The sequence below is a fragment of the Lithobates pipiens genome, unplaced genomic scaffold, assembly GCF_037356315.1.
Source record: "Lithobates pipiens isolate NorthernLeopardFrog02 unplaced genomic scaffold, aLitPip1_a1.2 Scaffold_30, whole genome shotgun sequence".
In the NCBI taxonomy this organism is placed as follows: Eukaryota; Metazoa; Chordata; class Amphibia; order Anura; family Ranidae; genus Lithobates; species Lithobates pipiens.
The window spans coordinates 59759651-59831739 of NW_027507791.1; the positions used below are offsets into that span (position 1 = coordinate 59759651).

Consider the following 72089-nt stretch of genomic DNA (forward strand, 5'->3'; position numbering starts at 1 on the left):
TTTGAAAGTTATAAAAAATGTTAACGTTTCAACACTTTACTAATCTGTTTGCACGCTATCTGGTTGGAAGTATTTACGACGGGTATCTGTTGGTTGTCTGCATGGAGAAAGTGACAGTTTTACGACAGGCCGGAATATCTGCCAGGCAACTTGAGCCTTGTTTTCTCTGCTAAGATAACCTTTCTTCCCTTTGAAGATTTTAAGAGCTTTTGGAATTCCTAAAACAAGGGAGGGGGGAGTTTAGATTATTCTGTAAGTTTATTCTAAGGTCAGCCAAACTGTCATGGCTGCTTTCCACACAAAATGGCAACTAGTTACAATATATCCTGGCTCAGACGTGATATCGTTACACCTCCCTCCTTAGGTGGTTGCATGGGAGGGAACTACAATTTCCCTCCTGACGCAACCGACTCTTGCAGGCTCGGCTTGTCGCGACAGCCCATCAGCATTGCCATGGGTGCTGCCTTTCTTATGCTGGATGGTGAAATCGTATTGCTGAAGAATTAAGCTCCACCGAAGTAGTTTGCCATTCTCCCCAGCCACACGATTTAGCCAGCTCAAGGGATTGTGATCTGTGATCACAGTGAAGTGCCGTCCATAAAGGTACGTTTGTAACTTCTGGAGAGCCCACACGATCGCAAGACACTCCTTTTCAATCGTGGCGTATGCTACTTCCCTGGGAAGCAGCTTTCGGCTCAGGTAGAGGATGGGATGCTCCTCTCCGGCATCATCCACCTGGCTCAGGACTGCACCCAATCCATAGGCAGAGGCATCAGTCTGCACTAGGAAACGGCGGGTGAAGTCTGGAGCCTGTAGCACAGGAGCGCGGGCCAGCGCCTCTTTCAAGGCCTGAAATGCCTGCTCACATTCTGGTGTCCAAGACACCACCTTGGGCAGTTTCTTTTTGGTTAGGTCAGTCAAAGGTTTAGCCAGGCTACTATAGTTACATACAAACTTCCTATAGTAGCCAGCGGTCCCCAAGAAAGACATAACCTGCTTTTTGGTTTGGGGGGTAGGCCATGCCAGGATGGCATCAACCTTCCCGGTCTCGGGTTTCAGGGTGCCCCCTCCTACCCGGTGTCCCAAGTACTGCACATTGGTCATGGCAATCTGACACTTACTGGGTTTGACGGTCAGATTGGCAGCTGTCAGTTGGTCCAGGACCTGTGACAGGTGCACCAGGTGTTCTTCCCAGGTAGGGCTAAACACGGCGATGTCATCCAGGTAGGCTACTGCAAAGGTTTCCAGCCCCTCCAGTAAGTCATTCATGACTCTCTGGAAGGTAGCTGGGGCGTTCTTCATCCCAAACGGCATGACGGTAAATTCAAACAAGCCGAATGGGGTGATAAAAGCCGACTTTTCTCGAGCCTCAGGGGCCAAAGGAATTTGCCAATACCCCCTGCTCAGATCCATGATGGTGATATAGTGGGCAGCCGCCAGCCTGTCTAACAACTCATCAATCCGAGGCATGGGGTAGGCATCTGCAGTGGTGATGGCATTCAGTTTCCGGTAGTCCACACAGAACCTGGTCGTCTGGTCCTTTTTGGGGACCAAGACTACTGGGGACGCCCAGGCACTGTGGGACTTCTGAATCACCCCCAGCTGTAGCATTTCCTCCACCTCCCTTTTCATGTCAGCCAGCACCTCCAGGGAGACGCGATAGGCTGACTGTTTAATGGGAGGATGTACCCCAGTGTCCACCTGGTGGACAGCGAGATGCGTCCTCCCAGGTTTTCCCGTAAACCTGCTACCATGCACTGCAAGCACTTGCTTCAGTCCAGGTACCTGGTTGGGGGTAAGATTGGAGTTTATCAGGAGTTCTGAGTCTACCTCCCTGGTGTCAGCTAGCAGGTCTAGAAGTGGATCAGCCTCCTCAGGCTCTGGCCTGCTGCAGACGGGCATGACATAGGCCGTGCGTTCATGATGGGCTTTGATCATGTTCACATGAATGGCCTTCTGCCGTCTACTCCCTTCTCCCAACCTGACCAAGTAGGTGACATCATTCAGACGCTGGGTGATGGTGTACGGGCCTTCCCATGCTGCTTGGAGTTTGTTCTGCCGCAGGGGAAGCAGAACATACACCTTCTGACCAATGTCATAGGTCCGCTCCCTAGCATTACGGTCATACCACTCTTTCTGCCTGGTCTGGGCCTGGGTCATATTTTCCCGCACAATTTCCACCAGCGTCTCCATTTTATCCCTGAATTTTAGGACGTAATCCACAACAGAGACCTCTGGGTCGGCAATCTTGCCCTCCCAGGTCTCACGGATTAGGTCCAGGGGCCCTCTTACCCTCCTTCCATACAGAAGTTCAAATGGCGAAAAGCCTGTGGACTCCTGAGGCACCTCTCTGTAAGCAAACAGCAGATGAGGCAGATACCGTTCCCAGTCCTTGCCCTGGGAGTGCACAAAGGTTAGCAACATTTGTTTCAAGGTGCCATTGAAGCGCTCGCACAAGCCGTTTGTTTGTGGGTGATAAGGACTGGCCATGATATGCGTCATCTGTATTTGCTGACAGAGAGCTTGCATCAAGTCAGACACAAACTGAGGGCCTTGATCGCTAATGAGCTCGGCTGGGAATCCCACTCTTGTGAAGATTCCCAGCAGAGCATCAGCGACCTTGTCTGTCCGGAGGCAGGAGAGAGCCACCGCCTCTGGATAACGTGTGGCATAGTCGACAACTGTAAGGATATAACGTTTGCCTGAACTGCTAAGGATGGCCAAAGGCCCAACGATATCCACTGCCACCCTCTTAAAAGGTTCATCAATCACAGGCAAAGGTTTTAGTGGAGCCTTGTGGACATCTCCTACCTTGCCAACTCGCTGGCAGGTAACACAGGACCGACAGTAGTCAGCTATGTCAGCAAGCATCCTGTGCCAATAAAAGTTATGTACCAACCGCCCTCGGGTCTTAGTGATCCCCAAGTGCCCTGCGAGGGGAATCTCATGGGCTACTTTTAGCAGTGGTCCCCTAAATTGACTGGGTACCACCAGCTGTCTGTCACCTGTCAGCCTCATTCCCCTCTGCAGGCAAATTTTCTCTATACAGTTTCCCTTTGTCCCAGTAGACCTTTTGTTTGTCATTCTTTGCAGGGGGGCGATCAGCTAGACTTCTGAGCTGTGCTAGTGTTTGGTCTGTCTGCAGTGCTGTTTCAAAGGCGGGACCACAACTCTCAGCCAGCAGTCCTGTGGCAAACGAGGACGGCTGCTGAGGCTCAACAGAGGTGGAGTCCACTGGGTCAGAACAGGGAGAGGGCCCCGAGACCTCCTCCTGCTGTTCTGCGATCAGTGCCTGCACCTCGGCTGCCTTTGCAGCACTGCGAGTGACCACTAAGACTGGCAATACATCATCATCATCATCATCATTATCGTCATCATTGTCATCATCATCACATTTAACCTTTATCAGTTCAGCAACATTGGAACATACATCAGGTACCTTCACTAGCAAGGGGATCTCCTCTCCTGTCTCTGAAGGAGGACCTTGCACTTCAACTCCACCCTCCCCCTCCCTCTGTCCATCCACAGGTTGCCCAGATATTACCCCAACATCTGTAAACAGTACCTTGGTAGGTCCAGAAGGTTCCGTGGGAGCATCCTGGGTGCTCTTAGCAGGGGCATAGTAAGAAACAAGGGTACCTAAATCAGAACCCAACAACACAGCAGTGGGGATCTCCTCAGAGACACCCACCTCTCTCATCCCACTTCCGGCACCCCAATCCAGGAAAACATAGGCACGAGGTACATGGGAACAGGTTCCCCCAACTCCAGTCAGGGAAAGGTACTTCTCTGGGATGATGTCTGTTTCTTCTATCACCTCTGGTCTGACCAAAGTGACTTCGGCTCCAGTGTCACGAAAGCCTGTTACAGTTCGTTGGCCTACAATGACTGGCTGCAAGTTGGCATTGGTTCCTGGAGGTTTTCCACCGACGAGCAGCACAGCAGAAGGGTTGCTGGCCGGATGGCCAGGGATTGTCGTCTTCTTCTGCTCAGGGCACTGTGTCCGGAGATGTCCGCCTTTCCCACAGTTATAGCATTTGCGGTTGTCAGTCACAAAGGCTTTGGCTCCAGGAGCTGCAGGTTCCGGCCGCTGAGGAACTTGGTTGGTAGGTAGAGGAGGGGTTGCCAGGTGTGATTTCCCTCCTTTCCAGCCATTTGGAGGAGCCTTGCGATGGTCAGATACCCGAGAGTGGATATAGGTATCTGCCAGTTCTGCTGCTGCTTTGGCAGAGGTTGGCTTTCGCTCCAGCACAAACTGTCTGACGTCTGTAGGACAGATATGCAAAAGTTGATCTTCAATCATAAGATCTTCCAAGGACTCAAAAGAATCGGCTTTCAAGCCTTTAGTCCACTGCCGGAATGTGGTGCGTAAGCGACTTACCACATCCAGGTATGAGTCCCCAGGCCCCTTTTGCAAGGACCTAAAACGCTTCCGGTACACTTCCGGGGTTAGCTGAAACTTTTGGATGATTGCAGCCTTTAGGGCCTCATAATCACCTCCTTGCTCTTCTGACAGTTCTACATAAGCATCCAGGGCCTTGCCTCGTAGCCCTGGCGTCAGGTACCGGGCCCATTGTGCTGGGGGCAGATGGTACTGACGGCAAGTTTTTTCAAACGACAGTAGATACACGTCAATGTCACTGTCCTTTTCCATAACTGGAAATTTGGCTGCCGGGGTCACTGGCAGAGAGTCATCCCTGTGCTCTAGGGATCCGAGGTTCTGAACCTGTCGCTGCTGCTGGAGCCTAGCCATCTCCAGTTCGTGCCGACGATCAGCCTCTCTCTCAGACCGGCGTTCCGCAGCCTCTCTCTCAGCCCTGCGTTCCTCTCTCTCAGCCTGGCGCTCGAGAAACTGCAGGTACGCCACAGGATCCGTCTCCCTGAGGTGTTGTAGTGTTTCCTGCATTTGAGGACAGTCTATTCTGGTTCCAGGCAATCTGATGCTGGCCGGCTCTGGCGATGACTTGGAGGTAACAATCCGTGGTAGTCCAGTGTCAGTCTCTGCATGCCCATCTGGTGAGGCCGCCTCTGAACCACTGGGCTCTGGAGTAGCGGAAACCCTTTCTGGTCCAGTTTCCCCCAGGTTCTGGTCTGCACGGATATCAAACTCATGTAGGGCATGTATCAAGCCATCACGGTTTTTGCCACCGACATCAATTCCTCTTTCTGTGCACTCAGCAGTCAGTTCATTTTTGCTCATCTTTTTATATGCTGTTACCCCAGACATGTTGCAAGCAGAAAAGATAGAACAGAAAGCAGAGATAGGAAGAAGGTGTAGAAAGGAGCTGTTGCTGTATATCTCTTTTTAAATAAAAAGTAAACAAAAAAAATAATGTGCACCAGCTTGTCTCTAAGGACTGTTTCCACAAAGGTTACAATCCTTCAGTGCAGAGCTAATTCCTAACAATGCACTGAATGCTCTTAATGCGAAACTATCCCGCTACGCTGCCAGCCAATATGTGACGAACGCTGGTGTCAGATCCCTGCCCTCCTCGCTAACTGGCGACAAAGGACCGGCCAACCTAACACCACGCTGTCACTTACGTAACAATGCCACACTCAGCTGCACCCAGCACAAAGATTTTCCAGCTTGCGGGACCACAATCTAGGTGCAGGCAGCCTGAGAGCGATTGTCACCAGGCTAATTACACAATTAACCCTTTAACTGCCACCACCCCCGTTTAAAGACAGAGCCGGGGGGACTCGTAATTTTAGCAATACCAATTATAATAAGCGCCTGCAACACACACTGCCACCACAGACAGGTCTGCTCAGTGCCTTACTCTACCACAGTAGCGCCCTTTTTAGAGACAGGTTCGTTTATAGTTTGCATCAAGAGCTTTAAAGACAAGGTTAACACTTTTCAACATAAGGATTTATTATGAAAAGGTCAAGGTTGGTGCGAATAAAACTTTTACAGAAAAAGGATGTTTCAAAAAATAAAGACAATATACAGCCACAAAGAAATAAGGTAGAATTGGGAAGGAAGAATACTTGCAGTTAATGTCCAAGGGTTGATCAGAGTTCAATCGATGAGCAAAGGTAATCGGTTCTCAAACTTGGCAGATGTTCCTGCTTGGATGGTAAAAGGAGAACTGCCTATTGCCTTGGCCTCTCCTCTTTTCTGTCAAATCAAAGGGGGTGTTGACAGCGACCAGTGACCAATCGTCTGGTCATCTTGTTTAGGGGTTGGTTGCTGGGAGGTGTCTACACTCATGACCCTGTCCCAGGTACACTTTGTTATACATATTCATATCTCTGCCTCTCTATGGTTTATAGACTGCAGATATCCATTTTAGTGATCAGCATGATATTTGCTTCAAAACGAGTCCACACATGACAGGTTTCCCATTTCAGGGTTACCTTGGAGGAGTAAGGGGTCCCAGTGGCTTCCCATATGACCTGGCATAGGGGTGTTTGGACTTGAAATGTTAGAAATTATCCAAGGAAACTAAATATATCCATATTATGGCTGTGCTATGATGGCTTTGAAAGTTATAAAAAATGTTAACGTTTCAACACTTTACTAATCTGTTTGCACGCTATCTGGTTGGAAGTATTTACGACGGGTATCTGTTGGTTGTCTGCATGGAGAAAGTGACAGTTTTACGACAGGCCGGAATATCTGCCAGGCAACTTGAGCCTTGTTTTCTCTGCTAAGATAACCTTTCTTCCCTTTGAAGATTTTAAGAGCTTTTGGAATTCCTAAAACAAGGGAGGGGGGAGTTTAGATTATTCTGTAAGTTTATTCTAAGGTCAGCCAAACTGTCATGGCTGCTTTCCACACAAAATGGCAACTAGTTACAATATATCCTGGCTCAGACGTGATATCGTTACAGTGAGAGTAAGATGTCTTAGTTTCTTAGAACAGAAGAGCTTGGCATTTGTGGGCTGACCACGTCCTGCAAGTTGCACGGTCTAAGTTTTCAGTGTGGTAAGCTTGCTTTGATGTCCAGGCAAAGTTACTAACACTAGGTGAAGCACTACCCTCGGTGATACAGTTAGGTCCATGTATGTTTGGACACAGGCAAAATTGTCATACTTTTGGCTCTGTATGCTACCAGAATAAAATTAAAAGGAAACAATCCAAATTAATTTGAAGTTCAGACTTTCAGCTTTAATTCAAGTGGTTGAACGTACATATCAAGTACAAATTTTAGGAACTGCAACCATTTTTATACACAGTCCCCCCATTTTCAGGGGCTCAAATGTAATTGGACAAATGAATATAATCATAAATAAAATGTTAACTTTTAATATTTTGTTGAGAATCCTTTACTGGCAATGACTGCCTGAAGTCTCACCTATGGACATTACCAAATACTGGGTTTCCTTCTTTCTGATGCTTTGCCTGGCTTTAACTGCAGCTGTCTTAATTTGTTCTTTGTTTGTGGGTCTTTCTGCCTTTAGTTTTGCCTTCAGCAAGTGAAATGCATGCTTAATTGGGTTGAGATCGGGTAATTGAGTCGGCCATTGTGCAGAATATTTCACTTCTTTTCCTTCAAAAGCTCCTGGGTTGCTTTTGCATTGTGTTTTGGATCAATGTCCATCTGTACTGTGAATCGCATCCAATCAACGTTGTTGCATTTGGCTGAATGTGGGCTTACAGTATATCTCTAAACACTGCAGAATTCATCCGGCTGCTTCTGTCTTCTGTCTCATCATCAATAAACACCAATGACCCAGTGCCACTTGAAGCCATGCATGCCAATGCCATCACACTGCCGCCATAATGTTTTACAGATGACTTTGTGCTTTGGATCATGAACTGTTCCAAGCCTCCGCCACACTCTTTTCTTCCCGTCATTCTGGTACAGAATAATTTTAGTTTCATCCATCCAAAGAATGTTTTTCCAGAACTGGTCTTGCTTTTTAGATTTTTTTTGGCAAAGTTGAATCTGGCTTTTGTATTCTTCATGCTTATAAATGGTTTGCACCTTGTGGTGAACCCTCTGTATTTGCTCTCATGAAGTCTTCTCTTTAATGTAGTTTTTGACAATGATGCACCCACCCACATAGAGAGGATCCTGCGATCATCCATCACTGTTGTCTTCTGTAGACGTCCAGGCCTTTTTATGTTGCTGAGCTCACCAGTGCATTCTTCTTTACTCAGAATGTACCAAACTGTTGATTTGGCCATTCCTAGTGTTGCTGCTATCTCTCTGATGGATTTGCTTCATTTTTTAAGCCTTACAATGGCCTGTTTTACTTGCATGGACAGCACCTTTGAATGCATGATGTAGGTTCACGGCAATAGATTCCAAATGCAAATACCACACCAGGGGCAGACTGACAACTCATGGGGCCCCCGGGCAGTAGGAGATTATGGGGCCCCCAGGCAATCAGAGATTATGGGACCACACAGTATACACACATGTGCACACCCAGTATGCACAGACATGTTTCTATTGGTTGAGAAGGTACTGGAGAGGTGGGGCAGCTATAATCTTGGGATTTTTAGACCAAAGGATGCCGGTAAGAGACATTTCAGAGACAGATGTAAAAAAACACAGATTTTTGCATACTGTCCCTAGTTTTACTGAGGCTGGACAACCCTAATGGGGCCCCCTAGTGGCACGGGGCCCTCGGACAGTGCCCGCGTGGCCGAATGGTCAGTCTGCCCCTGTACCACACTTAGAATCAACTTCAGACACTTTACCTGCTTAATTAATGAATGAATCCATCAGCTAATCCTGGAAGAGGCTCTAGGACAGCTTTTCGTGGAGGGGGGGGGGGTCTGCCCCTATCCAGGCCAAACCCTACCCCATAACACCTAGGAACAATTTCCATTAGGATTACTCCAGTAATGGAGTACCAACGTACAACTGGTTCCAGCCCCTTCAATATGTTAATGAAACCTATAGAGGTAACATCACCCTAGGGATTTTCCCTGGAGGGGGCATGGAGATCCTCCTGGTCCCCGCAGGGGAGGGGGCTGGATCCCCAATTATGGAACTTCTGGCCCGAGAGGTGGGGGAGGGGGTTACCATTGGAACAAACCTTGGGCACCCCATTTAGGAGGCCCACCAGCAATGTGGTACTACCCAGAACCCCCAGAATTGCAACAATGGGAAGCCCTACACTGGCAACAGAATGGGGCACCAAGAGGCGCCCCAGAGGATGTAGAGGAAGGCAAAAGAAGCAAAAGAAAGAGAGAGATTATTAGGTAAGGGTATCTTTATTTAAGTGATATTCACTACCAATGAATTAAAGATTTTAGAACTTGGATTGAAATATGCTCCCGATAAGGGGTTAGTTTTATTCAATGAATAAAATATATTACAAACAGGTGGACTCTATTTACTAATTAGGTGACTTCTGAAGGCAATTGATTTAACTAGATTTTAGTTAGGGGTATTAGAGTAAAGGGGGTGAATACAAATGCATGCCACACTTTTCAGATATTTATTTGTAAAAAAAATTTAAAACCATTTACCATTTTCCTTCCACTTCACAATTATGTCTTACTTTACGGCCTTGGTTGTAACATGACAACATGTGGAAAATTTCAAGGGTTATGAATACTTTTCCAACAGTGTTACTGGATGAAAAACAGAAAAAACTCATTACACAAATTGACAAAAAGCATTGTTACAATATATGTTAATATGAAGCCTATATCTAAACAAATAGCTACATCATCTAGTAGTAGTTTGTCACATTCAACTGGATTGGTCTGTAATATTAAAGGCTTTTTGTAGCTTACCAAGCCATATTTTAAGTTGCTATAGTGCCAGGTACCCCAAAATGTATATTCAAAGCTTAAAAGACACCTTAATCCAATCATAGAATGTGTAAATGTTGATTGTCCAAGAGAAAGATGGAAGATGTGAACATTATGGTGCCATCCTGTTCTAATTACATAACCATATTGTTGGTGTCAGGAAGCCTGGATAGGTGTGTTAATTAGACATGTGCATTCGTTTTCATCCGAATTTCAGCTATTTTCGTTTTGACAAACGATAACGAAAGCACAGAATCCGAAAAGCGAAAGATCCAACATAAATAAATACTTTATTTTCGTTTTCATTGTTACAACAGTTCGATATAGAACAGGAGATTCAACGTGACTCTGACAATAACAATCTGTGTCTATAGAACCTGTGGTCGAATGTGCCTAACCTTACCTCTATTAGTCCAAGATTATATAGAGAAAATATTCGACAGAGAGAAAAGATTTGACAGAGAGAAAAGATTCTGCAAGTTACTGTCCTAAAAAGTGTTTGGGAACTGGGTCCTGCCCCAGGGGACATGGATCAATGCAAAAAAAAGTTTTAAAAACTGCATTTTTTTCAGGGATGTTTCTGGTGCTTAGAACTGTCCCTGCACAAAGTGTCATTTATGCAGGAAAAAAAGTCCTTTAAAATCACTCGCAGCCATTATGAATTGTCGGCTCCGTAATACAGAGAACACACATTGAAAGTCATTGATAAAAAAAAAGCGTGGGGGCCCCCCAAATTCAATTACCAGGCCCTTCAGGTCTGGTATGGATATTAAGGGGAACCCTGCGTCAAATGAAAAAAAAAATTTGACTTGGGGTTTCCCCTAAATATCCATACCAGACCCTTTATCCGAGCATGCAACCTGGCAGGCCGCAGGAAAAGAGGGGGGACGAGAGAGCTGCCCCCCTCCCTCCTGAACTGTACCAGGCCACATACCCTCAATATTGGGAGGATGCTTTGGGGTCTATGACCCCTCAAAGCACCTTGTCCCCATGTTGATGCAGAGAAGGGCCTCATCCCCACAACCCTGGCCGGTGGTTGTGGTGGCTTATCGGAATCTGGAAGCCCCCTTTAAAAAGGGGACCCCCAGGTCCCAGCCCCCCACTGTTTGAAATGGTAAGTACCCCTACCATTTCACAAAGAGAGTATAAAAAATAGTTAAATAAGACAAACACACTTTTGAAAAATTCCTTTATTAAAAATAAAAAAAATAAAAAAAAGATTCCAGCGGTGGTAATCCACTCTTGCTATGCAGCGACGGACGATCATCTCTCCGGGGTCCAGCGATGGCTTATCTGAATCAGCGCAGCGAATCCATCCATCTTCTGTCTCCACGTAGGAGACACTGCAGGGATTCCGGCGGTCTGACGTTTGTTATATGGGGAGGGCGGGGCCACCCGTCACCTGACCCTGCCCACCTCTGACGCAAGGGGAAATATGTGGAGGGCGGGGGCACCCCGCACCCCTCTGATGTAACACAGGCCGGTTTCCATTACATCAGAGGGGGCGGGGTCACCCATACGTCACGGGGAAGCCCGGGTTTCCCCTTGCGTCAGAGGTGGGCAGGGTCAGGTGACGGGTGACCCCGCCCTCCGCATATAACAAACGTTAGGCCGCCCGGAATCCCCGCAGTGTCTCCTCAGTGGAGACAGAAGATGGATGGATTCAGATGAGCCATCCCTGGACCCCGGGGGGATGATCATCCACCGCTGGATAGCAAGAGTGGATTACCACCGCTGGAATCTTTTTTTTATTTTTAATAAAGAAATTTTTCAAAAGTGTGTTTGTCTTATTTAACTATTTTTTACACTGTCTTTGTGAAATGGTAGGGGTACTTTTGCACCCCCTTACCATTTCAAACAGGGGGGCCGGGATCTGGGGGTCCCCTTGTTAAAGGGGGCTTCCAGATTCTGATAAGCCTCCCGCCCGCAGACCCCCACAACCACCGGCCAGGGTTGTGGGTATGAGGCCCTTCTCCGCATCAACATGGGGACAAGGTGCTTTGAGGGGTCACGGACACCCAAAGCATCCTCCCAATGTTGAGGGCATGTGACCTGGTTTGGTTCAGGAGGGAGGGGGGCGCTCTCTCGTCCCCCCTCTTTTCCTGCAGCCTGCCAGGTTGCTCAGATAAAGGGTCTGGTATGGATTTTTAGGGGGGCCCCACGTCAATTTTTTTTTCATTTGACGCGGGGTTCCCCTTAATATCCATACCAGACCTGAAGGGTCAGGTATGGATATTTAGGGGGAACCCCACGTCATTTTTTTTTTAAAATTTGACGCAGGGTTCCCCTTAATATCCATACCAGACCTGAAGGGCCTGGTAATTGAATTTGGGGGACCCCCACGCTTTTTTTAAAAAAAAATTTTTATTTTTTTTATCAATGACTTTCAATGAGTGTTCTCTGTATTACGGAACCCACAATTCATAATATCTGTGAGTGATTTTAAAGGACTTTTTTTCCTGCATAAATGACACTTTGTGCAGGGACAGTTCTAAGCACCAGAAACATGCGCCCCTTCACAGGCATACTATAGACATCCCCCCCCCCCCTACAAATTTAAAGGAATATTACACTTTTATTGTTTCACTTTAATCATTATTAAAATCACTGCTCCCAAAAAAACGGCCGTTTTTAAAACTTTTTTTTGCATTGATACATGTCCCCTGGGGCAGGACTTGGGTCCCCAAACACTTTTTAGGACAGTAACTTGCAAATTAGCCTTTAAAATTAGCACTTTAGATTTTGAACGTTGGAGTCCCATAGACTTTAATAGGGTTCTAAAGTTCACACGAAGTATGCTATATACTAGCTCCATCGAATCTTCTTTATACATTCGACAGACACCATAAGCCTTCAAAGACAGATTCGACCGTAATTCATGTGGATTTTCGGACGAATGCAATTTTTGAACGAAAAACAAAATAAATAAAAACGAATTTCGGGGGTAACTAAATAAATAAATTTTTCGGACGAAAATTAAATTCCGAAACGAAATATTTTACTCTGCACATGTCTAGTGTTAATGCCTCGATTAGATGGAATGCCCCTGAATTTCATTCATAGAGTAGGATTTAGTGGAGCTTTGTGCAATCAGGCAATTTTTGTCCTTTTTTTCCCACAAATAGAGCTTTCTTTTGGTGGTATTTGATCACCTCTGGGTTTTTTTTTTTTTTTGCGCTATAAATGAAAAAAGACCAAAAATTTTGAAAAAAAAAACGCATTTTTCTTTGTTTCTGTGATAAAAAATTTCAAATTATTAATTTTTCTTCATAAATTTTGGCCACAATTTATACTGCTACATATCTTTCGTAAAAATAACCCAAATTAGTGGATATTATTTGGTCTTTGGGAACGTTAGAGAGTCTACAAGCTGTGGTGCGAATCATACAGAATTGATCACATCTGATGTACTGGTGGTCTATCTCATTTCTTGCGACCCGAACAAGCCAGGAAAGTACAAATACCCCCCAAATGACCCCTTTATTGAAAGTAGACATTCCAAGGTATTTAGTAAGAGGCATAGTGAGCTTTTTGATGTTGTAATTTTTTCCCACAATTCTTTGAAAAATTAAGATTTTTTATTATATTTAAATTTTTTCCACAAAATTGTCATTGTAATAGGTTATTTCTCTCACGTGACATGTGTATACCACAAATAATGCCCCAAATTAAATTCTGCTACTCCTCTTGAGTATTACGATACCACATGTGTGGGACTTTCCCACAGCCTGGCCACATAGAGAGGCCTAACATGCAGGGAGCACCGTCACGTGTTCTAGGAGCATAAATTACACATCTAACTTGTTGACTACCCATTACACTTTTGAAGGCCCTGGAGCACCAGGACAATGACATGTGACACCGACGTGGCACTGATGACAGATGGCACTGATACGTGGCACTGATACATGGCACTGATGTGGCACTGATGACACATGACACTGACAGATGGCACTAATATGTGGCACTGATGACAGATGGCACTTATACGTGGCACTGATAACACGTGGCACTGATGACAGATGGCACTAATACGTGGCACTGATGACACTGATGACAGATGGCACTGATACCTGGCATTGATGACACGTGACACTGATAACAGATGGCACGTGACACTGACAGGTGGCACTGAGGACAGATGGCACTGATATGTGGCACTGATGACAAATGGCACTAATATGTAGCACTGATGACACGTGACACTGATATGGCACTGATGACAGATGGCACTATGTGGCACTGATGACGCGTGGCACTGATGTGGCACTGATGACAGATGGCACTATGTGGCACTGATGAAATGTGGCACTGATGGCAGGTGGCACTGACAGGTGGCACTTATACGTGGCACTGGGGACTGATGACAATGGCACTGATGACAGATGGCACTGATGACAGGTGGCTCTGGGGACAGATGGCACTGATGACAGGTGGCACTGGGGACAGAGGCCCTGGGGACAGATGGCACTGATGACAGGTGGCACTGACAGGTGGCAGATGACAGTGGGGGCAGTGGAGACAGAAGGGAACTTTATTTTGCTTTTTTTTTTTTTACACTAAACGCTGTGAGATCTCACAGCGGTTCATCTCTCCCTCCTCACACGCTGTCTGTGTGAGAAGGGAGAGCGGCGATGAGAGATGATCTCATATGTTTACATATGAGATCATCTCTCATTGGGCACGCTGATCGCGCTGAAAACGGCCGCTGTGATTGGCCGTTTACAGCGATTTGTGACTGGCTGTGTCCGGGGGACACGGCCAGCACAGAACTTCCCCGATGCGCGGCGGCGCGCAGAGGGGAAGTAAACAGGAGGACGTCCAGGGACGGCCTCCCGGCAGATAGCGTCTGCGCTGTAGCCGTCTTTTTTGGCTATAGCGTGGGCGCGAAGTGGTTAAAGAATTTCTAGGGATTTTTTTTTGTTCTCCTCCGCTATGTGTCTTTCGTGTTCTATCTTAGCCGCCCTATTTGCACCCTTACATTTCTTGTTGCATACAGTCTGCATGTTGATGATGATCCCTCAACCTTGTATTTTTTGAAGGCCTTCTCCTTTTCTTTTATATGCATTTTTACATTAGAGTTAAGCCATCAAGGATTTTTGTTCGCTCTTTTAAATTTATTACCCAATGGGATGCATTGGCTAATGCCCTTATTTAATATGCTCTTAAAGCAAACCCGTTTTGACGTCGCTTCCGCCCTGCAATGGTATAGAGATGAGTGGGGGCCATCTTCCATTCACTCATCTCCATACCAAGCCAGAGAGCAGACCCGATCGCCTCCGCCACTACCGCCACTCTCCAGTGCGGAGGGCACTGGAGAGTGGTGGGAGGAGTGCCCTGCGAGGAGTGCGATCTGCTTTATTTTTAAGCAGCAGATTCAATGCAGTGAACCTGCAGCAGAGACCATTCAATGAAGAAGAGTATACCGGGGCTATGGCAGCTAGCTGCTGCCATAACAACGATATCCCTCTTCAAAGTGCCAATGTATATCGGCATGAGTCGGTCCATAAATGGTTAAATGGGAAATGGTAATTAAAGAATTTAAAAAACTAGTATTTCCAGATACTAGCTTGGGACACTATCACACTATCAAAGCACTGGGCTCAGTATTAGTGGGCTTAGGCTCTTCAGGACTATGCCATAAAAGGAATATGCTTGCACGTGGGGTGAGCTTTTGTACCATCTTTCTGCCCCCCTTTGGTGTAATTAGGTAGCTGCTCATTCTGTGATGTACTAATATAAGAGGTCATTGATCCAGAAAGGTCCATAACCAGTTGCCATGTCTACATGTGTTGGACATCTCTTCTGTAGTGCTTGTTAACCACTTACTGGTCACCCCCCATACATATACTGTGGCAGGGCGGCCGCTCTGCACCAGATTGCATACCTAGTACATGATCTGACACTTCCGGTCCAATTCACTTATTGGTATTTTACTGAAAATATGTAGCAGATTACATAGTGGCCAAAACTGATGAAAAATTTAGATTTTTTACATTTTTAATATTATTTTTAGCAATGTATTATCTCTGGTCATATATATTACTGTTTTATGGACTGTATATTTGGCAGCGAGGAGATGATTTAGATATTTGTGCTGTGGCATTGCGATGGAGCGTATCCTATTGCAACTTAAATACTTACAATATTGGCCTAACGACTAGGTTTTAATGGGTTTGAGAACAAGAGATTAATTTATGTTGTGTCTCCCATTCCTCTTTTAGATATATTTTTCTTTTTCCTTTTTTTTGATACTTTGGTAGTTGTCCACAAGATGGCACTATTCTAATAAAATATTTTATATCGTGTTTTGGAGCAGTATCATGACTGGCCTGTAGGTGTCAGTAATTGGCAGGTGTTTGCTGGTCAGGATGTCGCCAGCACCTTTTAGTATGTATTTTTCCTTTTTTCTTTTTCAGGTATTTTGGAAAATGGTCCACAAGATGGCGCAATTTTAATGAAATAGATATTTTATATAGTGTTCTTTGGAGCAGTATCATGACTGGCCTGTAGATGTCAGTAATTGGCAGTTTTTTCTGCTAGACAGGATGACGCCAACACTGGCAGGAACTGCTTTCTATGCTCTGCCCAATAAGCTTTGAACAATGCGCACAACAACCTATGGATGCGCTTCTTCGCCATGCCAATAGGGTATATAAGGCGCACGCGTGTGCACGCACCCCTGATGATGTTAGCTGTAACGAAACGGCTGTAGGGTCATTACGCATACCCGCAGTGCGCAAACTGCTTTTTTCGAGATTAGCCAAGCTTTTTTAGCTTTTATCCTTGCAAGGAACCTTTTTATGTATTGTGAACCTGTTGGTACCTTTTTTTTAATAAATTAGTTAAAGGTATCTCTGCACTATTTGAGTTTTTTTCTCCTTATAACTTTTTGCGGAAATTCATTGGATGACCACATCCCACTGGTGGAAGGAAGCATCCATTGTTGCGCAGTGATCATCTCCTGACAGAAGCGCCTTTGAAACCACTTTCCACGGACGTTGGCCTGTTACCTGTGAGGACAGTCGGTGGTACTTCAACAGCAAGCCTGCTGTTCTACTAAGTCTTATGTGATCCCCCTGAACAAGGGTGGTCGCTGGCTTTTTGGTAAGCCTCCATTGCTTATTCCTAGGTGACAGGCTGCATTAGTGGTGGAAACTTATCATTTGGATTTCGTTTGTGAACACTTCTTTGTTGGATTATTTCACCCATGAACTGTTTTTGGGTTGGATACACGTGTTTGTTGCTTATGGATTGATCATATTAACACATATGGACTATTATGATGTTTTTTTGATTACTTGATTATTTATAACATACGTTCGTATAATCACGGTTTTTATTCATAATCACTTTCATTATTAGGTTGTCACCCAGCGTGGCACTTTTTGTCTATTTATATTTCTTTGTGATCTATATCGGGGTTACATAGTTACATAGTTAGTCAGGTTGAAAGAAGACACATGTCCATCAAGTTCAACCACAAAATAAAAATAAAAAAATAATAATAATAATATCATACAATCCCATATACCCAATTCTATACCCACAGTTGATCCAGAGGAAGGCAAAAAACCCCAGCAGAGCATGATCCAATTTGCTAAAGCAGGGGAAAAAATTCCTTCCTGATCCCCCGAGAGGCAATCGGATTTTCCCCGGATCAACTTTACCTATAAATGTCAGCACCCAGTTATATTATGTACACTTAGGAAATAATCCAGGCCCTTCTTAAAGCAATCCACTGAGCTGGCCATAACCACCTCTGCAGGGAGTCTATTCCACATTTTCACAGCTCTTACTGTGAAGAAACCTTTCCATATTTGGAGATGAAATCTCTTTTCCTCTAGACGTAAAGAGTGCCCCCTTGTCCTCTTTGTTGACTGTAAAGTGAATAACTCAACACCAAGTTAACTATATGGACCCCTTATATATTTGTACATGTTAATCATATCCCCCCTTAATCTCCTCTTATCAAGAGTAAATAAATTCAGTTCCTCTAATCTTTCCTCATAGCTGAGTTCCTCCATGCCTCTTATCAGTTTGGTTGCCCTTCTCTGCACTTTCTCCAGTTCCCTGATATCCTTTTTGAGAACTGGTGTTGAGAACGGCATATTCCAGATGAGGTCTTACTAATGATTTGTAGAGGGGCAAAATGATATCTCTCTCTCTGGAGTACATACCTCTCTTAATACAGGAAAGGACTTTGCTCGCTTTGGAAACCGCAGCTTGGCATTGCATGCTATTATTGAGCTTATGATCTACCAATACCCCCAGATCCTTCTCCACTATGGATCCCCCCAGTTGTACTCCCCCTAGAATGTATGATGCATGCATATTCTTAGCCCCCAAGTACATAACTTTACATTTCTCAACATTAAACCTCATCTAGTTATAGTGCTTAGCTGCAGGGTATCCTTCATGGTTTATTTATTCATTTATTTATGTATTGTTTATTCCACACCTAGCACAATTCTTTTCTTTTTTTTACATTTTTTTATTGAAAATGTTTTATAGCAGAAAGTAAAAAATATTGCTTTTTTCCAAAATGGTCAATCTTTTTTTGTTTATAGCGCAAATAACAAAAACCACAGAGGTGATCAAATACCACCAAAATAAGTCTCTATTTGTGGGAAAAAAGGACAAGCATTTTATTTGGGTATAGTGTCATACGACCGCTCAATAGCCAGTTAAAATAACGCAGTGCCATTTTGCACAAAATGACCTGGTCATGAAAGGGGGTAAATCTTCCGGATGTCAAGTGGTTAAAGGAGAAATTTTGAACTTGAGGATATGTCTCTTAGCCCGAACAGCTGTGTAACAGGAATCTTTTATATTTCTCCTTTTGGAAAAAAAGTTATATCATCTTCACATGGCTGACCTGTAAAGAGGACAGAAAGTAACACGTTAGAAGGCCCTGGGTGTACTGTATGTATTTGATAGCAGCACAAGCTTTCATAGTTGTGAGTTCCCTATATCAGCCATTCAGAATCCATGCTTTGTAAAGAGCAGTAGGGATGTGCAAATTACCAACAGATGCCAATCATATTTCACCTTTCATAAATTCAGAACAGTCAGGGCAATGCAAGCTGGGAGCTGATTGGTTGATGTAGGTTACTGCGTTGTGCTCAATGCTCTAAAGCAGATGTGTCAAACACACGGCCCACCAGGCCATTTCATGTGGCCCTTCAAAAATAAGAATAGTAGCTAATAGGCTATTAAGGAAAAACCCTCAAAATGGTACCGGGTCATTGCTGTATCAACTGAATGAAAAATGTTTCTAAATAGTATAAAAGTTAACAAATCTTTTATTAATAAAAGTTGTATAAAACATTACAGTATATCTTAAAAATGATGGAAAAGTGTTCTTGACATTGTAATCAAGTTGGAATTGCCAAAAACAGGGGATGGTAAATGCTAAAAACCCAACGTGTTTCAAATTCAATTTTCTTCTTCAGGGGTGCATACACTAAAGAAAGGAAATTACTTTCTTGATAAGCTCTGAGTACATCTTGAATGAAAAACCAGAATTAAAAATATTGCTTGCAATTGTTCTCTAAATGTCAACGAGGGTTGTCCAGTCCAAGTGGAAAGTTCATGCAGTGCCAACAGCTTTTAAATGTGCAGTCAACAAAGGTCATGAAAAATAATTTTACGTCGCGTATATGTAGTGTTACACCACTTGTATATCTTTACTAAGCATGTGTTCCCACTTGCCTGTGGTGAATGACCTGACTCTAATTACTCACTGTTCGGGCACTGGTCTAGACGCCTCTCGTTGACATTTAGAGGACAATTGTAACCAATATTTTGATTCTGGTTCTTCATTGAAGATGTACTCATAGCTTATCAAGAATGTAATTTCCTTTCTTTAATGTGTAAAAAAAGGAAAAACCACTGGTGGTGGACTTTGGAGGCACGTACAACAATAGAATAGAATAAGAGCAATTTTATTTATTCAATAAATTGGTATAAAATCATGTCATAAAAAATAGTTCATGAACAACATAACAATGTACATGATACAATTTAGCTAATAAACTTATCACCTATACAAGATATAATTAGCTATAGAGCTTGTCACCCTACGCGTTTTGGAGCTCTTGTGGTCTCCTTCATCAGGGGTGGTCATAAAACATAGAGCGTGATTCTAGTGGAGAACACAAATGACAGGTAATTAGGACAGAGAAATGGTTTGCAGACATTGTATGCTTGTTTGACTTTGTACTTACATATCAAGGTAAGAAGTTGTATAACTGCAGCATGTTATTTATTAAAAACAGACAGACCAATCAGGTAAGGTGAGTGGCTTCCCAGTGTCCAAGGCTCCAAGGAAAAAAACAAAAAAAAGTGTTCTAGACATGCACGCTGGGGACGGGGCCGCACACACAGCGCTCGGGGGGGGGGGGGGGGGGTGTGCCTGTGCTCAGTCCTGTTCTCTCCCCTCTCCATCAGCTGTTGCAATTGGTTTTGTGCCAGCTGATTGGAGAGGGGCACTACTTAAGCACCAAACTTCATGTCCGTCGGTATTCTACAGCTGCATGTTGTGGCACACCGAGTGGACGGTCTGGTGGCTTTCTCCTTTCTGGTCTAACAAGGTAAATTTCTGGGGCTTGCTTTCCTGCCTCTTTGCATGCATGGTGGCTTGGGCTGCTCAATGGGTGCATGGATGTAGCTTGGTATGCCCCTATCTGTATTTCCATTCCGTCAGTCGCCTCTTTTGCCCTCCACTCCATGGAGTTTTTTTTTTTTCCATTCAACGTCCTCTCTCTTTTCATAACTTTTCTATCTACTTGTTTTATATCAGCAATTATAACTTTATTTATTACTTTTGATCTACTTCTGACTAGTTCTGGTTCTATTTGCCTAAGTTCTAGAATATGCTTATAACTCTGTTCACTTTCTCCTTCAAAAATACATTAATACTCTTTACAGTTACCATTACATTTTGCAAGTTTGGTTTCTATACCCATCCACTCATCTTACTAGTGGTACTGTTACAGGTAGATGTATGTCAATACCAACAAGCATTTTTTATTCAGCTCTTGATTAAAATTTCTATATACCACTATATTATGTCACTTCCTTAATATGCTACTGCCTCAATCTGTCGTTTCTCTCTTCCCTCTTAGGACCTATTGCTCTTTTCACCTCAGTGTATCTCCCGGTCTCACCCAGCGGAAACCCCTGTCTCTTCTGGGTGGGGGAGGGGGATCTCCTGGACCCCCCCTATTTTTTGTCAGTGATAATATCCACTTTAGAATTTAATTTAATGATATTCGTGTATGGGAGCCTTAGACACTGGGAAGCCACTCACCTTACTTGATCGGTCTGGCTGTTTTTAATAAATAACATGCTGCAGTTATACAACTTCTTACCTTGATATGTAAGTACAAAGTCAAACAAGCATACAATGTCTGCAAACCATTTCTCTGTCCTCATGTCCTGTCATTTGCTTTCTCCACTAGAATCACGCTCTATGTTTAATGTCTGCCCCTGATGAAGGAGACCACAAGAGCTCCAAAGCGCGTAGGGTGACAAGCTCTATAGCCAATTATATCTTGTATAGGTGATAAGCTTATTAGCTAAATTGTATCATGTACATTGCTATGTTGTTCATAAACTATTTTTTGCCTCCAAAGTCCACCAACAGGTTTTTTTCCTTTTTTGCAGTTTGTTTACAGGATGTAGCACAACAAATTTGCATAGTATTGCCGATCTATATAAATTTTACTTTAATGTGTATGCACCCCTGAAGAAGAAAAGCAAATTCAAAACTTGTTGGGTGTTCAGCATTTTCCCTCCTCTGTTTTTGGCAATTCCAACTTGAATACAGTGTCAAGAACACTTTTCCATAATTTTTAAAATGTATTGTAATGTTTTATACAACTTATATTAATAAAAATTTGTTAACTTTTATACTGTTTAGAAACATTTTTCATTAATTTGATACAATGACCCAGTACCGTTAAAGTCCAATTTTGAGGGTTTTTTCTTATATTTTTTCATGTGATCCTTTTTTTCATGTGATCCAGCAGTCAGAAGCAGAGAGGACAAAACTCAGCCATGGCACCCCCTCGTCTCCACCTCCCCTGGTCTCAGCATTCAGCAGACTCTGGCAGTCCAACCCTCCTCTTGTCCTCCTCCAGACCCTGTGCTGTCATTTTATAATTACTTACTCTATTCTGGTTTCCTCCTGTTCAGTAAACACAGAAGGGGCAGAGATAATGATAGAAACATCAGAATGGGCAGATAGATATACAATTTTATCCAACAAGTTAGATCTGTAAAAAAAGACAAAAAGATTCTCTGAAGGATGAGATTTGTTATACATTTTTCGAAAATAACAAGGTAGACTTAAAGAGGAACCCTTAAAAAAATAAAAAATAAAAATAAACCCTGCAAGGCAAAGGCATAATAAGCTAGTATGCATAGCATACTATCTCATTATGAATAACTTACCTGAGATTGAAGCCCCCAAAGCGGTCCTCATTCTTCATTTCTGTCGCTGCCATGTATCCCGGAGTGACTTCCGGGTCTCTTGGCTCCCGAGCCGCGATGACGTCACTCTGACGCATGAGCGCGGGAGCCGTCATTGACGGCATGTTCGCCTACATGAGGTGTGCCCAGTGCACCTGCGCCGTAGACAGCGGTGCCCTTTTTAGGTTATAGGCTTAGCTGTAGGTCAAAAGTGGTCTGTAAGGGTTTACAACCACTTTAAAGTGGACATTTACCCATTAACATTAACCTTTTTCTAGCTCGTCCCCACTTCCTCTCCACTAAGGATGAGCTCAGGCATGTTCGCAAACAGCAAGTGCAGAGCCCGCCAGGAAGTCGGCACTGCATAGCGCTAATCACAGACACTGAGACAATTCCTGATCTTTGCAGCCAGACATTGTGACAATGTCTCACTGCTTGTGATTAGCGCTCCGCAGTGTCGTCTTCCTGGAGGGCTCTGCACGTGCGGTTTGCGAACACGCATGAGCTCATCCTTACTTCTCAGTGGGAGACCGTGTGTTTTTTTTAAGAAAGGTTTTTTACCTTTCTGTGGTGCCACCAGGTTGCCTGCCTAAGATCCCTAGCTACCTCCTGGGAAGTCCACATCACACACACATCTCAGGAGGTAGATTTACTGATGTAATACAGGTCTCTAGGATGTGGCAGAAACTCCGCCCCAAAGTGTCACAGCCCCAAAGGATGCAGGGACTGTGGAATCACAAGGGGTGGGGTCACCATGTGACATCACCCAGTGACCCCGCCCCTTATCCCTATATAAGTCGCCGCACAACAAGTCCCTGCCATTACGGCCAGAGAGAGCTCGCTCGTCCCCACCCCCTTTCCTGACAGGCCGAGCTGTGTGCTCGGATAAGGGTCTGGTATGGACTTTGGGGGGACCCCAAGCCGTTTTTTTGGCCTAGGGGTTCCCCTTTAAATCCATACAAGGTGATGGGGCTAGCGATGTGTCAATCTTGCCGATGGAGGCAGCGACATTGACTTCCTGAGCTAGTCCCATCTACCTGAAGCCACGATCAAAATGAATGGACTTTACTCCGTGTGTGGGCAAGTCCGTTCATTTCAAAAGTCCGACGGACCTCTGCCATAGTCTGACAGATTGTCTGCTGCACCTAGTCTGCCGGAAAAGTCCGGTCGTGTGTGGGCAAGTCCGCTCATGCCGGATATTCTGATCGTGTGTACGCGGCATTAGTGTTACAGGGTCTCAGGTGTGAATGGGGAGCAAGTGTGTTAAATTTGGTGTTATCACTCTCACGCTCTCAGACTGGTCACTGGAAGTTCAACATGGCACCTCATGGCAAATAACTCTCTGAGGATCTGAAAAAAAGAATTGTTGCTCTATATAAAGCTGGCCTAGGCTGTAAGAAGATTGTCAAGACCCTGAAACTGAGCTGCAGCATGGTGACCAAGACCATACAGTGGTTTAACAGGACAGGTTCCACTCAGAACAGGCCTCGCCATGGTCAAACAAAGAACTTGAGTGCACGTGCTCAGTGTCATATCCAGAGGTTGTCTTTGGGAAAAAGATGTATGAGTGCTGCCAGCATTGCTGCAGAGGTTGAAGGGGTGAGGGGTCAGCCTGTCAAAACTTAGACCATATGCCACGCACTGCATCAAGTTGGTCTATGTGGATGTCATCCCAGAAGGAAGCCTCTTCTAAAGATGATGCACAAATTAGCCCGCAGTTTGCTGAAGATAAGTAGACTGGGACATGGATTACTGGAACCATGTCCTGTGGTCTGATGAGACCAAGATAAACTTATTTGGTTCAGATGGTGTCAAGCATGTGTGGCAGCAACCAGATGAGGAGTACAAAGACAAGTGCGTCTTGCTTACAGTCAAGCATTGTGGTGGGAGTGTCATGGTCTAGGGCTGCATGAGTGCTGCCGACACTGAGGAGCTACAGATCATTGAAGGAACCATGAATGCCAACATGTACTGTGACATACTGAAGCAGAGCATGATCCCCTCCCTTTGGAGACTGAGCCACAGGTCAGTATTCTAACATGATAACAACCCCAAACACACCTCCAAGACGACCACTGCCTTGCTGAAGAAGCTGAGGGTAAAGGGGATGTACTGGCCATGCATGTCTCCAGACCTAAACCCTATTGAGCATCTGCGGGGCATCCTCAAATGGAAGGTGGAGGAGCACAAGGTCTCTAACATCCACCAGCACTGTGACGCCGTCATGACAGGGGCGGATCCAGGGGGGGGGCAACGGGACAATTGCCCCCCCCGAGAATACCGCCAGCTGATGACAGAACGGCCGGTTCCGCGGGTCCAATCGCGGCCGGTTCCGCGGGTACCCGCGGGCCGGTTCCGCGGGTCCAATCGCGGCCGGTTCCGTGGGTACCCGCGGCCGGTTCCGCGGGTACCCGCGGCCGGTTCCGCGGCTCCAATCGCGGCCGGTTCCGCGGGTACCCGCGGGCCGGTTCCGCGGGTCCAATCGCGGCCGGTTCCGCGGGTACCCGCGCTGAGTGGACGGGTGAGGGGGGGGGCAGCTGGGCGGCTTAGGAGGGCTGCTGGCCAATCAGGAAGCCAGCAGGCAGGGGAGCAGGGAGATGACATCATCTCTCACTGCCCTGCGTCCCTCCAGTTCCGCCCTCACTGTGTAGGAAGCTGTGTGCAGCAGAGAGATTGCATCATCTCTCTGCTGCCTATGTTCACTCTGGGACCCAACAAAAGACCACCAGTAGGTGACAATCCGCAATGTGTGGCAGGCTACGTGGCAAGTGGCAATCCGCAATGTGTGGCAGACTACGTGGCAAGTGGCAATCCGCAATGTGTGGCAGGTGACGTGGCAAGTGACAATCCGTAATGTGTGGCAGTTGACGTGGCAAGTGACAATCCGCAATGTGTGGCAGGTGACGTGGCAAGTGACAATCCGCAATGTGTGGCAGGCTACGTGGCAATCCGCAATATGTTGCAGGCAACGTGGCAAGTGACAATCCGCAATGTGTGGCAGGTGACGTGGCAAGTGGCAATCCGCAATGTGTGGCAGGCAACGTGGCAAGTGACAATCCGCAATGTGTGGCAGGTGACGTGGCAAGTGGCAATCCGCAATGTGTGGCAGGCAACGTGGCAAGTGACAATCCGCAATGTGTGGCAGGTGACGTGGCAAGTGACAATCCCCAATGTGTGGCAGGTGATGTGGCAAGTGGCAATCCGCAATGTGGGTCAGGCAACTTGGCAAGTGACAATCCGCAATGTGTGGCAGGTGAGGTGGCAAGTGGCAATCCGCAATGTGTGGCAGGCTACGTGGCAATCCGCATCTGGTGGCAGGCGACGTGGCAAGTGACAATCCGCAATGTGTGGCAGGTGACGTGGCAAGTCACAATCCGCAATGTGTGGCAGGTGACGTGGCAAGTGACAATCCCCAATGTGTGGCAGGTGACGTGGCAAGTGGCAATCCGCAATGTGGGTCAGGCAACTTGGCAAGTGACAATCCGCGATGTGTGGCAGGTGACGTGGCAAGTGGCAATCCGCAATGTGTGGCAGACTACGTGGCAATCCGCATCTGGTGGCAGGCGACGTGGCAAGTGACAATCCGCAATGTGTGGCAGGTGACATGGCAAGTGGCAATCTGCAATGTGTGGCAGGCTACGTGGCAAGTGACAATCCACAATGTGTGGCAGGTGACGTGGCAAGTAACAATCCGCATTTGGTGACAAGTGACAATCCACATTTGGTGGCAGGCGACATGGCAAGTGACATCCTCAGGGCTCCCACTGATTCTGCATTATGGTGAGTTGAACCATTTAATTTTATATTACAATGTATTAATAGAAATAATGCGCTTCAATCATCCTGACACCATAACAACCATGGTGCCGTAATGATTGAAGCGCCAATACCAGCCATTTCCCCTATAAATTGCCCCCCAAAAAACATATTTTATAGCAGTGCCCCTCCCGAGATTAGACTCTGGATCCGCCCCTGCGTCATGAAGGAGTGAAAGAGGACTCTGGTGGCAACCTGTGAAGCTCTGGTGAACTCCATGCCCAAGAGGGTTAAGGCAGTACTGGAAAATAATGGTGGCCACAGAAAATATTGACACTTTTGGTCCCAATTTGGACATGTTCACTTAGGGGTGTACTCACTTTTGTTGCCAGCAGTTTAGACATTAATGGATGCGTGTTGAGTTATTTTGAGGTGACAGAAAATTTACACTGTTATACAAGCCGTACACTCACTACTCACTCTATTGTAGCAAAGTGTCATTTCTTCAGTGTTGTCACATGCAAAGATATAATAAAATATTTACAAAAATGTGAGGGGTGTACTCACTTTTGTGAGATACTGTATAAATATATATAAAAAAAATAAGCGAAACGCATCAACAATCACTTTAAAAACGCAACACTTGCATTTCTGGTGCGACAAGTCGCGGAAAAAAAAGTCCTCTCCCCTTTCCAAAAACACACAGGCTGCAAAACACATGGATGTGAACTTGTTCTATAGGAAAAAATGTCAAATGGACTGTAGTGTGTTTATGAAAACTACTAATGCACTAAAAAATGTATAGGTGTGAATGTAGGGTAACTAGGAAGGTGCCACACCAGTAAAACTGTAGTGAAAGGATGTTTCCAGTTTCATGTTGAATGTATTTACCAAAGAAATGTAACCTATTTTAACATATTCTGTAGTGTATTGACAGTACAAAAATGAAAGAAAACATTTACAAAAATAAAAATAGCTTATATACGAATGGTGATTTTTTTTAAAAAAAGTATTAAAATGTATGTAATAATATCAGGACAGGAGGCAAACCTATTTGTGGTCCTGAGATTTTTTTTATTAATCCTTTAAAAATCCCGAACTCTACCTTTTATTGCTTTTCTATCACTTTCACCATAATCCCGGCAGATCTTCTGCACAGAGACATTCTTCCGATCAACAGGATTGTGTACTATACACATAATCTCCATATCCCAGGACTCAGGCTGCAGTGATATTTGGATTGTGTCTCCAGTGTTATTATGCAGCATTGTAGAATAGCTCCCCTGTTTGTATTTCCAGATATAGGACAGAGCTGATGTGTTTGTTGAGGTGGAACAATTAAGAGTCACATTACACCATTCACCATCTTTCTTCATCTCTGCAATTCTTATGGTTGGAACAGGAACATAGTCTATAGGGAAGAATACAAACCTATGTCATGCATGTTTGTGTGTTCAGCCAAAAATTCAAGAAATAAAGTAGTATGTTGTTTGAATCACTGAATAAACCCTGCAGCAAAAATGATGAGAAGAAATACATATCTAGTGTCTAATTTTCACTTTTTTGAAGAAAAATAAACCCGGTAGATATTTAAAGTCTATTTTTGAAATGGGCTTTAAATGTCAAGTAGCTGAGTTCAATGACTTTAAAGCCCAATTCCACCTGCTACTATCTTCTAAATGGCCCCCTAAAATAGCACGTAAATTATTTCTCTTTACATATTTATGAATGAATATTAACTTTTGCTCTGGAGTTCCCCTTAAATTTCATCAAAGTGCTCAGCTTGGGAATGGAATGCAGCAAAATAAATGAGATATTGATGGACTTAAATATTAATCAGCTTGGGCTAAACTTGACATACCAACTGGTAGAGAAAATCCCAAAATACCATCATTGTTTATTTTGACAACTGGTAGAGCAGTTAATATTCAACCCTTGCCATCTAAATGTAGCACCCTCTACCTTAGGTTTATTTTGTTTAAGATGCCAGCGCAGGTAAATTTAAGCAGGTCTATGCTGTGAGCTAGGCCTGTTTGTTTTGATCTGGGGGCAGGGGAGTGGTTTAATATAGCAGTAGGTGACTGACATGTACTTAACCACTTGCTTACTGGGCACTTAAACCCCCCTCAGTCCCAGACCAATTTTCAGCTTTCAGCGCTGATGCACTTTGAGTGACAATTACGCGGTCATACAACACTGTACCCAAATGAAATTTTTATCATTTTTTTCCCACAAATAGAGCTTTCTTTTGGTGGTATTTAGTTACAGCTCGGAGTTTTATTTTTTGCTAAACAAACAAAAAAAGATGCAAAAAAAAAAAGATTAGTAAATAAATGAAATCAATGGTTACATTTATATTTACATTTCTATGTTACTTAGCACTATCTAGTGGTCAAATATGGTATTTTCCAATTTTAAATCACTGAAAAACTTTCAGTCAGCACACGAACAAGCCTAACAATTATTTTTGCTCCATGTGCACAGAACAAAAGTACATAAACTTTTAGTGGATGAACTGATCTGCCCATTTTTTTCATCAATATACCTCTTAAAGTAGTAGTATTAAAGTTAACTTTTTTTTTAACTCTGGCTCGTCTATGTACCAACATACCATTAATATACCTTGGTTGTAGAAAAATAAAAGCTTTCTTTGATTTTGAGAACAAGGCCTTACCTCAACCCTTGCTGTATTTCTTAGAATGCTTCATAACATGGTGGTATGTAGATTTGAGACAGATAAACCAGTAAGATACAGGACCGAGTTTACCAGCTGACCTCATTAGCACTCACCCATCAAGTATGTTTGTTCAGCATCCCTGGCATCTCTCCATGCATGCATTTGCCTGACTTCCGCAGAGTCTCTCCAGACAGGCTCAGGCCGCATGATAAACTCCCTGGGGTTACATGCAGCCCACAGGACATCTCTGATGTAGTCCAAGAGCCTGTCTGATTGGATGCAGAGTGATTAGATAGATGGTGTGTCTTCCTATTATATAGTTTTGGTAAATCTAAAGGAGATTTTATGGATATTGCAATCAGTTTGTATAGTGTATGGCCACATTTATACACCTAAACTTACCCAGTTGCGCTTTCAGTGTCTTTCTTTGTTAACAACACTCCAACACCGAAGCAAATACACATTTTGACACATGAAGAAATGGATGACAAACGCAGCAAAATGCACAGTAAAAAACTTGCAACTTGCACCACACCAAAATGTCCCATGGGCTACTTTACCAAGTGTAGCAAAGCCCACTGAAATCAATGGCTACCCTATGCATGTCACTGGAAACAAGCCAAAAAAACATGCGCTTCCACTCAGGGGTCAAGTCCTGGGGAAAAAAGTGTGGGAACTCCCACCCAAGATCCACTCCCCCCACCAAAACGCTTCAAAAGTGGTATTTTTCATCCAATTTTCGTATTGTGTGTATGAAGCTTAACTGTTAGTACATAAAAAAACTATTCTCAATAAACATAAATACGGTAATTCTCTGAATAATCAGCATTCATTCAATTGTGCTTCCATGCAAATGTGAACATCATTTTCTGATCTTTATTGGGGAATTTTATTTTGTACATAGAGTGTTTATGTGGTGAGTTTACACTTTCCATTAAACAGAGTTTGGATAACACAGGGTTAAACTGAAAGGTCATAAATGAACTGCACATTATCTGGACAGAATGCTTGGGGAGATAGTGATGTGTTCCTGCTTAGGAGATGTATGTTAGCTTGGGGGGGCTGCAAACTCTGCAGGGCTCCAACGCACACTCGCTGCTATTCCAACCTAAGCTATTTCCACATAAACTTCCCTCCTGGCATTAAACTTTGCCAGGTATTGTGCTCAGCTTACTACCCCAAACTGATGTTCCTCCCTCAGCTCACCTCTCTCCTTGCATGTCCTGTGAGCAGAATAGCTGTGCTCCTCCTCTGGGTTCTCTCATCATATGGCACTGAAGATAGAGGAGGGGGAGATTCAGCGGGACACACAGAGCAAGTATGCAGCGGAAGCTGTCATGGGGCCCCCTACTGGCAATGCCTGAATGGTCAGGAGTGCGGCACTTACTATTGCGAGCTGTGTCGGCGGCTGCTGGTGTAGCACCTGCCATACAGCTCGCATACTTCAAAGTCTTGCAGGACATGGCTGCTAATGGGAACTGAGTTCCTGTTGTGGAAAAAGTACAGGAACTCCGTGCCCGTAAGTTCCCACAGGACTTCAGCCCTGCTTCCACTACTCTAGGTGTGAATGGGACCTGAAAGGGAAATTGGTGCATTTACACAAGAACAATGAGGATCCATTTACATCTTTGTGTTTCCAAATACATGCAAACTGCACAGAAAATGCATGCTTTGCCACATGTTTCAGAAATGCTGCAAATGTGCATAGTGTTTGTGTTGTCATTACATGTTTAAGGCCCCCAAGTGCAGCAAATTGCACCAAAAACTGCAGTACCGCTACATGCTCCACTGCAAAAATAGTTCTGGTGCTTCTCTAAGGCGATTGTTGCACGTTGGGCAGCCCATTCAAGTGAATGGGCTTCCTTATGTGTGATGAGTGAAAATTCTTCAAAACACTCAAAAAAACTCTGCATGCGGGAATGTGAGTCTTTGCTATATGGCGATGTGAACGGGGCCTGGCAACTGAGTGTCTCCGTACACTTCCTCCTATGTACTTGTACAAAGATGGCCATACACTATGCAATCTGATTGCACAATCTGTGTACAGTTTTCTTAGATTTACCAGAGCTATGGAATAGGAGGACTCATCTGAACAATCTATTCAATTTGTATCCAATCGGCTTTTGTACTACATAGCTAGTGGGAGATCTAACGGAGACTGTACAATCAGATTGTATAGAAAGTGGGTGGAAGGTGGTATTGTAATGAGGGAGGTGTGGTCCATGTGGTGAACCCACGTCTTCCTCTGTGATGCAAGTGAAGGCTACTGGGAGATGACCTAACAGGAAGTGAATGCTGAGGTATGAGCTACAGGAAGTGATGGAATCTGAAAAAACATTTTAAAATTTCAAATAAACTGACAAGATTTTACACCTCCTGTAAGGTAAGTGACATGAAAGCACATTGGGTGGGCTGGGCCAGAAATGGCATTGGAAAACGCTTATATTTTTTATGAAAAGTGAAATTGTGCTCAAAAAAGTAAACTTATCCTTTAACCGCTTGCCGACTGCCACATGTATATATACGTTGACACAATGGTACGGACGGGCAAATGGGCGTACAGGTATGTTCCTTAAAACTTGCTGCCGAGCCACTGCATGCACGCCTGCCGTGGGCTCCATGAATGTGATCACGGGTACCTGTACGCCCATTTGCCTGTCCGTGCCATTGTGTCGACGTATACTTACGGATACCAGCGACCGTCTCATGGAGAGGAAGAACGGGGAAATGCTGATGTAAACAAGCATTTCCCCGTTCTGCCTAATGACACTGTCACTGATAACCGCTCCCTGTAATCGGGAGCGGTGATCAGTGTCGTGTCACACACAGCCCCTCCCCCCCACAGTTAGAACCACTCCCTAGGACACACTTAACCCCTACAGCACCACCTATTGTTAGCCCCTTCACTGCCAGTCGCATTTACACAGTAATCAATGCCTTTTAATCGCACAGATCGCTGTATAAATGTAAATGGTTCCAAGATAGCACCAAAAAAGAAAAATCGCTGATCACCGCCATTATTGGTAAAAAAAAAAAATTATTAATAAAAATGCCATAAAACAATCCCCTATTTTGTAGACGCTATAACTTTTGTGAAAACCAATTAATAAACGCTTATTGCAATGTTCTTTACCAAAAATATGTAGAAGAATATGTATCGGCCTAAACTGAGGAGAACAATTTTTTATGTATTTTTTAGGGATATTTATTATCGCAAAAAGTAAAAACCAATGTGTTTTTTTCAAAATTGTCGCTATTTTTTTGTTCATAGAGCAAATAATAGAAACCACAGAGGTGATCAAAAACGACCAAATGAAAGCTCTATTTGTGGGGAAAAAAGGACATCAATTTTGTTTGGGAGCCACGTGGCACGACCTCGCAATTGTCAGTTAAAGCTATGCAGTGCCGAATCGCAAAAAGTGCTCTGGTCTTTGGCCAGCCAAATGGTCTGGGGCTGAAGTGGTTAAACACCAACATTTTTTCAATAAGGTAAACATTCCACAGTGTTTATTTTCACCAAACTTTTGGGTAGAGAAGCGAGCACATTCAGCATGTCAGCAGGGTACTAGTCTTTTGGACAGTTCAGGCTTATGCTGCTGCTCATTAAGCTGCCTGCAGAAGGAAGACATAGGAGCAGGGAAGTGGCTTGCCACTAGACATGTGAAATTAGTTTAGTTCCAAATTCGTTTTACAAATGAATTTCTACAAATTAGTTAATTCCGAAATCTGCAAATTTTCGGATTTCCGAAATCTTGAATTTCCGAGTTTTCGAATTTTTGAATTTCTGAAAATTCAAAATTCATAAATTCGAAGTTTCGGAAATTTGAAAATTGTAAATTTTTAAATTCTAAATTTTGGAAATTCGAAAATAAGAATGAAAATTTGATAATTCAAGAGAACAAAAATCTGAAAATTCTAAAACCTGAAAATCTGAAATAATAATTAACTAATAATAACATAACTATTACTAACTATTAAATTATAGGTATTGGAATTTCCTTTCACATTTGACTGTTAGTGAACTAATGCAAATTTATTCAAAGTTACAAATTATCTGAAATAAAGAATGCTGCATCTAAACAAATGGAACGCAACAAATTAATAATGATTATTATTAATAATAATAATAATAATAATAATAATAATAATAATAATAATAATACAAACTCTTTATTATTATTAATTTGGTTAATTCGTATTTACTGATAAATCTGTATTTGTTATGTTCACTAACAGCCAAATTTGAAAGGAAATTCCAAGACCTATAATTTAATAGATAGTTATTATTAGTTATTATTTCGAATTTTCAGATTTTCATTCTTTTGAATGTTACGGATTTTCTTTCTTATTTTCAAATTTTTCAGATTTTCGAATTTTCTAATTCCGAATTTCCAAAATTAGGAAATTAGGAAATTTCAGATTTTATCATTTTCAATTTTCCGAATTTTCGAATTTCCGAGTTTTTGAATTTCCGAAAAAAACAAAAAACTAATTAAACAAAAACAAACACATTTTTTGCTAGTGCGCATGTCTACTTGCCACCGTAGGCTTGTCATACAATTAACTGTATTGACACATGCACTTGGATGAAGTCCTAGATGGTAGCGCACCCTGGGATCCAGCAATAGGATGGATTCGCCCTAAAACTGACTATACACTAGTAGAATTTCAATGGAAAAATTTCCATTTTAAGAATATTTGTTCAATTTTCTAATCATTAGTGGGGTTTAATCAACGTTTATGTTCAACCACAGTGATGACAAAATATAAGCAGTATGGAAACTTTTCCTCTACGGCCCCTTTCACACTGGGGCGGTTTTCAGGCGCTACAGCGCTAAACATAGCGCCTGTGTAGCGCCTGAAAAAACTGTCCCCTTTCACTCCAGCTCCTACCTATTAAAATCAATGGGGCAGCGCTGCTACACCGCCGCCAAAGCGCCTCTAAAGCGGCGCTTTGCGGGCGGGTTTAACCCTTTTCCAGCCCTTAGCAGGGGTTAAAACCGCCCGCTAGCGGCCGCATACCGCCGCTAAAACTACGGTAAAGCGCAGTTAAAAATAGCGGCGCTTACCGCCGATGCCTGCACTGCCCCAGTGTGAAAGGGGCCTAACAACTGAATTTCCAACAGTGAGTGTGGTTTTCATTCAGGAAAGTCCATTCACTTCAAAATCTTAATGGTAAAAGCAAATATTTTTAAAAGAGAGGCCCGGAGCAAAAAAAAAATCGGCGAAGGGCAGGTATTTCTAGGCCAGCAGGGTAGTACAGCAGTTAGTAGGTTAATGGTAAAGGGGTCAGGGGTCGGTAAGAGGCTATAGGCATTGATCGGTGTAGGTAATGCTAGGGAGGGGCAAAGACTGTGGGGAGGTGGGGTTGTGAAGTCTGAGGGGCACTTCGAGGCAGACGGACGACAAAGAAGCTTCCCATCCTCCCGCCCCTGTGGATGTTGGACTTGTTGGGTGGTTGTAGTGTTATGGCAGTTGGGGTCCTTGGAGGTGTCCAAATTTTGCTGTGTAAGACCAGAGTAAGGACCCGTTTATGGTATGGCATCCTATGGTTAATCTTAGTTAACAGTGGTTTAATGGGATTTGTGGAGATGGAGGTGTCTGGGAGAATTTATATTGTCCTCGGAACGGTGTTCTGCGGCTAAGGGCCTTCAAGTGGTTCCGCAAATGCAAATTTTGATTTGGTTTCAGTACTGCCTCCAAGGATCGGTAACCTGGGTGTCACTATTGTTATTGTTCTATATTTCTGTTCTAAGGAATGTTGATATGTTGTTTATTGTTAATAAATGGCCACCATGGCCCATTTTACTCCAAAAGTGTGAGAGTCGTATCATTTTAGTGATCAGTGGAAATGGGAGTTCACTAGGCCGTAGAGGTCTACAGAAGCACATTCAGCACTACTTCTGGTATGCCTTATGCCGCGTACGCACGTATCAGACTATCCGGCGGACTTAGTCTGGCGGACAAACCGCCGGACTGTCCAAACGAGCTACCTGCCCACACACGGCACTTTTGCGGCGGACTAAGTCCGCCGGACTATCCACCGTATCGCTGGACTATGCGCCGTACTTTTGAAATGAACGGACTCGCCCACACACAAGGAGGAAAGTCCGTTCATTTTGAGCACGGCTCCAGGTAGCCAGGACCAGCGAAGGAGGCGTCGCTGGCCCGTCACCTGGTATGGACTTAAAGGGGAATCCCTATGCCGAAAAAACGGCATCGGGGTCCCCCCAGGTCCATATAAGACCCTTATCCGAGCACGCTACCTGGCCGGCCAGGAAAGGGGGTGGGGACGAGCGAGCGGCCCCCAGCCTCCTGAGCCGTACCAGGCCACGTGACCTCAACATGGGGGGTGCCTTGGGGAAGGGGGGGCCGCGCTGCCCCCCACCCCAAAGCACCTTGTCCCCATGTTGATGAAGACAAGGGCCTCTTCCCGACAACCCTGGCCGTTGGTTGTCACGGCCTGGGGGCGGGGGGCTTATCAGAATCCGTGAGCCCCCTTTAATAAGGGGGCCCCCGGATCCCGGCCCCCCACCCTATGTGAATGAGTATGGGGTACAATGTACTTCTACCCATTTACCTGTGAAAAAAATGTAAAAAAATACAACACACAAGGGTTAAAATAGTTTATTGCACAGCTCCGGGGGTCTCCTTCCGTCTTCGGGGGTCTTCTCGTCGGACTCCTCCGCTATCTTATGCTAGCTCTTTTACTAGTGGGGGAGCCTGGCTTTCTTCTTCGCCGCCGCCCTCTTCTTCCGACTTCGGGGGTCTTGTCCCCCTCTTCGGTTCTTCTTGCTGGGCCACTGCGCCTTCTTCTAGCTCTTTTACAAGCGGTGGCCCAGTCTTCTGTCGCCGCTGTCTTCTGGCCTTCTGTTCTTCTGTTCTCTTCTTGAGCTGTTGCCTCGTTGCCGTCTCTAGTCACAATGACAGGGACGCGGCGTGCCGCGACTTATATAGAGACATCGCCTGATGATGTCCCCGCCCATTATGATGTCACAGTCCCAGCATCCTGCAATCAAATAAGTAATTTTTGTTCATAAATTTGAGCCAAAATTTATACTGCTACATCTCTTTGGTAAAAATAACCCAAATTAGTGGATATTATTTGGTCTCTGTAAAAGTTATAGAGTCTACAAGCTATGGTGCAAATCATTGAAAATTGATCACACCTGATGCACTAGCCTCATTTCTCGAAGGAAAAGTAAAAATATCCCCCAAATGACCGCTTTTTGAAAAGTAGACGGTCAAAAGGTATTTAGCAAGAGGCATGGTGAGTGTTTTGAAGTTGTAATTTTTTCCCACAATTCTTGGGAAAAATAAGAATTTATTTTTTTCACAAAATTGTCATAATAACAAGTTATTTCTCACACACAGCATATGCATACTTCCAATTACACCCCAAAATATATTCTGCTACTCCTCCTGAGTATGGCGATACCACATGTGTGTGACTTTTACACAGCCTGGCCACACAGTGAGGTCCAACATGCAGGGAGCACCATCAGGGATTTTAGGAGCATAAATTACACCTCTAACAACCTATTACATTTGTGGATGCCCTGGAGCACCAGGACAGTGGAATTACCCACAAAATGACCCCATTTGGAAAGTAGACACCCCAACATCTATTCTATGAGGCATAATGAGTCTTTTAAATGGTTAATTTTTTTCCACAAGTCTTCGGAAAACGTGGAAAGAAAATTAAAATGTATTTTTTTTTTTTACACAAAGTGGTCATCAGTTTATAAGATTTTTCTAACTCAAAGCAGGGCCGTCTTTAAGGCAGGGCAAAAGGGGCAGCTGCCCTGGGCCCTGTCATTGTTGTGGGGCCCAAAGCAGCTGCCTCATACTTGCCAACTATCCCAGTTTACATTCCCTTGTCCCTTGAAGTTTTAGTCCTGTGCTGTGTCCTGACATCTCAGTGTGTGAAGTGCTGCTACTAATGCTGCCCAGGTCTGCCCTATTGTTGTGTACAGATGACTCACTTGCAGACCTGTGTTTACATGTAAATACCGGCATTCATATGTAAATAGCAGTGACATGCATATGCAAATAGCTGAGGCCAACGGCATTGATATGTAAATAAAGGCAGCATTCATAGGTACAGTGGTGTGAAAAAGTGTTTGCCCCCTTCCTCATTTCCTGTTCCTTTGCATGTTTGTCACACTTAAGTGTTTCGGAACATCAAACCAATTTAAACAATAGTCAAGGACAACACAAGTAAACACAAAATGCAATTTGTAAATGAAGGTGTTTATTATTAAAGGTGAAAAAAAATCCAAACCATCATGGCCCTGTGTGAAAAAGTGATTGCCCCCTAAACCTAATAACTGGTTGGGCCACCCTTAGCAGCAACAACTGCAACCAAGCGTTTGCGATAACGTGCAATGAGGCTTTTACAGCGTCCTGGAGGAATTTTGGCCCACTCATCTTTGCAGAATTGTCCTAATTCAGTTACATTAGAGGGTTTTCGAGCATGAACGGCCTTTTTAAGGTCATACCACAACATCTCAATAGGATTCAGGTCAGGACTTTGGCTAGGCCACTCCAAAGCCTTCATTTTGTTTTTCTTCAGCCATTCGGTGGTGGACTTGCTGGTGTGTTTAGGATCATTGTCCTGCTGCAGAACCCAAGTTCGTTTCAGCTTGAGTACACGAACAGATGGTCGGACATTCTCCTTCAGGATCTCTTGGTAGACAGCAGAATTCATAGTTCCTTTTATCACGGCAAGTCTTCCAGGTCCTGAAGCAGCAAAACAGCCCCAGACCATCACACTACCACCACCATATTTTACTGTTGGTATAATGTTCTTTTTATGAAATGCAGTGTTCCTTCTACGCCAGATATACTTGGACACACACCTTCCAAAGAGTTCCACTTTTGTCTCATCGGTCCACAGAATATTGTCCCAAAAGTCTTGGGGATCATCAAGATGTGTTGTGGAGAAATTGAGACGAGCTTTGATGTTCTTTTTGCTCAGCAGTGGTTTTCTCCTTGGAACTCTGCCATGCAGGCCATTTTTGCCCAGTCTTTTCCTGATGGTGGAGGCATGAACGCTGACCTTAACTGAGGCAAGTGAGGCATGCAGTTCCTTGGACGTTGTTGTGGGGTCTTTTGTGACCTCTTGGATGAGTCGTCGCTGCGCTCTTGGGGTAATTTTGGGCGGCCGGCCACTCCTGGGAAGGTTCACCACTGTTCCATGTCTTCGCCATTTGTGGATAATGGCTCTCACTGTGGTTCGCTGGATTCCCAAAGCTTTGGAAATGGCTTTATAACCCTTTCCAGACTGATAGATCTCAATTACTTTCTTTCTCAATTGTTCCTGAATTTCTTTGGGTCTCGGCATGATGTGTAGCTTTTAAGGATCTTCTGGTGGACCTTACTGTGTCAAGCAGCTCCTATTTAAGTGATGCCTTGATTGTGAACAGGTGTGGCAATAATCAGGCCTGGGTGTGGCTATAGAAATTGAACTCAGGTGTGGACAACCACAGTTATAGTATGTTTTAACAAGGGGGGCAATCACTTTTTCACACAGGGCCATGATGGTTTGGATTTTTTTTCACCTTTAATAATAAACACCTTCATTTACAAATTGCATTTTGTGTTTACTTGTGTTGTCCTTGACTATTGTTTAAATTGGTTTGATGTTCCGAAACACTTAAGTGTGACAAACATGCAAAGGAACAGGAAATGAGGAAGGGGGCAAACACTTTTTCACACCACTGTATATCATGCCCCCCTGCAGTGAGGAGAAGATGTGCTGTAACCTATAGCAACCAGTGAGCAGTATTACTGTACAGTAATCTCTAGCAGCCAATCAACAAGCAGAAATGTGCTGTAACCTCTAGCAACTAATCAGTGAGCCTTAAGGAGTGCTGTAACCTCTAGCAACCAGTCAGTAAGCAGTAATGATATGCTGTAACTTCTGGCAACCAATCGCAATCGCTGCCTGATCTGATATAGCATCTTGATACAACTGATTTTAAGTCTAGCTGCTATTTATTGTATGTTTCAGAGAAGGTGGAGAGCAAAATTGCATGGGGGGAGGGGGGCCGTAAGAACATTTTTGCCCAGGGTCCAATCAATATTAAAGATGGCCCTGACTCAAAGCATATATATATGGCAAAAATGACACCCCAAAACACATTCTGCTACTTCTCCTGAGTATGGCGATACCACATTTGTGAGACTTTTACACAGCCTGGCCACATACCGAGGCCCAACATAAAGGGAGCACCGTCAGGCGTTCTTGGAGGATAAATTACACCTCTAATTTCATTCCTACCTAACACAGTTTTGAAGGTCCATGAGCACCAGGACAGTGAAATTACCCACAAAATGACCCAGTTTTGGAAAGAAAGCACCCCAATGTATATTCTATGAGGCTTGGGCTTCCTCATAGAATAGGCACCCGGGTACTCTGTTGGGCTGGAGACAGGGACTTGGGTACTCTGATGAGCTGGTGACAGGTGCTCGGGTACTCTGATGGGCTGGAGATAGATACTTGGGTACTCTGATGGCCTGGTGACAGGTATTTTATTATTAATAAAGGACTTTTTCAAAAGTGCGTTTGTCTTTTTTAACATTCTTTTACACTTTCTTTGTGAAATGGTAGGGGTACTTTTGTACCCCCTTACCATTTCAAACGGGGGGGGGGCGGGATCTGGGGGCCTTCTTGTTAAAGGGGCTTCCAGATTCTTATAAGCCCCCTGCCCGCAGACCCCCACAACCACCGTCCAGGGTTGTGGGGATGAGGCCCTTGTCCTCATCAACATGGGGACATGGTGCTTTGGGGGGATCCCCCCAGGTACGAAAATTAAAGGAATATTACACTTTTATTGTTTCACTTTAAGGATTATTAAAATCACTGCTCCCGAAAAAACTGCAGTTTTTAAAACTTTTTTTTGCATTGAAACATATCCCCTGGGGCAGGACGCAGGTCCCCAAACACTTTTTAGGACAGTAACTTGCATATTAGCCTTTAAAATTAGCACTTTAGATTTCTCCCACAGACTTGTACAGGGTGTTCCACGGCTTTTTAGAATTTGCCGCAAACACCCCAAATTGTTCACTGTTCGCCGAACAGGTGAACAGGCAATGTTCGAGTTGAACATGAGTTCGACTCAAACTCGAAGCTCCTCCCTAATTTTGACGATGGATGCCTCATATCATTATTTTGAATTTCATGATTAACCATTTATTGTCCTATAGGGCCCCACTTATTATGATCTTGCCAGGCACTGTATCTACCTCACTTTATGTGTGTTTTGCTCATCGGCCAGTTATGTAGAGGAGTTTGTAATCCTCTCTATATATGTGAAAAATGTATATTCCTTTCCATTATTTATTTTTCTGTATTGTTTGTTTTAAACGTTTATTGACATTTTATATGTGCTATTCACATTGTATTTGCATTGATACTTATGTATTCGTTGTTCCAGTGTATGTGGGCTGGTTTCTCATTGTGCCCCGGTGAGCTGCAAATTGCTTTGGCCCCTGCGGCGATTGGTAGGTTCCCTGGTGGCCATAATGGCTCCTCCCTTTTGGGTGGCTCATTTGGCCACTTGCACGTGCCTTTTTCGAGGCCCTTTTGGACCTTGTGGCCAATGTGCACTTGTGCGTGTGATTCTCTATCTGTGCATACGCTTCATCTGGGCTTCTCCCAGTGGGTCTGAGGCGTGTGCGCACACGCATGTGCAATTAATTCGCCAGCACGAGCGTGCACGAATTGTTTGTACGCCTGCGTGCGCGTCGTGTTCGTGCACAGGCTCGCACGCGTTGTGGGACCCTGGACCCTATGATGCTATTGGGCGCCAATTTTTGCCCTATTTTTCCATCATAGGGTTGAAGAATATATATTTAGTGAGTAGGCTGCGCTGATCACAAAGGCAGCTTGAGACCCGGAGAAGCCTTGTTGTTTTTTATCACAAGTAAGTTTATCTATATTGTCTATCAAGTGCTGTTTTTTTTACCGCATTCCCCTAAAGAGGACTGCGATCTGGCTCATACTCTTTGAACATTTTTTCTAAGTTTGTTTGTCATTTTTTATTTATTTTTCCAGACATTGGATTTCATCTTCAAACATTGCAATAGTTCCTATGGCTTAGAGCAGGGGTCTCAAACTGGTGGCCCTCCAGCTGTTGCCAAACTACAAGTCCCATCATGCCTCTGCCTGTGGGAGTCATGCTTGTAATGGTCAGCCTTGCAATGCCTCATGGGACTTGTAGTTTTGCAACAGCTGGAGGGCCGCAAGTTTGAGACCCCTGGCTTAGAGCGTGTGCAACCAGCACTCCATTCATTTTCCCCTCTTGTCCTAATTCACACACATGCGTGTTGATTCAAACAGGCTTTCAGCTCCGGGTCCCTCATATTAATATTTATATTGTTCAGGTATACTCCAATCCTGTTCACACTATATTTCTATTTGTCTTTAACATTCACTGTTGTGTACTGTTTCTCCATAATTTTTGTTTGCACAAGTTTTCACCTTTTTATCAATTTTGTTTTTAATTTCATTTTTCATGCACAATTGGGCACTATTTCCCCTTTCACCCTAGTACACACATGCTGGATTCTACATTTACTCAACTCAATTTTTTTTTTTTTTGCCTCTCCTCCCTTTTTACCATTCCAATTCCTTGTCTCCTCACTTTTTGTCTTTTGTGAGCATCTTTGATTGTTTTCCTGACATCATACCATTATGCATTGCTTAACTCATTTAGACGCTAGATGCCTGGTACCTCCCTTTATATATTTTTCCCAATCGCCGCGGGAGGCTTTGCTGGGTGTGTCATATGCCTTGCATGCACTGAGGCATGGGTAAGCAGCCCTGTATATTTGGTATAACATTCCTTTATTGTGTTCCCCATTTATTATGTAGTAAAAGTATTCACTATATATATACATGTTAAATTTCTATATATTACTGTACTTTCTGTTCACAGATGTATTTCCTGAAGAAGAGGTAAACCTGGGAAACTAGTCGAAATACCATGTCATCTGTTTCGTTTGTTAGCTCCTATGTGATTACCTTTTATATTTTGTATGAATAAACTTTGTTAATTTTATTTTAATTTGCTTTGTATTTTTCACATATATTTCCTTTACCTGTACCGAGATAGTCCGCTTCCCTCTTTCCCTTGGTGAGTCTTGGGTGGGGTCCTGACTCTTTCACAGGCGAGTGTCCATATATTAAAAGTCAGCAGCTACAGTATTCATTTTTCATGGGGGGAGGCTGGACCTCTTTAAAGAAGGAACCGGTGGAGAGTCCTTTTTTCAAGATAGATTGCAAAGCAACCACAAGCTTAATACAAACATCAAAGAGCAAAGATGGTAAGTGCTGGGGTATACAGCACCATGGGCTTTTAACACTTCAGGGTATAGTATCAATTTGAGTGGTCCAATGGTACCATTTTACTTTTGGTTCTTCCTCAGGTTCTAGCCTCCAGACATGATCCATTCTTGAAGCTGCAAAGACAGTCCAGAGCCGCTCCTTTATGGTGAGGTTCCAGAATCCAGTCAGCTGGCCGATGTTTGGACTGTGTGGACATGTGATGTCACCCTCAGAAATTCCCTTTCATCTGAAGGCTGGTATACATAGGCTGAATATTGGTTGGTATCAGCTGGTTCAACAGAAACCGCCTGACGTTTGGCCAGTGTGTAAAGCAAACTCTCTGTCAGAAGCCTGCCTAGCGTCTGGCTTCTGTTGAACTGGAATGCTGGAAAAGCAGCAGGTGATCAGTATCCGATCAGCGATGGCAGCCAATGGCTGTGAACACTAAACGGTGTGTTTTGGGGAGGGGGGGAGTGGTCCCCCAATAGCTCAGTGGGGAAATTGCTGTATTAACATTGCATAGTTAATACAGCAAACTCCTCGCAAGCTTTTGAGGTTTTTTTTCATTCAGAAAGCTGGGTTGAACGAAAAAATAAATAAATAACTGCCTGTGCCATGAGTTTTAAAAGGATGTCGTTAATTATAAACTGATATCTGGCAAATTCTGGTCTAATTCTGATCTAATAAAAAACTGAGATATTCATGATCATAAAGTACCTTAACCACTTCCCACCCGGGCCAATATACATATACGGCTGGGTGGGAGCCGCCTCCTTCTGACTGGACGTTCCTGAATGTCCATCAGAAGGAGGCGGCGCAATCCCGATGTGCTCGTGTCACCCGGACACGGCGCATCTCAGATCGGCAGGAGGGCTCTGTGATTGGCCCCCCTGATCACATGATGGCCGTGCCCAATCACGGCCATCATGTGATGTAAACAAACAGCTGGTTGCTAGGCAATCGACTCTCCTCTCCTCACACGGAAGTCATAGCTGAGGAGAGGAGAGCAGATCACTGCAGCCGGCTGGTTTTTACAGCTTTTTACTCACTGATCACTAGTCTAATATAAACCTACAGTGTAAACACACATGTCACCAGAATACACGTCACCACACATGTCCCCAAAGCACACATGTCCCCAAATAATAAAAAGACATGTCCCCAAATAAAAAAACACATGTCCCCCACATATGTCCCACTAAAATCACATGTTCCAATGATCACCTGCACACATATGTACATGATCATTTGCGTACATATGTCCGTGATCACACAAACCAATTATTATACACTTAAGGGAATTTTTTTTACCAAAAACATGTAGCAGAATACATTTTGGCTTAAATTTATGACAAAATTAGATTTTATTGGATTTCTTTTAAAATAGAAAAAAGAAAATAATTTTTTTTTTCCAAATTTCTGCTTTTTTTGTGCTTATATCGCAAAAAATAAAAAACGGAGTCATGAATAAATACCACCAAAATAAAGCTCTATTTGTGCGAACAAAATGATAAAAATTTCATTTGGGTACAGTGTAGCATGACCGCACAATTGTCATTGAAAGTGCGAGAGCGATGAAAGCTGAAAATTGGGCTGGGAAGGAAGGGGGTGAAAGTGCCCTGTATTGTAGTGGTTAACAATGATCCTAGCCAATGATCACTGTCAGTAGACATCCTGAAACTATGTAACTCTTGGCTTAGCCCTGTTATGAAAAAAATAGCTTATTAAATTCTACACTTTTATATTATTTGTGACCAAGCAGGAAATCGGCAAATTAAAACTGAAAATGCTGAGATGGCCTAGATACTTTGGTAAACATGGGGTTAAGTTAATGTATCCAATGCACATATCACTACATACCATACACAGTGAGATTGTAGGTTTTCTGATCTTTACTTTTGTCAGTAAAAGTTATAGTTCCAGCATACAGTCCACTGTCCTCCAATCTCAGCTCTCCAATCCTCAGTGATCTTCCATTATCCAGGATCTCCAGCCTTCCTTCAAATTTATCCTCAATTATTTTAAGCTCATTATTTATATAAGCTGCCATTATGTAGGTTTGGAAGGTCCAGTAGACCTGTTGTACAGAATGTGATGAATCCACAGATGGTGACAGGAGGATGGACTCGTTTACAAGGCCGTTCACTCTGATGGGGACAACTTCTCCTGTAAAGACAAAAAGGTAACAATATCACCCTACTACTAATAGTAACTGGAAATTTTAAATTAAGAATCCAACCATAACTCTTACATGTAAGAACCTTTATAAGGTTTATATTGCTGCCTGTGACCCTTTTTGGGATTTCCCTGCACTTCCTGTCCTTGAAACAAAACAGTAAGTAAGAAAAAATCTTCCCAATGTGTGAGTAAATTCCAAGTGTCCCCATTGGTAGATTCCCCCATCTTTTTCTGTGACAACTGTAAAATATTGTATTTACCATTACTTTCTATTCTGGTGACCACTAATAATGGAAGTGAGGGGATATCTGGCTGACATTCCACAGGAAGTGACAGGAGAACGGAATAGTTTATTAGGCCACACAGAGGGATACTTTCTCCACCTGGACACAAGTTGTTATACAAATGTCAGTTTTGTAATCTATGGAGGGGTGGAGGAGGGGAGCTGTCTGTTTTGTGATAGCAGAGATTTCTCTTCTCTTCCTATTCCATCTGATCTGACACGTGTGTCCATGCCAGGAAATAAGGGACATTTCACTAACAGGGACAGCAATCAAATCCTGACAGACGTTCTAATAATTGCTCACCCTCTAAGGATATGCAATTTAATCTGGTGCCTACGTTCTTGTATTTTTCTGTTCTGTCTTTCACTTTTCAAATACAATGGAGTTTGCATTTCCTCCCAGAGAGAAAAAAGGTTTTCAAGGAAGGAAATACCAGACAAAAAGCCTTATATGCCCTTAACCACTTGCCGACCAGCCGCTGTCATTATACTGCGGTAGGTCGGAATGATCCCGCAAACCGTCGGTCCCTTTAATAGCAGACACGCCCGCGCACCTGCTGCACAGCGGGGGTGCCAATGCTCGGGAGCGATCGCAGGCACGAGAGGCAGAACCGTAACGTGTGAGTGTAAATAGAGAGAGATCATGAGTTCCCATAAGCTGGGAACCACAATCTCTCATCTCCTCTCATCTCCTACAGCCAGTCCCATCCTCCACAGTTAGAACACACACCTAGGGAACACAGTTAACCCCTTGATCTCCCCCTAGTGTTAACCCCTTCCCTGCCAGTGACATTCATACAGTAATCAGTACATTTTATAGCACCGATCACTGTATAATTTGTCAATTAACCCAAAAACATGTCAAATGTGTCTGATGTGTCTGCCATAATGTCGCAGTCTTGAAAAAAAATCACTGCCATTACTAGTAAAAAAAAAATAATAATAATAAAAATTCTATAAATCTATCCCCTATTTAGTAGATGCTATAAATTTTGCAATATATGCTTTTTGTGATTTTTATTAGCAAAAATATGTAGAAGATTACATATCAGCCTAAACTGAAGAAAAAATTAGCTTTTTTTTAAAAAAAAATGGGGCTATTTATTACAGCAAAATTGTTGCTTTTTTGTTATAGTGCAAAAAATAAAAACTGCAGAGATGATCAAATACCACCAAAAGAAAGCTCTATTTGTGGGGAAAAAAACAAATTTGTTTGGGTACACTGCCACAGGCCTGTGTAATTGTTAGTTAAAGCGACGCAGTGCCGAATCCCAAAAAATGGCCTGGTCATTGGGCAGCCAATTCTTCCGAGGCTGAAGTGGTTACAACATTTAAAAATGATTTAGTCTTGGTTCACACATATAGGGATCTTGCAACAGGGGTAAATCCTGTACCTGCAGACACTCGCAGGCAAAATGCACTGCTTAACAGATGTGCCAGGGTGCCATTTATTCTTAATGGCATCCCTATGCATCTGAAAACATTTTTCAGGTACTTGAAACCATGTAGTTCTGTGCAGATGCCCTGTGGGTGCATTTTAGAAAAAGGGTTGGGGAAATGTTTCCTGTTTCCCGCAGGTACAATAACCCATTCAAATTAATGTGCTGCTGTTTCCACGCAAACGCAAATACTGTATGTAAATCTAGCCTTAGGTAGCTAAATTAGTTGCAGAATTGTCACGTTAATGCATACTGACTCCACTGAATTTGGCCTGGGCATCAAGGCTTCTGGGCATGTAAGAGTACGTAGTCATTGGAATGGGAGTAAACTCCCTTGGTTGATTTTTACCTATAGGTAAGCCTATAAAAATCCTTACCTATAGGTACGGTAAATATTTCCTAAACATGCACCATTTGGGAGATATTCACATTTGAAGCCCCTGGTGATGTCACCAGTGTATGCACTTTGAAGGAATGGCATACCAGTACCGTTCCTTCAGAGCCCTTTGCCATGAACAGCGACTCCTACCCGGGAGTGACATCATCGAGGCTCGTCCATTCAGAGGACCGGAGCCTGCAAACCCAGAAGGAAGAGCGGATGTAGATGGAAACCTTGTCAGCACTGATAGCTGGAGGGCTTCGTTTTAAAATAGAAGTATGGGTTTTTTGCAGATTTATAGTGCCTCTAACACTGAGAACCAAGCAATCTAACACCGCTGATTGCTCAGTTCTCACAGCTTCCCAAGCAGAGAGTTAGTCACCGCTCTCTGCTCTGCACCCTCCTGGCTTGCTGGAGTGCTGCACTGTGGAGAAGGCAGGAGCAGTCGGCTCAGGCTCTCAGCAGCTCGCTGAGAGGACGAGCCGGGTGCCAGTCCAGGCCTGTTGGCAGATCCCGACTCCAGTGTTGTAATCTTGCCCCAGCCTGGACCAGTTCTGTAATGTAAGCAGACAGCGGACTTCAGCCTGCTGTCTGCTGAAAACGGGTCATAGGAGTGCAAAACAAACAAGCTTTGGCTGTACTTCTCCTCTAAAGTAAGTTTCACATAATGTGCCAGTTTTTTTTAGGAGTTTACTACCGCTTTTAGGGTCCTTTCACACGGGGCGGATCAGTTCTGATCCGCCCCGTGGATGTCCGTTTGCTCAGCGGGGATCACTCCGCCGATCCCCGCTGAGCAGGGAGATGACAGCTCCGTCTCTGCACACTGCGCAGGGACGGACCTGTCACAGCGCCGCTCTCCCCTATGGGAGATCGGATGACGACGGACCGCAGTGCCCGTCGTCATCCGATCCGATCCGCAGACGGATGGAAAAATAGCTTTTTCCTCCGTTACACTTTTTCGGATCGGAGCGGGTCGGATGTCAGCGGACATGTCACCGCTGACATCCGACGCTCCATAGAGCTCTATGGAGCACCCGTTCAGGTCCGCCTAAAAAACTGACAGGCGGGCCTGAACGGGACGTCGGTGTGAAAGAGGCCTAACACATAATGAAACAGAGAAATATTTAGTATATGAAAATAATAATAATAATCATAATTGTTCTGTCAATATGAGAAAAATCATATGGCTTATTTCTATGATGTGTAAATTATATGAACAGGAAAAGCTGCATGAACACAAGTTGGTATTGTATGTTTGAAAAATGCAGGGGCAGATATTATGTGTAGTGTTACTATGAATAAAAAAAAAAAAAAAGAGGAAATAAAACCAAATATAACAGAATCAGCTAAATATCTGCTCTCCCTACTAATCCCTAGAGCCCAACAAATGTAACAATGTTGGGAATGTTACTGTAGGGCTCCATGCACACTGGCATTAAAGAGGAAGTAAACCCTGATGAGTTTACTTCCTCTTTCATTCCCTGCAAAGGCAAAGCATAATGGACTACTATGCATCGCATACTACCCCATTATGTGTCACTTACCTGACACAGGAGCCAGCGAAGTCACCGCTATCCCCTGTAGTCCGGCGCATCCATCTTCTCGGTGGGGTCTCGCAGCTCCGCCGCTGTCATTCGGCAAAGCCGCAATGACGTCACTCCCGCGCATGCGCACGGGAGCCGTCATGCGCAGCATCTCCGTCGTTGAAGATGCCGCGCTCAGTGCACCTGCGCCGTAGACAGCGGTGCCTGTCTTCAGGCAAATATCTCCTAAACCGTATAGGTTTAGGAGATATTTCTTGGACCTACAGGTAAGCCTTAATCTAGGCTTACCTGTAGGTCAAAGTGTGTTGTAAGGGTTTACAAGCACTTTAAAATTGATACTTTTACAGGAGTTGTGTGTTTTACCTGTAGAAGCATCTCAATGCTATCCTATGTGTCCATGCCCATTAGGTTACGATTTACAGGCATATTTTATATTATATTCAGCATTTAAAGGGAGGGAGAAAAAAACCTTCTGGTTTGCGTTTTTGATTGGTGTTTTCTGGCAGGAAAAATGCTAAACGCTCCTAAGCTGTCCTAAACTCCTGTACAAAAGCGCTCTATATGAGTGTTTTTTTCTGCCAATGGAACTGGGATTTCTTTTAAGCACAATGTGCATGGCGCCTTAGCTTGTAGCTTGTAACAAACTCAGCATGCTGCAACTGTATGTGGTACAGTAGAGTTCAGACTGGAAGAGAGAAAAACAGCACAACGTGCCAGTCACTACAGAGTCTATGAGCTAGTTGGAGGAACAAATACATTAGGCGGGAGGAGAAGATATTTAAACCAGTCGGATGAATTGAATGCCTGCAGCATTGAAAAAGAGGTACTTATAGATACGAGCCGCTGGAATGATAATTATGGATGCCCTGCTTTTACAGGCTTGGCTCCTTCTATGTAGTTACATAGTAGGTGAGGTTGAAAAAAGACACAAGTCCATCAAGTCCAACCTATGTGTGTGATTATATGTCAGTATTGCTTTGTATACCCCTGTATGTTGTGGTCGTTCAGTTGCTTATCTAATCGTTTTTTGAAACTATTGATGCTCCCCGCTGAGAACACCGCCTGTGGAAGGGAGTTCCACATCCTCTTACAGTAAAGACCCTCTATATAGTTTAAGGTTAAACCTTTTTTCTTCTAATTTTAATGATTGGTTACATGTCTTGTTAAACTCCTTCTGCGAAAATGTTTTATCCCTATTGTGGGGTCACCAGTATGGTATATGTGAGTCAGTGTACATTTAGACTCCAAAACCTAGGTCAGCTCCCCACCTGTTCTGCCTCCAGCAGGATGTCCATTGAGTTTTTTTGCCTGCAATATCAGATTTGACCACAAGTTGGAGCCTGTGGCGAATTTGCTGTTTTGCAGAAACTAGAAATTGTTCAGCTTTAACAAAAGTTCCCATTATCCTTCAGTCTAAGAAGAGGAAACAGGTGCATTCTGGGACTTATGCCCCGTACACACGAGAGGGATTAAGTCTGACAGACCTCCAAAGGAGTTCCGCCGGAGTTCCGACGGAGTTCCGACGGAGTTCTGGCGGACTTTTCGACCGAACGGACTTGACCACACACCATCACACCAAACTCCGACGGAGTCGAACGTGATGACGTACGACTGGATTCGACGTAGGAAGTTCATAGACAGTAGCCAATAGCTGCCCTAGCGTCGGTTTTAGTCCGTCGGAGTAGCACACACACGAGCGAATTTTTCGAAGGGGACCGGGTCCGGCGGAGTTCCGTCGGGAAAATTTGAAGCATGCTTCATTTCTAAAGTCCGTCAGACTTTAGCTTCGCTAAAGTCCGTTGCAGCCCACACACGATCGGATAGTCTGACGGACTCAGTCCGTCGGAGTTTGGATGTCGAAAAGTCCGCTCGTGTGTACGGGGCATTAGAGATCTTAGAGACTGAAAGAAGGAACCAGCTATCAGAGCACAGGTTGGACTAAAACCTGCCGTTTGAATACCATAAAGCAGCATGTTGAGAATTACTTATCGCCATCTACAACCAAGCTTATTCATGGTATTATTTTCTGCATATTTCATATACTGAGTACATGTATCTTTATTTGTTTTTTTATTAATAGTTTCACCCCATCCTGTTTCGTGAATAAAGCTTTAAAATGACATCCAGTCTGTCTTATTGCAGAATAGGAGGGTTTAGTTGCATGTCCAGTTACACACAGGGAAACGTGTAGCGAGGACAGAACACCACCCACAGCCTGGTCATTGGACAAAATGAACCAACACACCAATAAGTGATCAGCTCTGCTTTCCCCTCCTGTCTGCCTGCTCCCTGTAAGCACATGTGCATGTATCATATCCTGATTGGCAGATAGTATTGCTGCTCTATGTCCCAGTTTGAGTGCTGCTGTGCACAGGATGATGGGAGATTGATATCAAGACAGATTCAGTTATTTACAATACAATTAAAGTATATCTATACCCAAGAACCAACATGTAACATGTGAGGCCGCGTACACACGGGCGGACTGTTCGCCCAACCTTGTCCGCTGAACAGTGTTTGGGCGGACAGTCCGCTCGTGTGTGGGCTTTCAGCGGACAGTTTCAGCGGACAGTTGGACGGATAAAGTCTTTCGGAAATTCCGAAAAACTGTCCGCTGAAACTGTGTTTGAGCGAACAGTCCGCCCGTGTGTGGGCCTGTCCGCTGTACTTTCGAAATGAGCGGACTGTTCCCGCTCGGAAAGTCCGCCCATTTCGAGCACGTGTACAGGTAGGCGGGGCCCGCGAGGGAGACGTCGCGGGCTCCGCCGCCTGGAATGGGCTTAAAGGGGAACCCCAACGCCGAAAAAAATCGGCGTGGGGGTTCCCCCCAAGTCCACACCAGACCCTTGTCCGAGCACGCTACCCGGCCGGCCAGGAAAGGGGGGCGAGCGAGCGCGCCCCCCCTCCTGAGCCGTACCAGGCCGCGTGCCCTCAACATGGGGGGGTGCCTTGGGGAAGGGGGGGCCGCGCGGCCCCCCCACCCCAAAGCACCTTGTCCCCATGTTGATGAGGACAAGGGCCTCTTCCCGACAACCCTGGCCGTTGGTTGTCGGGGTCTGCGGGCGGGGGGCTTATCGGAATCCGGGAGCCCCCTTTAATAAGGGGGACCCGGATACCGGCCCCCCACCCTATGTGAATGAGTATGGGGTACAATGTACCCCTACCCATTCACCTGTGAAATAAAGTACAAAAAAAACACAACACATGGAAAAAGTATTTTATTGCACAGCTCCGGGGGTCTTCCGTCTTCGGGGGTCTTCTCGCCGGACTCCTCCGCTATGTGTGTGTAGCTCTTTTACTAGCGGAGGAGTCCGGCTTTCTTCCTCCCCGCCGCCGGCCTCTTCTCCCGACTTCGGGGGTCTTGTCCCCCTCTTCGGTTCTTCTGCCGGGCCACCGCGCCTGGTCCGGTGGCCCGGTCTTCTGTCGCCGTCTTCCGTTCTTCTGTCGCCGCCTTCGGTTCTTCTGCCGGGCCACCGCGCCTTCTTGTAGCTCTTTTACAGGCGGTGGCCCGGTCTTCTGTCGCCGCTGTCGTCGCCGCCGCCGCCGCCTTCCGTTCTTGTTCTTCTTGTTCTTCTTCTTGTTCTTCTCCTGGAGATGTTGACTCGACGATCTCTCCGGCCGGAATGCCAGAGCCGCGCTGTGCGGTCACTTATATAGTGACAATGGGGCGGTGTCACATGGTATATGTCACATGGGTTGGTCACATGGTGACCCCGCCCCCTTACGATGTCATAGTCCCCATGTGACATCAACCCATGTGACCAACCCATGTGACATATACCATGTGACACCGCCCCATTGTCACTATATAAGTGGCAGCGCAGCGTGTCCCTGGCATTCCGGCCGGAGAGATCGTCGAGTCAACATCTCCAGGAGAAGAAGAAGAAGAACAAGAAGAAGAACAAGAACGGAAGGCGGCGGCGGCGACGGCGACAGAAGACCGGGCCACCGCCTGTAAAAGAGCTACAAGAAGGCGCGGTGGCCCGGCAGAAGAACCGAAGGCGGCGACAGAAGAACGGAAGACGGCGACAGAAGACCGGGCCACCGGACCAGGCGCGGTGGCCCGGCAGAAGAACCGAAGAGGGGGACAAGACCCCCGAAGTCGGGAGAAGAGGCCGGCGGCGGGGAGGAAGAAAGCCGGACTCCTCCGCTAGTAAAAGAGCTACACACACATAGCGGAGGAGTCCGGCGAGAAGACCCCCGAAGACGGAAGACCCCCGGAGCTGTGCAATAAAATACTTTTTCCATGTGTTGTGTTTTTTTTGTACTTTATTTCACAGGTGAATGGGTAGGGGTACATTGTACCCCATACTCATTCACATAGGGTGGGGGGCCGGTATCCGGGGGCCCCCTTCTTAAAGGGGGCTCCCGGATTCCGATAAGCCCCCCGCCCGCAGACCCCGACAACCAACGGCCAGGGTTGTCGGGAAGAGGCCCTTGTCCTCATCAACATGGGGACAAGGTGCTTTGGGGTGGGGGGGCCGCGCGGCCCCCCCTTCCCCAAGGCACCCCCCCATGTTGAGGGCACGCGGCCTGGTACGGCTCAGGAGGGGGGGCGCGCTCGCTCGCCCCCCTTTCCTGGCCGGCCGGGTAGCGTGCTCGGACAAGGGTCCGGTGTGGACTTGGGGGGAACCCCCACGCCGATTTTTTTCGGCGTTGGGGTTCCCCTTTAAGCCCATTCCAGGCGGCGGAGCCCGCGACGTCTCCTTCGCGGGCCCCGCCTACCTGTACACGCGCTCGAAATGGGCGGATTTGCCTCCTCCTTACGTGGGCGAGTCCGTTCATTTCAAAAGTTGAGCGAACTGTTTGCCCAACCTTGTTCGTCAAACAGTCCGCTCGTGTGTGGGCAAGTCCGCTCATGCAAATTTTGAGCGGACTGTTTGCCCAAACTGTTTGACGAACAAGGTTGGGCAAACAGTCCGCGTGTGTGTACGCGGCCTAACATGTAACAATTCACCTCCGTAACATCTCTAAAATTTGCCCCTTTTTAACAAATGAAACCACCAAGCTCCTCATTCACTAGCTTGTTATCTCTTGCCTTGACTATTGCAACTCCCTTCTCATTGGCCTGCCTCTCCATAGGCTATCCCCTCTTCAGTCTATCTTGAATGCTGCTGCCAGACTTATACACCTTACCAACTACTCATGCCGCGTACACACGATTGGAATTCCGGCCAGAAAAAGACAGATGAGAGCTTTTCACCGGAAAATGCGACCGTGTTTATGCTCCATCGGAATTTAGCTGTCTGAATTTCCGCCAGCCAAAAATTGATAGCATGCTCTCAATTTTCCAGACGGAAAAACTTTCTATCGGTAATTCTGATCGTGTGTATGCAATTCCGACATGCCAAAAATCACGCATTCTCAGATTCAACTACGAGACAGAAGCTATTGGCTACTGGCTATTGAACTTCCTTTTTCTAGTCACGTCGTACGTGTTGTACGTCACCGCGTTATAAATGATCGGAATTTGATGTGACTGTGTGTAGGCAAGACAGCTTGAGCGGAATTCCGTCGGGAAAAACCATCAGAGCTTCTTCCGACGAGAATTCCAGTCGTGTGTACGAGGAATTAGTGTCTGCCAACCCTCTCCTCCAATCCCTGCACTGGCTCCCAATCACCCAGCAAATTAAATTCATAATACTAACCACAACATACAAAGCCATTCACATCACCAATCTTCTCTCCAAATATCACCCACATCGTCCCCTCCACTCTTCTCAAGACCTCCTACTCTCAAGCTCTCTTGTCTCCTCCTCCCATGCTTGTCTCCAGGATTTCTCCAGAGCCTCTTCCATCCTCTGGAACTCGCTACCTCAACCTGTCCGGCTATCCCCTACCCTTGCTACCTTCAAGTGTTCCCTGAAAACTAATCTTTTCAGAAAAACGCCCTTCAGGTCTCCAACTAATCTTTTACCACTTCCATCAGCTCATTCCCCACAGTTACAATCTTTTGTACCACCTGCCCCACGCTATTAGATTGTGAGCTCTTCTGAGCAGGGCCCTCTTAAAGAGGAAGTAAACCCTGATGGGTTTACTTCCTCTTTGTCTCCCTGCAAAGGTAAAGCATAATGGGCTACTATGCATCGCATACTACCCCATTATGTGTCACTTACCTGACACAGGAGCCAGCGATGTCACCGCTGTCCCCTGTACCACGAAGCATCCATCTTCTTCCGGGTATCGCTGCTCCGGCCACTCACAGCACCGTAGCAGCGATGACGTCACTCCAGCGCATGCTCACGAGAGCCACCACTAACGGTATATCACCGTTAGGAGCGGCCTGCTCAGTGCTCCTGCGCGCCACTGTCTACGGCGCATGCGCCGTAGACAGCAGTGCCTGCCTTTTTGCAAATATCTCCTAAACCGTGTAGGTTTAGGAGATATTTCATGGACCTACAGGTAAGACTTAATCTAGGTTTACCTGTAGGTCAAAGTGGTCTGTAAGGGTTTACAACCACTTTAATCCTTTTTCCTTTTTCATATTTTATTGTATTATAACTGTATTGTCTCCCTTTTATATTGTAAAGCGCTGCGTAAACTGTTGGTGCTATATACATCCTGTATAATAATAATAATGTAATATATTGCAGCTTAGTGGTTCTTCACCTGAAAAAGAAAACTAATACAGCCACCACATCCAAGTACATCTTCAGGAAGTAAAAAATAACACTTGTTGATTCTGCAAGAAATCTTGTGCCCTTATAACTCTCAGTGCACTGATCTGATATATCAATCAACATTATCAGCTTTCCCAGCTACCTTATGTGAACTACAAAGCAGGGGGAGGTGTTTGCAGCTGAAATCAGAAAAACAGCCTATGGTGACAACACTGCTCCTCCACAGAAACAGTATAGTGAGTGTTGTCACCCTAGGATAGGAAGTGTGTAACTGGTGGGATCATGGGAATAAATGCCTGAAAAAGGGAGATGAATTGGCAAGTTGAAATACATTTTGTTAACTTTTGGGTTTAGATACACTTTAACTTGAAAAACTCTAAATGTATTTTAATTTCTGCAGAAAGTTTGGCTTTGACCCTATTCTATAATCACATGTTATTTCCAAAATGAATTATGAAATAATACAGAGCACATTATACAGTGTACTGACCTGTAACAAATAGAGAAGGAAATATTGAAAGGACCAAGAAGCATTCAGGTAGATGTTTCATCATTGTCTGTAGAATGGAGTGTGATACTGAAGGACAGACAGCAAGAGAAGCAAAATAAGTGACTGCTAAATTTACAGTTGTGTTTGTAAACCACAGTCTCTTGCACAGATGTACCGTAATCACCTTAAAAGAAGTGTGAAACCACAATTACTGATACCCTAGAAGGAGAGGAATGGACACATCTCAAACAGATCTGTTAATCAATAATCAACAAAATGAGGTCTTTAATTCTTCAGATTTCAACTATTTTCATATGTTCTGAAGCTGTCAGCTGTACTAAAAGTTTGGCTGGAGATGGGCTCATAAAGCAAAAGTGTATGAAGAATAAAAACTGTTCACGTATTTAACACCAATTATCTACTCACTAAACATAATCGTAAATACATTTTTTTAAAATTATTTTACTGCAGAAAGCCAGACATTACACAGAGAGTGATAAATAATGTAGCGCTAAAGCAGGGGTAGGGAACCTACGGCTCTCGAGCCAGATGTGGCTCTTTTGATGGCTGCATCTGGCTCTCACCTCTCAATCTGCGCATTGTGCGGTGTGCCGATCCGTGGATTGAGCCCATAGGAAAGGCCGCAGCTTTGGCCTAGCTCTGGAGGTGCGGCCATCTTGGTACACCCGGCACGCTGACGTCATCATCACCCACCTCAACTGCTCGTGCATCTGCCTGCCTGTGTAGTGGTAAGCAAGCAGACAATCGTAGGGGAGATGTTGGATATTACAGTGGGGGAGATGACGTGGATATTACAGTTATAATTGAAATTAGTCGATTAAAAAAAAAATTTTTTAAACATATTGCATGGCTCTAGTGGAATTACATTTTAAAATATGTGGCATTTATGGCTCTCTCAGTCAAAAAGGTTCCCTACCCCTGCGCTAAAGAATAAACACATATGTCTATATACACATAAATGATAGGTAAATCAATCATGCAAAAATAAAACGCAAAATGGAAATGTGAAAAAGTCCAATGGGTGTGAAGGTCCTAAAAAGGACCCGTGTAAGTCCACCACCAAATAGTGGCTAATCAGGGATAGAGTACACTGGCACAGGCTGGCATAGAGAGCATCAGAGATGGTACATCTTCAACGAAAAAGTGAGGTATATCTACTGTTACCGGAACAGGTAGACTCGAATGTCAGCGATAACGAGTTATTAAGGTAAGGGTTCTGGGATCGGCAAGTCGACAGAACTCCAAGGGACCCAGGACCTCTGGACACGACTCCAAGGGGTGTGCAGGTAACCGCCCAACTGGACCTCGGATGTGGGAGACACCAGGACTATGATTCAAGCGTGGAAGGCCAGACTGGACCGCAAAGGAACTCAGGTCAAAAGGTTATGAAAAGAAAAAATGCCTCCATATGCTGTAGGTCAAAAAGATATCCAGAGGTCCTGGGTTCACTGACTGACAGTGAACTTTATTGTCAAAAGGTTTATCCTTTGCTCCTGTTTGCCAATTTGATGTCCAATCTACTGTTCTGGACGTTAACTGTTTTGTTAGGAATCTTTTGCTGAGAAAACATTTTGATTGGGTAGCCCTAGAGACTGAGATTGCACCAAGTGTGGCTCCAATCGATGATAATATGACTTCTTCTTTCTCGTTTGATCATCTTACTATGGTTTCCACTTTAGAAAGTTTATTATCTGAATTTGATGTGGGGTCTCATGGGATTAGAAATAGCCTCGTCTCCCCTGGAGACAGGTATTTCTATCCAATTCAGCCTAGGAGTGAAGTTGTAGACTCATTCCAGCAAGTCGTAGGGGTGGAGCTCAGCAAACTTAAGGAGCTGCCAGAGTCTCAAACACATTATGGTAAACATAATTTAAATAAAGGGGAACACGAAGCTCTGCAAAAACTTAAGGTTAGAACTGATATAACAATCCGTCAAGCGGTAAAGGGTGGAGCAGTTGTAGTTCTTAATACAGAAGATTCAGAGTCAGAAGCTCTAATGTCGTACACACGACTGGACTTTCCGGCAGTAAAGGTCTGACGGAATCATTTCATCCGATAATCCGATCGTGTGTGGGTTTCATCTGACTTTTTTTCAAAAATTCTGAGGGAACCTAGAAACTGAGGTTTTAATTAGCCTAATATTATATTACATCATATGTTGGTCAGTCTTCATTGCATTTACTCTTTGGATCGTTAGTCTGACCAAAGGACAGTATTTTAGATGTTAAACATTCTACATATACCTGTTTACCGTATGTGTATCCATTAGTTCTTCAGGTTGCTGGTATATTAGGGTCATACGCAGTAGGGCATATGTATATATTATGGTCCGTGATCATCTTATACCCCATCTGCAGTATTGATTATATTTTAGGAAGTTTGAGATGTCAGGGCCACGTCTAATAAGTTTCATGTACATACCCAATTTTAGATTATACTGTGTTTATTATTCATGACTTCCTCTGATATTCTTTATATACTATATTTACTTATATCTATTTTTATTTTTATTTTTATTCATTTTTTAGATGTATGTATTTGTATATATCTATGGATTGTTTTAGATTTATTCATTGCCACGCACTTATTGATATGTGCTAATAATTTATTTATGAGTAGTTATAAATGTATTTATTGTTATGTATACATTGATAGGTACCAATAATTTATATATGTCTCTCTTTTTGGTATGGGGATGCTACATGTAATCTTAGGTAAGTTTGTGCGGTGTATTCATGTTAGCCGGCATGATTCCCTTACCAACCACCAGAGGGAGCCTGGGTTCATGTGCATATGATTAATGGAATATATTAATATATTTTTTCCTTTTAATTTGTTTTTATTCAATATCATTATATGATTTTTCTATAGAGAACAGTGTATGTTTAACCACTTCAGCCCGGGAGGATTTTACCCCCTTCCTTGCCAGAGCCCTTTTTGCGATTCGGCGTTTTAACTGACAATTGTGTGGTCATGTGACGTTTATTGTGTGGTCATGTGACGTTGCACCAAAACAAAATTGATGTCCTTTTTTTCCCACAAATAGAGATTTATTTTGGTGGTATTTGATCACCTCTGCAGTTTTTATTTTTTGCGCTATAAACAAAAGAAAAGCATAAATTTTGAAAAAAACACAATATTTTTTACTTTTTGCTATAATTAATAAATATCCCATTTAAAAAAATAAAATAAAAATGTTTTCCTCAGTTTAGGCCGATACGTATTCTTCTACATATTTTTGGTAAAAAAAATCACAATAAGCGTATATAGATTGCTTTGTACAAAAGTTATAGCATCTACAAAATAGGGGATAGATTTATGACATTGTTTACTAGCAATGGCAGTGATATGCGATTTTTTTCGTCACTGTGACATTTTGGCGGACACATCGGACACTTTTGACTAGGGATGAGCCGAACACCCCCCCGGTTCGGTTCGCACCAGAACTTTCGAACGGACCCCAAATTCGAACGAACTTTAGAACCCCATTGAAGTCTATGGGACTCGAACGTTCGAAATTAAAAGTGCTAATTTTAACAGCTAATATGCAAGATACTGTCCTAAAAAGGGTTTGGGGACCTGGCTCCTGCCCCAGGGGACATGGGTCAAAGCCTAAAATGTTTTTAAAAATGGCCGTTTTGGCGGGAGCACTGATTTTAATGACGATTAAAGTGAAAAAGAAAGTGAAATATTCCTTTAAATATGGTGCCTGGGGGGTGTCTGTAGTATGCCTGTGAAGTGCCACGTGTTTCCCGTGTTTAGAACAGTCCCTGCACAAAATGACATTAAACAGAAATAACATCATTGAAAACTGCTTGCGGTTTTAATGTTATATCTGGTTCCTGCAATATGATTGAAAACCATTGAAAAAAATGGCATGGGTAGCCCTCCCTGCCCATTACCAGCCCCTTTGGGTCTTGTATGCATATTAAGGGGAACCCCGTAACCATATTAAAAAAAGGAAATGCGTGTGGCCCCCAGGCCCTATATACTCAGAACAGCAGTATACAGGCGGTGCAAACAAGACAGGGACTGTGTAGGTTTGTTGTGTTAAGTTGAATCTGTTTGTAATTTTCAACTGGTACATTTTTAAAGTGTAGCTTCAGTCAAAAAAACTATTTTTAAGCTTTTTGGAAAACATAGGGAAGGGTTATCACCCCTGTATAATTTGTTTTGTCGTACATCTTTTTTCATCTCACTTGCTGTTGTCTCCTTGCGTTTGCAAGTAGGAGATGTTTGTAAATTGGATGTTTGAAAGTAGGGGCCTGCCCTATATGCTCTGCAGAAATGGCGGAACAAGGTGTTGGTTTTGCCACAACATTGTAAGCCCTGAAAGTGACTCTTGGTGGGCGCTGGAGCGCCCTGCTGTGAACGATTATATCAAGAATTGTAATTACATGCCATTGTTGAACAGTGGTAGAAAAATTGACCTTTGTTGGTTGTGGTGCTGGTGCCACAACACTATAAGTCCTCACAGTTACTCTGGGTGGGCACAGGAACGGGCCCTCCTGTGAAATATTATATCAAGAATTGTAATTACATGTCCCTGTTAAACAGGGGCAGAAAAATTGGGCTTTAGGCACTGGTGCTGGTGCCACCACACTGCAACCTCTCCCATATACTCTAGTTTTATTGCAGGAATTAGCCCTGCTGCAAAGCATTGCATCAAAAATTGTAATTAAACGCCCCTGTTAAACAGGGGCAGAAAAATTGGGCCTTAGGCACTGGTGCTGGTGCCACGACACTGCAACCTCTCCCATATACTCTAGTTTTATTGCAGGAATTAGCCCTGCTGCAAAGCATTGCATCAAAAATTGTAATTAAACGCCCCTGTTAAACAGGGGCAGAAAAACTGGGCTTTAGGCACTGGTGCTGGTGCCACCACACTGCAACCTCTCCCATATACTCTAGTTTTATTGCAGGAAATAGCCCTGCTGCAAAGCATTGCATCAAAAATTGTAATTAAACGCCCCTGTTAAACAGGGGCAGAAAAATTGGGCCTTAGGCACTGGTGCTGGTGCCACCACACGGCACCCTTACCCTTGTACCGTGGATCAAGGAGAGTGGCCAGCCAGTAATGGTCCCTCTCCTTGATCCGAAGAATACGAGGATCCTTCCGCAGGCTTTGCAGGATCAGGGAAGCCATGCAGCGTAGGTTAGCTGAGGCATTCGGTCCGGAGTCCTCTGGGTCACTAAGGACAACCTGATCCGCATCTACCTCCTCCCAGCCACGTACAAGTCCACGTGTTTCTTGGGACTGTAAATCATCCCTACAAGACTGCTGCTGCTGCTGCTGCTGCTGCTGCTGCTGCTGATGCTGAGTGCCAGCCTCCACCTCCATGCTGACACAATCATCCTCCTCCTCCTCATCCTCTTCCTGTGTGATGGGTGGCACAGCAGGAACACTGTCTGGATAAAGGGGGCCTTGAGAGGCAAGGAAGTCCTCCTCTTCCTGCCTCTATTCTGCCTCAAGTGCCCTGTCCATTATTCCACGCAGCGTATGCTTCAAGAGGTGGACAAGAGGTACAGTGTCACTGATGCATGCACTGTCACTGCTCACCATCCTTGTGGCCTCCTCAAGGGTGGAGAGGAGGTTGGTGCCATTGTCACAAACCACCATTCCTGGCTTAAGCTGGCGTGGCGTCAACCACCTCTCGGCCTGCCCCTGCAGAGCTGACAAAACATCCGCCCCAGTGTGGCTCCTGTCCCCCAAACAAACCAGCGCAAGCACGGCATGGCATCGTTTTGCCTGCGTACTTGCGTAGCCCCTGGAACGCCTACGGAGCACCGCTGGTTCTGAGGACAGAGCACTGAAAGAGGCCATGGAGGAAGAAGAAGAGGAGGGGGTGGAGGAGAGAGGTGTGTCACAACCAATAGTAGCATTTTGGAGGCGTGGTGGCGGAACAACCTCCAACACTACTGCACCTTGTCCTGCATCCTTCCCAGCTGCCAGAAGAGTGACCCAATGGGCCGTGAAAGACAGGTAACGTCCCTGTCCATGCCTGCTGGACCATGAGTCAGCGGTAATATGCACCTTACCGCTGACCGCCCTGTCCAGCGTTTGGGGACCTGTCACTGAGGAACCGCACATTGTACAAACTCACGGAAGGGGGCCGAGTCTACCAACTGAAAAGGCAGCAGTTGAAGTGCTAGCAATTTAGCCAAGCTAGCATACAACCGCTGGGCATGTGGATGGCTGGGAGTGAACTTCTTTCGCCGGTCCAGCAGCTGGGGCAGGGACATTTGCCTGCTATATTTGGACGTGGGTGTACTACTAGCAGAGTGCCCGGAAGCACTTGGCTGTGACATACCTAATTCTACACCTTCATTCCTCTCAGAGCAGGTTTCAGAGAGGACTGAAGGTCTAGTGGGGTTGGAGATGCCAGCTGATGAGGAGCAAGGAGAGGTCCGCTTTGTTCTTTGGTGTGGGTCTTTGAGGTACGCTTGCCAACGAGCTCCATAGCAGGTCAACATATGTCTGGTCAAGCATGTGGTGCCCAAGCGGCTGATGTTTTGGCCACGCGAGATACGCTTGAGACATATGTTGCAAATAGCAGCTGTGCGATCTGATGCACTCGCCCACACCTAAGAACTTTTAGAATAACGCGCAGAGGCAGGGACCTGCAAAGGCGGAGCTCTGCGGTATGATTCAGTCGGTGTGCTGCCCCTAAGCTGCCCCCCGGAGGGCATCCTGCCTCGTTGGACATGTGCCTCCTCCTCCTCCTCTCTCCTACCAGGCACCCACGTGGAGTCAGTGCCCTCATCATCCCCTCCCTCTTCATTGCTGTAGCAAACCTGGCAATATGCTGCAGCTTGTGGAACATGACTGCCAGATTGCTGTCCTTCTTGAGCATCCCCTCTCTCTGCGCTCACGCTACTGCCTTCCTCTAGCTGAGTGTCATCATCAGAGCCTACAAAACACTGGGCATCCTCCTGGAGCATGTACCCAACACTGTGCTCAAAGAGTTCAGGAGACTCCTCAGGAGGACGTGGTGGGTCTAGGGAAGGAGTCACTGATGATGACATTGAGAGGAGGGAAGACGATGCGTTGGCAGCTGCTTTGCTAGTACCCTGAGACTGGGTGAGAGAGGATGAGGAGGATGAAGAGGGCTTGGTCATCCACTCTACCAAGTCGTTGGCATGTTGCGGTTCAACATGTCCAGCTGCCGAAAAGAAGGACAAGCGTGTCCCATGGCCACGTGCTGATGACAATGCACCGCGTCCACGACCAGCACTGTTGTCTCTAGACACAGAGCCTGCTTGCCCTCTTTAATCGGCTCGCGCCTGTCTGCCTCTCCTTGCTGGCCTTCCAAACATGGTAATGGCCTGAAGGGAGTTGGGTAAAACAGCAGTTGGGTAGTGTATATTGTGCTGGAGGCACACAACACCCACTAACTCCTGCAGATGCCTTTATTATAGAACACCGGAGATAAAGGGGTATACTGTAATGGAGTCACACAACACCCACTAAGCCCTGCAGATGGCTCTATCAGAGAACAGCAATAAACGGTAGATTCAGGTGTATATTGTGCTAGAGTCACACAACACCCACTAACTCCTGCAGATGCCTTTATTATAGAACACCAGAGATAAAGGGGTATACTGTAATTGAGTCACACAACACCCACTAAGCCCTGCAGATGACTCTATTAGAGAACAGCAATAAAGGGTAGATACAGGTGTATATTGTGCTGGAGGCACAAACAGCCCACTAACTCCTGCAGATGCCTTTATTATAGAACACCAGAGATAAAGGGGTATATACAGATGTATACTGTGCTGTGCTGGAGGCACACACAACTTCCAATAACTCCTGCAGATGGCAAGTGGGCTCAAATAGGGAAGAGCTATGTAGGTGGATATAGTGGTGTGTACTGGGTACAGAGCACGCAGACAGCACGCACAAGCTCCTAACACTACTGACTGCAAGCTCTATTATAAAAGATAGATCACTAGCTATATAGGTGAGGTGAATATAGCGGTGTATACTGCGGTCAGGGCAAGCAGACAACCACTACAGAAGAGCAAGATCGAAAATCGGCCGATAACGATCGGTGTGTACTGTGTTGAAGGTACACAGAACACCCACTAACTGCTTCAGACGCCAACACACTACACAAGGCCGCCACGCTGGCGGCCTTATATAGTGTGGGGCGTGTACTACACAGCCTGAGCTATGATTGGCCACAGGCATCCTGCCCGTGGCCAATCATGGCTCTCCTCGCTGCTGGCGCTGTGATTGGCCAAGCATGCGGGGTCACAGTGCATGCTTGGCCAATCATGAGCCAGCAATGCACTGCGATGATGCAGTGCATTGTGGGCCGTGAGCGCCACACGAATTTGGCGCGAACGGCCCATAACGTTCGGAATTCGCCGAACGAGCGAACAGCTGATGTTCGAGTCGAACGTATGTTCGACTCGAACACGAAGCTCATCCCTACTTTTGACACATTTTTGGGACCATTCACATTTACACAGCGATCTGTGCTATAAAATTGCACTGATTACTGTGTAAATGTGACTGGCAGTGAAGGGGTTAACACTAGGGGCGGTACAGGGGTTAATTATGTTCTCTGGGAGTGATTCTAACTGTTGGGGAAGGGGACTCACAAGGGGAGGAGACCGATCTGTGTTTCTCTGTACTGAGAACACACCATCGGTCTCCCCTCCACTGACAGGACGTGGATCTGTGTGTTTACACACACAGATCCACGGTCCTGCTGTGTTCCCAAGCAATCGCGGGTGCCCGGCGGACATCGCAGCCGCCGGGCACACGCGCCGGGTCTCGAGCGTCACGCGTGCCCCCTAGATGGCCGGGAATGAGAGGACGTCATATGACGCCTGCCCAGGATGGGAGATCCCATCTGCGGGCATCATATTACATTATGCCGGTGCTGAAGTGGTTAATAAAGATATGTTAGCGCTTATTGGAATGATGATCTCCGATTGTTATTGGCGAGTGTGCAGTATTACACGCTTGCGGTGGTATAAATAGCCAGCGTCTTTGGTCTCCTAGCAACCCTTGAAAAAGTCACGTGGCTGTGACGTAACGGGTAGGGTGCTGGAGCCAGTCATAGGCGCACGTAAGCATCAGCAGAGTTGTACTGCACAAGGTGGTGTCTGCCCATTTCCTTACATTTGATAAGCGCTACTTGTTTCAACAAACATGTGAGTGGATACAATCTTGACCTTTACTGGTCTATACTAGTGAGGGTACTCGCAATGATTTGTCTTCTTTGTTTGTTACAAGTATTCATCTCTTCATGAGCCTGGCAACAGTAACATTCTGATCAAGCTTTCCACCTGGGTCATCCTTATAGGTGAAGACTGTCTGCCTGGCATAAACTAATACTTATGGCTTAAAACTTTTGGAACTGGCTGCTTCTTTGTATTGATTATTTCCATTCCATCGTCTTATTTTCATCTAGCACCAATTTTGTGGGTGATTTACCGCATTAATGATAACACTCATTGCTCATTTTGCACATTCTTACCACCAGTGATGGAAGTAACTGAGTTAAAGTAAACGGCGTTACTTAACGCCATTACTTTAGAGGGTAACGAGTAATCTAACTCATTACTCTTCCCCTCATGGTAACACCATTCCCATTACTTGGGCAGCGTTACTGCAATTACATCTACGGCCACGGGGAGGGGGGGGGGCGGTAGATGTAATTGCCATAATGCCGCAATTACATCTACCGCCACTAAGGGCGCAACGGGCCGCAATCAATACTGCTCCGCAGCCTTAGGAAAGGCCACGGCTTCGGCCTAGCTCCGGAGCGGCACCCATCTTGGCCACCCACCCGGCGGCCGTTTACCATGTGCTTGCTCTGTCAAATGACGGAGCGATCACTTGTAAACAAACTGGCGTCATGATGATGCCGGTTCCTCTCTCCCCTCCATGTACAGATCTGTACAGTGGAGGGGAGAAATTGGATGGCAGCAGCACTGTGGGCTGCATCTGTAGTGCCCACAGCGCTGCTCTGTGACAAGTGCAGTCATAGCCATCCCTCCATAGCCTGCCAATACTCTGCAATTCCCTGCCAATACTCTGCAGTACCCTGCAATTCTCTGCAATACCCTGCCAATACCCTGCCAATACTCTGTAGTACCCTGCCAATACCCTGCCAATGCTCTGCAATACCCTGCCAATGCTCTGCAATACCCTGCCAATACTCTGCCATACCCAGCCAATACTCTGCCATACTCTGCCATACCCTGCTATACTCTTCCATACTCTGCCATACTCTGTAATACCCAGCCATACTCTGCCATACTCTGTAATACCCAGCAATACTCTGTCATACTCTGCAATACTCGGTAATACCTAGCCATACTCCGTGATACCCATCCATGCCCAGCTGTACCCAGTCATGCTCAGCCGTACCCAGCCATACTCAGCCAATCTTACAGTGGGGGAGATGACATGGATATTACAGTGGGGGAGATTGTGGATATTACAGTGGGGACTATATGGTGGTGGAATTTTCACAGGTTTTTGCAAATTCAATTATTATCTGCTGATCCGAAAAATGATCTGATCCGTGACTCTGATCCGAGGAACGATCTGATCCCTGAGTTTGGGGGGGACAGATGTACAGAGGGGAAACAGATATATGTTTGTGGGGGGATGACAGACATGTAGTGGGGTACAGAGGGGGAACAGATATATGTGTGGGGGGAAACAGATGTGCAGGGCGGTACAGAGGGGAATTAGATCTGCAGGGCGCTACAGAGGGGAAATAGACGCGCGGGGGGGGGGGGGGGGGGGGTACAGAGGGGAAATAGACGTGCAGGGGGGAACGCGCCCCTTGCTTACAGTAATACTAGACCCGCCCCTTAGAATATAAAAAAAAGTCACAGTTACTTTGCTGAGTAACTAATTACTTTTCTAATGTAGTAACTGAGTTACTAATGCAATTACTTTTTGGGAGTAATTTGTAACTTAACTAATTACTTTTTTTAAGTAAAATGACCAACACTGGTTACCACTAATTTTATTGTGTATTCATTTTGATTGTTCAGCTTATCACCAGTGTTTTACTATTCACATTTTAATATTTTCACCAAACACAGGATATTATTCTTGGATTATGTACCCAATATTAGCGTGCATTACAGCAGTAGGGAACTTTGGGACATTTATATTTCCCCTCTGTTTTTTGTTTACTATAAGCACAGTTAGCACCTTGCACTTTATCACGTGTTGTTTTTTTTATTGGTTATTATCTATTTATTTGGTGGCACTGTAAGATTAGTTGTAACATTGTGGACTATTTATATCTATTTATTGGCAGGGTGAGTCCGCTGTAGTTTTCCCTGCAGGTTACTGTGTGGCACTTTGTTTTTTGATGAAGTTGTTTTATTGCACTTTACACTTTAAATTTGCGGTGGAGTATTGAGGACAGCACATCACTATTGTTTAGTATATTTATTATTTGTTGGTAACTGACCACGTTTGAGTGTGTGCTGCTGTCTTCTCATATATTTATTCCACAGAGGATCCATTTTTTCACTTGAGTATTTTTTGGTTTAGAAATAGAACATGTTTTAAATCTTTCTGACGGAATCAATTCCTTTCAGTAAAACCGTTGGTCTGTATGCTATTCCGATGGACCAAAAACTACGCAAGGGCAGCTATTGGCTACTAGCTATTGAACTTCCTTTTTCTAGTACCGTCATATGTCATTGTGTTCTAAACAAACTAACTTTGGTGTGATCGTGTGTAGGCAAGTCAGTTTCAGCGGAACTCCGTCGGAAAGACCACCAGAGTTTATTCTGACGGAACAAACGGTCCTGTGTACACGGCATTAGACAATTAAATGACATCAGCACCTACAGGCCACTGGATTCAGATTCTACTGATAGTATTCAAAGGGGCTTATTGCAACTTTTGGATGATGGAGAAATGGGAGTTTTAGAATAGAAGATTTTTGACTTTATATTTACAGATAAACCCATGACCTCAATATTTCACCATCTTCCAAAAGTACACAAGCAACAATCCCCTGTACAGGGACACCCAATAGTAGCGGGTATTGGATCTCCTTTAGAAACACTCAGTGAATGGGTGGGTGAGCATTTACAACCCTTGGTTAAACACTTACCCGGCTATCTTAGGGATACAGGACATTTATTGGCACATACACATGAGATAAAATGGTCAGCCAATAGTTGTTGTTAGTGGATGTTAACACATTATACTCCTGCATACCACACCATTTGTCATGCCAAACTGTTAAATATCACACCTTAAACATTATAGTTGTTATATGTGGGAATTGTGTGAATTTTTGTGCATCACCATAGAATTCCTTCTGAAATACAACTATTTCATGTTTGACTCTAAATATTATTTACAGTGCCGTGGTGCATCAATGGGTTAAAAATTTTCCCCTTCTCTTGCAAATTTGTATATGGGTTGGTGGGAGGAGACTTTCCCCTTCTCTCAAAGTAACCCATATGGAGAATTAATTGATTGGTATTGTCGCTTTCTGGATGATTTGATATTCGTATGGAAGGGGCTAGCCAATTTATTGGATTCTTTTTTGGCTTCTCACAATACCAATCATTTGAATTTGGAGTTTACCCACACTTCAGATCCGGTCAGTATTGATTATCTGGATTTGACTTTGGTGGTATGTGTGGATAGTGGAATGGTCTCTACCAGAACCTACAGGAAACAGTGTGTAGGTAACTCACTTCTGTTGGCATTGAGTTGTCATCCATAGTGCTGGCATTGGCAACGGTTTATCAGGAGAAACTGTTCCTTTGATAAGGATTTTGTTAAAGAATATAACATTGTTTCCAGTAGGTTGAGAGAACGAGGATATAGTGTAAATTTAATAGAGGCAGAAGATTGGCAGAAAATAGAGAACGTGGCGATCTGATTGGGAATTCTTCTGCCAGTAAGAAGGCACAGTCCAGTGGGTGGGGAGGTGTTCACTTTGTGACCACTTACTCACAGCAATACAATCAGATTGTTTCTATCATAAAACACTTTGGTGAATACAAAAATGCAAAGTCAATAATGAAATATAACACCACTACAAGGGAGCTCCCCCTACTTTAATAGGATGCAAGGCCTTGCAATAGCAGATGTAGTCTCTTTAGTCTTCTGTCTTCTGCTAGCTATTGGTGTTGTGACAATTTGTAATCCAACAGTAATCCACTTGTAATTCCCTTTGGTGTAATTGCTCTGGAATAACATAGTGCTAATAGTGTTGTGCTGAATAGGTTTGAGGCCTGTTTAAACTCAGTCTCTGCTAAGTTCTCTTCCGTGGGACTACATTGTTGTCCCATTGTTGATGAGGACAAAGGCCTCTTTCCGACAACCCTGGTTGTTGGTTGTTGGGGTCTGTGGGTGGGGGGCTTAAATAAGGGGGCCCCCAGATCCCGGCCCCCTACCTTATGTGAATGAGTATGGGATACATCGTACCCCTACCCACCATTCCCCTGAGGGAAAAAAAGTGTCAATAAAAAAACACACTACACATGTTTTTAAAGTAATTTATTATGCAACTCCGGGGGTCTTCTTCTGACTTCGAGGGTCTCTTCTGACTTCTCCACTCTCTTCGGCCTCTTCTCCCACTCTCCAGCCTCTTCTCCTGCTCTCCGGTTCTTCTGCTAGCGGTGACCAGGTCTTCTGCTTTGTCTTCTTCCCTCTTCTCCCCTCTTCTCTTCCTCCGATGTTGACACAATGCTCTCTCCCACTGTAATGCCGTGTGAGCGGTGTGCAGCAACTTATATAGGCATGGGGCATGGTCACCGGGTGATGTCACCCCTTATGACGTCACAGTCCCGAGGCATGCTGGGACTGTGACATCATAAGGGGTGTGTGTGTAAACACACAGATCCACGTCTTGTCAGTGGAGAGGAGACCGATGGTGTGTTCCCAGTACAGAGGAACACTGATCGGTCTCCCCCCCCTTGTGAGTCCCCTCCCCCCACAGTTAGAATCACTCCCATAGGGAACATATTAACCCCTGCAGCGCTCCTGGTGTTAACCCCTTTCCTGCCAGTCACATTTACACAGTAATCAGTGCAATTTTATAGAACCGATCGCTGTGTAAATGTGAATGGACCCAAAAATGTGTCAAAAGTGTCCGATATGTCCGTCACAGTGTCGCAGTCATGAAAAATCGTCGCCATTACTAGTAAATACAACAAAAAAAAAATGCCAGAAATATATCCCCTATTTTGTAGACGCTATAACTTTTGCGCAAACCAATCTATATACGCTTATTGTGATTTTTTTTACCAAAAATATGTAGAACAATACGAATCGGCCTAAACTGAGGGAATTTTTTTTTTTTAAATGGGATATTTATTATAGCAAAAAGTAAAAAATATTGTGTTTTTTTTCAAAATTGTCACTATTCTTTTGTTTATAGCGCAAAAAATAAAAATTGCAGAGGTGATCAAATACCACCAAAAGAAAGCTCTATTTGTGGGTAAAAAATGACGTCAATTTTGTTTGGGTGCAATGTCGCACGACCGCGCAATTGTCAGTTAAAGCGGCGCTGTGCCGAATCGCAAAAAGTGCTCTGGTAAGAAATAGGATTTAGGTCTGGAGACATGCTTGGCCAGTCCATCACCTTTAACTTCAGCTTCTTTAGCAAGGCAGTGGTCATTGTGGAGGTGTGTTTTGGGTCGTTATTATGTTGAAATACTGCCCTGTGGCCCAGTCTTCGAAGGGAGGGGATCATGCTCTGCTTCAATATCTCACATTACATGTTGACATTCATGGTTCCCTCAATGAACTGTAGCTTCTCAGTGCCGGCAGCACTTATGCAGCCCCAGACCATGACACACCCCCCACCATGCTTAACTGTAGGCAAGACACACGTGTCTTTGTACTCCTTATCTGGTTGCCGCCATGAACACTTGACACCATCTGAACCCAATAAATGTATCTTGGTCTCATCAGACCACAGGACATGGTTCCAGTAATCCATGTCCTTAGTCTGCTGGTCTTCAGAAAACTGTGGGCTTTCTTGTGCATCATCTTTAGAAGAGGCTTCCTCTTGGGTTGATAGCCAATTTGATGCAGTGTGTGGCATATGGTCTGAGCATTGACAGGGTGACCTCCCACTCCTTCAACCTCTGCAGCAATGCTGGCAGCACTCATACTTCTATTTCCCAAAGATAATCTCTCGATATGACACTGAGCACGTGCACTCTGCTTCTTTGTTCGACTGTGGAGAGGCCTGTTCTGAGTGGAACCTGACCTGTTAAACCGCTGTATGGTCTTTGGCCTCCTTGCTGCAGCTCAGTTTCAGGGTCTTGGTAATCTTCTTTCAGCCTAGGCCACCTTTATGTAGAGCAGCAATTATTTTTTTCAGATCCTCAGAGAGTTCTTTACAATTAGGTGCCATGTTGAATTTCCAGTGACCATAATGAGTGGTAGCGATAACACCAAATTTAACACACCTGCTCCCCATTCACACCTGCGACCTTGTAACACTAACGAGTCACATGGCACCGGGGAGGGAAAATGGCTAATTGGGCCCAATTTGGACATTTTCATTTAGGGGTGTACTCACTTTTGTTGCCAACTGTTTAGACATTAATGGCTGTGTGTTGAGTTATTTTGAGGGGACAGCAAATTTACACTGTTATACAAGCTGTACACTCACTACTTTACATTGTAGCAATGTGTCATTACTTGAGTGTTGTCCCATGAAAAGATATAATAAAATATTTACAAAAATGTGAGGGGTGTACTCACTTTTGTGAGATACTGTGTATATATATATATATATATATATCCTTTATTTATGGAATAAGTGAAATTATATAGACTTTTATACTTGTAAAAGTATACATATTATTATAAGTTTCATAAACATTCCTATTGAGAACCAACCATATGGTAATAATTAGTTCTTACCTACCCCCATCACAGATGGAGAAGAAAAGTTTCACATTTCTTAAGATACAAGCGTTTTAGTTAAGATTATAATTTATTTATACTACAATATTTCTTGATTAGGATATTAATGAATACATTGGGTTTTCAATGACTATAATAATATACATAGTGATTTATGTAGTATTTGCTTTAGCTGCTCGTTTTCCGGCCGGCATATACACTGTTTCTTTCTTATGCTGGTAAGTGCTTTTATCCTTTAATATTAAAATAGTCTACCAGTTTACACTATGGGAAGTCCCTTTTGATTTATTTCTGGGTGACAATTGCCTCCTGTCCGAGAGTCTCCTCAGTCGACCATTGGTTGTTTTGTGTTCCTGGCCTGCTGCCCTTGAACTGCTATAAGGGATCTATCATTGGGACCCTATTGTGGTGTATGGTTGCAAGTTGGTTGATGTTTGCCTCTGGTAAGTGTGCATTCTTTATGGTGGTCAACACATATTGGTGACGGAAGACTGCATGAATTTGTCACAATCACCTATGCTATCACTTGGACTTTTTAATTATTTGATTTGTATATTTTATATTTCAACTTATTCTTAATTTAATATTTCATTATCACACACGATTCAATTCATATTTATTTGAACACGTTGGTTGGTGGTATTTCACACTTGATTGTCTGTCATTTTACCAATTTATTTACTTCTGATTCACTAACAGGGGTGTCACTGTCAGCGCAGCTACCTTTCTTTTGTTTTTCTGTTATATGTGTGTATCATACAAAGTAGCTGCTGCAATTTACTTTTGTATAATTATTTAGTTAGGAGCGCAGTATTTTATTCCTTTTCCACATACTGATTTATGTAGTATTTGCTTTAGATGTTATAATGTATATGTCTAATGCTTTCACGCATTGTTCTTGTCCACTCCTCAGGAATGTCAATGCATAGAGGCTGAACACCCCCATCCTTGCGTGAGAGGTGGGAGGGAAGCTAGGACTCATTAGAAGAGTATGTAGAACAACAAAGCTCAGAGGAACTTTTAACCAGCCTTTTTAGGAAGGAGGGGTCAGATTTTAGGAGGAATAGCTAGTAACAGAAGGACTGTTGGCAGTTTTTGTTTCAGAGCCACCACAATACATTGAAGGAAGCTGCCACAGCTACACACACACACACACACACACACACACACACACACACACACACACACACAATACACATCTGATCATGGGCGGACTGACAACTCATGGGGCCCCCGGGCAATAGGACATTATGGGGGCCCCCGGGCGATA

General features: G+C 44.5%; 2 protein-coding genes across 2 annotated transcripts; both read right to left on the bottom strand.

The window, feature by feature from the left end:
* Positions 1–3001: 3001 nt before the first annotated feature.
* On the bottom strand, positions 3002–4930 carry LOC143942222 (uncharacterized). The gene has a single exon (XM_077463473.1). It carries the CDS (start codon positions 4904–4906, stop codon positions 3002–3004), a length of 1905 nt encoding a protein of 634 aa, XP_077319599.1. The 5' UTR covers positions 4907–4930.
* A 13317-nt stretch (positions 4931–18247) lies between these two features.
* Positions 18248–54990, bottom strand: LOC143942895 (SLAM family member 9-like). Its single transcript, XM_077464305.1, has 5 exons — positions 54901–54990; positions 43828–44133; positions 27063–27368; positions 21901–22005; positions 18248–18602 (listed from the first exon to the last, which is right to left on the bottom strand). The coding sequence occupies exons 1-4, from the start codon at positions 54962–54964 to the stop codon at positions 21902–21904; spliced, it is 780 nt and encodes a 259-aa protein (XP_077320431.1). The 5' UTR covers positions 54965–54990; the 3' UTR covers positions 18248–18602; position 21901.
* Between the last annotated feature and the right edge of the window lie 17099 nt (positions 54991–72089).

Bases quoted from the DNA above. Each gene is read 5' to 3' on its own strand.
- LOC143942895 (XM_077464305.1), bottom strand. From the start codon at position 54,964: ATGATGAAACATCTACCTGAATGCTTCTTGGTCCTTTCAATATTTCCT. The intron at 27,369-43,827 runs GTATGTAGTGAT...TCTTCCCTATAG, and splicing joins CTACAATCTCACTGTGTATG to ACTATGTTCCTGTTCCAACC. The intron at 22,006-27,062 runs GTAGAGTTCGGG...CTTTTTTTACAG, and splicing joins TGATAGAAAAGCAATAAAAG to ATCTAACTTGTTGGATAAAA.
- LOC143942222 (XM_077463473.1), bottom strand. From the start codon at position 4,906: ATGCAGGAAACACTACAACACCTCAGGGAGACGGATCCTGTGGCGTAC.